The sequence below is a fragment of the Hypomesus nipponensis genome, chromosome 17 (assembly GCF_054491055.1).
Source record: "Hypomesus nipponensis isolate SF chromosome 17, ASM5449105v1, whole genome shotgun sequence".
Classification (NCBI taxonomy): domain Eukaryota; kingdom Metazoa; phylum Chordata; class Actinopteri; order Osmeriformes; family Osmeridae; genus Hypomesus; species Hypomesus nipponensis.
Window position 1 is genome coordinate 22926910 of NC_140377.1, and position 69854 is coordinate 22996763.

Below are 69854 nucleotides of genomic sequence, written 5' to 3' on the forward strand. Positions count from 1 at the left end.
ATCGCTGAGCTGCTTGACGACAGCGTCCCCAGGAGAATGAGATGTCACTCAGCCACCCAGCAAGCGTGGGCGGGTGTGTATCAGAGTGAGACAGGGCGTTAGATACAAGGACCCTCAGATGCCCTGTGTTCTGATGCATACGCTCAGTGTGATGCCAGCGCAGAATGCAACCCGACGCTGGCGTCCAACAACCACGTCTCTCCTGGACTGTGTTGGTGTATTCACCTCCTGGTCTCTGTCTGTCCCGTATCCAGAGCAGTTGCTGCTGTGGCCAGGCAGCGATGACCTGCCCGATAGGAACACTGCTGTTTGAACACCCAGCTGAGACTCATCATGAGCAAATAATACTGTTATGTTCCTATCATAGGTAGCTGGAGAACGATGTGTAATTGTGCACTTTGCCATAAACAGATAACTCCTAGTGTGCACACATACTGACACAAACACAAACAGATATTGCTACTCTATCCTTCAGATCCTCCTCTCCCCTCTCTTTCTCTCCTTTTATCTGAACATCTCCAGTCTTCATCGGAGGACCGTGTACATGTGCGTCTACAGTTACAGTAAGGACACAACTCCTCATGCTCATCTACCCAGGAGACAAACGCCATCTGAAGACTCACATCAACGCCGTGACTTGAACACACCCCCACACATACCCTACCAACCCCCCCACCACAACTCCAACACCCCACCCTCCAGCCCCCCCCGCACACACAGAACCCCCCCCATTTCTCCTCCAACACCACACCCTCCACACACCCCCAGCACCCTCCACACACCCCCAGCACCCTCCACACACCCCCAACACCCTCCACACACCCCCAGCACCCTCCACACACCCCCAGCACCCTCCACACACTCCCAGCACCCTCCACACACTCCCAGCACCCTCGCCAAAAGAGAACTCCGCTCCTCTCTGCTTGCCGAGCGAAAACCCCCCATTGTCTCCCGAGAGAAAATGAAATCACTTGACTTACTGTCTTCTTCTTGGTGTCTTGTTAAACAGATTCTCCAGTGGACAGAGGGGGGGGGGGGAGCAGGAGAGGGGGGGGGGACCCAGCAGATTCCAGATGCAGATGGATTTAAGGAGAGGGAGGTAGAGGGAGGTAGAGGGAGGAAGAGGGAGGAAGATCACGGCTGCAGTAGTCAGACCCCCAAAAATCACATTTTACGGCAGGTCTGCAGTCTGTGTTTGCTGGGAGCCGATATCCTCAATGTCCCGGTCTATCTCCCTGCAGCAGCACGGCGTAACGCTTCTGTTTCCTTGGTTCTGACGATCTCCCTCTCCCCTGCTCTCTCTCCTGCTCTCTCTCCCCCTGAAGCATGTTCAAACAGCCCAGATCTCTCTCCCTTTCAGCTGGTTGGTTGGTTTCTCTCCCTCGCCCCCTCCCATACCCATCTCTCTCTTTCTCTCTCTCCCTGATGCCGTGGCCCCTCCCCCCTCATTCTCTCTTCCTGGTCTCACTCCATCAGCACCCACAAACAAGGCTCACTCCTCCATCCCTCCCTCCCCCTTCCCATCCCTCCCTCCCTTCCCCTTCCCATCCCTCCCTCCCTCCCCCTTCCTATCCCTCCCTCCCCCTTCCCATCCCTCCCTCCCCCCTTCCCCTCTCCTCTCTCCCTTTCCTTTCAGTGTATCTCTTTGATGTTCTGAGGAGGTCGACTCTTAGCTGTGAAGGGAATCTGCATGTTCTCATTGAGCTGAAGACAGCGCTGCAGATACAAGTAGGATCCCACCCAACATAACACACCCAAAACACTGTCAAATCAAATTTACATTGCACAATATTGACGGCGCACAGACATTCACAAATGAAACGCTCCTGTTGTTCACATTGCTGGTTGTCAGAATTCAGTCTTAACACCCTAATGCAGCCCAGTCTGGGCTATGTGCAGGACGGATTGAGCACACGCACGCATGTGCACAAAGACATGCATATTGAAATGAAGTGAATCAGGAATAAAAGATGTGTGTAAGGTAATAGGTGAAGCTGGTGCTGCAAAGCTTGTTCCCATCCAGACGCAGAGAGGAAGCAGAGGGGGAGAGACAGTGAGTGGAGAAGGAACACTGACTAACTAGACAAAACAGCAACCGGTTATCGACCATCACTGGTGAGGGAGGACCATGGAAGCTGCAGTGGAGACACTGACAGCAGACACTCCTGGTTTCTCTGGTCCTCCTGGAGGGATCCGGCAAGGCTGTTAGTGCGTCGGTATCCATGATGATACTTGGGAGTGTGTGGGTCCTGCAGTCATATCTCTTCTGGCTCCATGACATCAAACAATTTCAGCCCATAATTGGTTTAGTCTGAGCTGTGATGGGAGGCCCTGTCAGGCCCAGGTCCCAGAGCTGTGCTGGTGGAAGTTCTCACCAGAACCATCTGTCACAGCGTTCCAACGGCAGACGCTGGCTGGACTACAGATGCTGATGAATTTAGCTGAAAATGTCACAACAAATGATGAAAATGTGGTATGGAGACTAGCGATGCCCTCTGAGATGATGGGGAGACGTGTATCTCTTCAGGTAACCGTCCATATTCAAGATGAAACGGGTCCTTAACATACTAGCACATTACGTGTACATTAAAGCGATCACTCGTTTTAACTGAGTTTATTTCGACCTGTAAGTGCATTGCTTTCTGACTAAGATCATTTACAGGACCTCTGCTATGATGCAGCAGTGCGTGTCTGAGTATGGGTTCATGTTACACTTCATCGTATTTCAGAGGAACTGACATATTCAGTGACTGTGGGACTCTTGCTTTCTTGTGGTAATCCTCTGCAAAGAGCTTGTTTTCATCACGTCAGAACCTACCCCCAGTCCATTAGCACTGCTGCTGCTAAATATTTCTTTTAGGTAATTTAGTTGTTCTTTATTGTTTGTCCTTTACTATGTTTCCAGAATGCCAAAGGCATATTTTCATGCCAGTGAAATGGACAATAACGTTTTGTTATCTTATATGATCAAACAGCTCATGTCTTTAACCACACAGGTAAGCAGCCGACTGGCTGAAAAAGGAAACATGGTTTTAATAATGATAGGAGCCTAAATGCTGTTTGGGTTATTGCCATATTTATCCAGGCCTTTCTCTCTCACACAGCTTTGTCATCGCTATGATTTACAGCCACACCCTGGCATCTTCAGCCAGCAGTCACCTGGGAAATAACATTGTCCACCCCAGCACTTCTGAGCTTCCATCCGCCCTGCCCTTCCTCTCCTCGCTCTCTACCCTTCCTCTCCTCACTCCCTACCCTTCCTCTCCTCACTCCCTACCCTTCCTCTCCTCACTCCCTACCACTTCAGTCTTCCGTTCTCTCCCCCCTCCTCCCCTCTCTCCCTCCCTCTCTCCCCCTCCCCCCCCCCCACCCCTCTCTCCCTCCCTGTCTCCCCCTGGCTCTCTTGATGTGATGTGTTGAGGTGGTGCTGACAGCTTTGTGGTATACCCCACAAATATGTACCTCATCTTCAAGTCCAGATTTAGGAGGTTGGAAGTATTTCCGATTAGTAGTTATAAAAATATACCATATTAAATAATCAAGTCATACATACTTTCTACATTTACGGGAATTATAGTATGTGGTTTGGTCCATTCTACTGTAATAGAGCCCAAATGTGTTTATCATAACTCCGACAGGTGGTTTATATAAACCCCAACAGTCCATCACCATTTCCCCAACTGCCCGCAGATACTTAAATACAAGTAGTGAATTTCCTCAACCTTCTCCTGCTGAAAGGTATCAGTGTGATGCCAGTGCCAATACCAAGGACACTAAAGGCTCTGAGACCATTCCGTGGTTTCAGCAGCAAACCCAGTCTTCCTCTGCAAGCAGATCGGCTCTCCTTCTCTGCCTCCCTCTCTGCCTGCCTGCCTCTCTCACTCTGCCTCCCCCTCCCTCTGCCTCTCTCCCTCTGCCTGCCTCTCCTTGCCTGCCTTTTCCTGTCCTCATTATGAGAAGGCTGTTCCACTTGGCATGTTAACCCATCACTTTCCCCACAGAACCCAAACTGGGTCATGGCTTGGGAGAGGGAGACCAAGATGGACAGAGAGCAGAGAGGGACAAACACAACAATGTGTTTCTTAACTCGAGTAAGAATCAACATGACAATCAATCCTGAGTCACATGCCAAGTACGCCAGTCAAAGGAAACTAATACAAGGAGAATTCATTAAATAAAATGATTTAATTTAACAATTTACAGATTTATATTTTTTACAGCAGATCTTTACAAAGTTTGTAAGGAGTTTGCCTCTTCAAAAAGGCTTATATTTCTTTGCCGTGACTCCAAGTGACTCAAATTGATCTGAGGACAATGTCATAACAGAAGATAAAATTAATTTCCAATCACTATATAAAACATTTCATTTTGAACAGTGTGTAAAATATTAAAATACATGAAAGCACCATTCAAGAATGAGGATTTTCAAATAAATAAAACATTGGCCTGCAAATTATGCAAACACAAACAGTACCAATTCACTGTGTTCACATGAAACATAGCATTCACTCTCCAACATAGCTCCAGAAGAACGGCATCATGCAGCTGGAATGCTGAAAGTAACATCCAACATGCCTAGCAACTGTAGAATACCATGTGATGAATTGAAAAGGTGAAATAAGCCATATCAATGACAATATTCAAAATGACCCATCACATAAAACTTGACACTGACTGATTTACATCCAGCCTATTGGACCCAGACACAGACATGTTGCTGGATGCCATGTTGCATGTTGTACAGGATGCTTTGGTGTTGAGTGAACAGTACCAGAGGGGACTCAGAGATAATGACAGATCTTTATAGATGAAAGATTACACACACACACACATCCTGGAGCTGCTCTGGACCTGACAAAGGTTTTAGAACTGCGTATACAGTGACATTGGAAAACATTTTACAGCGCACACTTCATGCACTGCCTTATTCGTTTACGCACCGCTGACTGCCCTCCCTCATCAAGGCAGTGCTTAGACACAAAGTGGGTGGCGGACAATCTGATGCACACATTCCCTGTATTTAAGAAAACATACATACTAAAACCAGATTCATATTAGTTCATTCAGAACCTAGTAAACTCATACTGAAAGGGTGAGAGCTTTGGCAAACAATGAGCCAAAATTAACTTGAAGTATTAATTGATAAACAGTGCAACACTCCGCTTTTAAACTTATCAATAAAGATGAAGGAATCATAGTTATGCTTCGGTTTAAGTTCCATCAATTATTTACAGGGAAGTTCATGCAATTATGTTACATGACAAAACATGCTCTGAATTACTGGGCAACTGAGTTGAATGAGACCACCTTGAGGTTAACCTCAGTTATTACAGATTGTCAAATGCTTAAGGAGCTGGTTGCGCTCACAACAGCTATTTTTTTTAAACCAATTTTAATTTTGACATTCACAGGACATATGATTAAAAACAACCAACTCCTACTTCATAAAAATAAATACCATCAAATATGTTTAAATTTGACTTTTGCGAGTAAACAACCCAAAAATCCAATTGCATCCTTGAAACGATGTACACAATCAAAAAACAAATCAAAAGGACAGACAGACACATTTGAAATGTAACACACTTTTCAAAAACAACAAACAGTCCCAAACATTTCACTTCTTGAACGCACACATCATCCTCAGTCTGTGTACTGCAGATCCAGATCCACAGTTCCATCTGTCACCACCAGCCTCAGTCGCCTGGGCTTCCTGTCTGAGAGGGGCGTGGCCATGGGCGGGGCTGGCGGGGGGCCGTAGTGGGAAGTCGGGGGCTGTGCCCTGGGCTGGCTCGCTGCTTGCGTGTCCCTTCTGCACTGGTCCTCCTGACCTTTGACCCCTGAAAAGCCCCCCACAGAGAAAGAGGGTGAGTTCGACCTCTGGGGTATGCAGGGCTCAAGGACCAGCCTTCCCTGGGTGCCTGAAGGCTCCATCAGGCAGTGATACGTGTAGTTAGCGTGCCCCGACCCCGGGTAGCCCTCCGCCCCGTCCCTGAGGCCCACGGTCACCGAGTGGTCCCCACTGAAGTTCAGCACGTAGGGCTGGCCCTGGTGCCCGAAGGGGATGGAGGACGACGACAGGTTTTTGTTGCCCGGTGCCTGGGGAGCAGAGGGGGGGAGGCTGGTCGCCAGGGGGCTGTGGAGCTGAGTTACAGCGGGAGAAAGTGACGACCCGAAAGTCAGATCAAAGGAATCCTGTTGGGCGTAGCTCAGCTGGTGCTTGTCAGGGGGTGAGCCATGGCTCTGATCGGGCGTCTCGTAGCTATTTACCTGGCTAGGGAAGAAGAAGGGCCGCTGAAGGGAGGAGAAGTTCATGCTTCTAAAGCTAGTTTCCAGGGGCTGGGATTTGTCCAATGTCTTACTATGGCAAGGCGAGTTGTTAAAAACAGAACTTTCTTTGTTACTGAGAGCATTTGACTTTGTGGGGTAGGTGGACGCGTTGAGACGGACGCCGTCTTTTCCTGAAGCAAGGCCTTGACCTTTCGGACAGCCAGGGTTGGAACCGGAGCGTTTCTGGCCCAGCTGGGTCCCCTGACCAGTCTTGTGACTTAATTTTGTCCCAGGAAGCTTAGATGTAACAGCGGGAGGGCAGCCAGCCATAGTGTTGTCTTTACAAGGAGTGCTGTTCAGATTCTGGCACTGTTTCCCTCCTTGATACTTGAGCACACTCTGGATCACGCTGGAGCTCTTATCACAGGTGTTGAAGAGAGCGTCCCCGCTAGTGGGATTTCTCCCGGGGAAGAGCGGGGGAGTGAACATGTTCGAAAAAAAGGACGAGGGGACGGACTTGTTTGTGCTACTCTGAGAAGCGAGTCTGAATGAGTTGGACTGAGAAGTGCTGGACGGCTGGTGTTTATTGAACAGGCTCATACGATGAAAGGGCCCCTGTGTTTTGAGTTGGGACTGGACTTTTGCCTGGCTGGAGCTCGCTACTGTGTGCAAGGCCTGCACACCAGGACAACCTTGAGTGCTCTGAGAATGAGTGGCATAAGACGCACCAAACACCTGTGAGTCCTTGGGTAGACTCTGGGGTTTATTAGCTGAATAAAGGGGTTGTGCTTTAGGCTGCGTTTTGGGATCTTCTTTAAAGAGTTTTATAGATGAAGTTTTGCTCAAAAAACGATCCATGAAAGTTCCTTCAACATTGCTGCCCTGAACGGAACTGAAGTTTGCACTGGCCGTGTTTTCATCTTTGGAGGAATCCTTCACTTCACATCCCAAGGACGGAACGTCATTTTTAGAGGACAGGAGGCTGGGGCAAAACTGAAGATCTTCTGTACTAAAGCTGTCCCCTGGACTAGGAGGTCCGAGGTATGGTGTTTCTGTGGCCCAGGTGTCGGGGGGGCTGTGAGAGAGAGGACTGCTAAAGGGGTCAGGCGCAGGTTCCAGGGAACAGAGACCTGATGGAGAGCTTGGGAGAATGTTCTGGGGATGATAGTAACCTTCAAAATTGAGACACTGAAAGTCAAGCAGGTCTTCACAGCAGGTGAAGCTAGGCTCTGTGGAGAGAATCCTGTCTGGGAAGTTGAAGACAGGAGATTCAGACTGTGGCTGGGTCACAGGAACGGAGGTGGTGGAATAAAGGGGGTTTTTCTCTAAGGACTGGGATGTACATAATCCTTCAGAGAGTCTAGAGAGGCTGTGATTTATCTGTTGTAGGCTATTATTAAGACAGGTAGACGCTGTCTCTGCATTTGAGCAAACGAGAGGCATCTCTGTATTGTGCTTTTGTTTCTTTCCCCTACAACTAGACTCCGAAACGACCCGACCCTTCATCCGATCAGAAACAGAACCAAATTCGTGAATGCCATCATACTGGGGTGAGTGGAGGGACAGCGGTGAGAGGGACAGAGAGAGACGGTGAGCGTCAGATGAAGTATCCATGACACTTCTGCAGCTTCCAAATTGTTGACAAGAAGACAAGCCCTCTTTTTTGGGGTTGAGGGGAGTCAGAAGCCCTCGGCTGGGGAACTCTCGTCTCTCCGACTCGGCTCCTGCTTCTATGTGCTCTCCTTCCGTCTTGGGGACATCCACCTCCCACACACCCTCCACCTTCCTCCGCAGCTTTATTCTAGGTAAAGGTACATCTTTCTTATCTTCCATTTTGACTTCCAACTGTTCACCCAGTGCCTCACATTCACCGCAGCTTCGTTTAACTCCAGCATGTACACCCTCCACTTTGGCTGTTGCCTCCTCTGCAGATGTCGCTTTATTACACTGTGATTCTCCTCTCTTCCCCAGGGGCTGCACACACCTGTCTGGCCTGTCAACACACCTGTCTGGCCTGTCAACACACCTGTCTGGCCTGTCAACACACCTGTCTGGCCTGTCAACACACCTGTCTGGCCTGTCAACACACCTGTCTGGCCTGTCAACACACCTGTCTGGCCTGTCAACACACCTGTCTGGCCTGTCAACACACCCGTGAAGCACGTCCCTGGTCTCCAGCACATCCCCGGTCTCCAGCACATCCCCGGTCTCCAGCACATCCCTGGTCTCCAGCACGTCCCTGGTCTCCAGCACGTCCCTGGTCTCCAGCACATCCCTGGTCTCCAGCACATCCCTGGTCTCCAGCACATCCCTGGTATCCAATACATCGTTGTAAGAACCACCTAGCTGCCCTGGTTTCTCAAAATATTTTTGGTCAGATTTTACTACTACTGCAAATCCCCTCCGTCTTTTACTGAATTCGGAACACATATTACTCAGACCACCTGACTGAGTGCCCCTGTCCATCTCTAGGTTTAATCTTGACACAGAATTCAAAATGGCACTAAAAGGATCACATGAATCTGAACTTGCTTCGTTTTCTGCTTTTAACTTTAAATCCTCGCTCAACGCAGCTTTCTCTAACTCCCAAACCCTGCCTTGCTTTCTCTTGAAACGTATTCGGAAGTTTAAATCCTGCTCCTTATCCTCAGCGCAAGCTTGAGTACTTAGACAGCTAGGAACCTCCGCATGAAGCTCAGGAACTTTCACTCTATCCTTCATGTCCTCTGGATCTTCACCTGGGTGACGCTCTGCAGGATTTGGACGGTTCCCCCCCTGCCCAGGCCCGTTGTTGTCACCTAGAACAACGACCGCATTCTTAACACCTTGTCTTTTTCTCTTTCTTGGCCGGCCTCGAGGACGTTTTTTATCTCTGGGACACAGTTTTGCGTTTATTCTGAGCTCCCGTCTCTGGGTTCGGGCCTCCAGTATCTTGGCCCGCGATTTTAAGGAAGATTTAAAACACTGTCTAACTTTATCACTGGCCTCCGTCAATGCTGTGGTGGTTTCAGGTTTTTTTTCAGGAGAAGGAGCAAGTTCCTGGTTCTGGTCTGTAGGACTCACGACTGAGAGCTCTTTAGGGGACGGCTCCTCCACTGGAGAGCTTAAACCTTGCTCGGAGTCAAAGTCCACAGAATTCCGAAACGTGCGTTTCTTCAGGGGAATGTTGGACTGTAGGGGGTTCTGCTGTGGACTGTCCACAAGTGGAGCTCCCACAGGGGGTACCGTGGGCAGAGTGTCCGAACACGCCACCAAAGGTTGGGGAAGGGGAGTTGGAGAGCGACCCTCTATATCGCTCTTGTTGGAGTCGATGGTGCTCTTGGTTGCAGACGCGTCTTTGTTTGGTTTCCTGCCTCGGTTACGTTTCTTTCGCGGTCTGCCTCTCCTTCTCACCATCACTTCTGGGGCCGCATCAGGCAGTGCGACCGCCTCGTCGGGCAGTGCGACCGCCTCGTCGGGCAGTGCGACCGCCTCGTCGGGCAGTGCGACCGCCTCGTCGGGCAGTGCGACCGCCTCGTCGGGCAGTGCGACCGCCTCGTCGGGCAGTGCGACCGCCTCGTCGGGCAGTGTGACCGCCTCGTCGGGCACTTCGACCGCCTCGTCGGGCACTTCGACCGCCTCGTCGGGGACTTCGACCGACTCGTAGGGCACTTCAACCGCCTCGACGGGCAGTTCGACCGCCTGGTCGGGCAGTTCGACCGACTCGACGGGCAGTTCGACCGACTCGACGGGCAGTTCGACCAACTCGTCGGGCACTTCGACCGCCTCGTCGGGCAGTTCGACCGCCTCGTAGGGCACTTCGACCGCCGCATCAGGCAGTGCAACCGCGTCGGGCAGTGCGACCGTCGCTGTTTCCAGTGAATCGTCTACTTTCCCCCCAGCTTGCTCCTCACTTCCCACGTCCCTACAACCGTTTTCCTTTCTCAAAATATCGGCAAGTAGAATCCTCACTTGTTTAATGACGATACCCTCTTTACTTTTACATGTGGGTGGGTATCTCCCACTCACTAACTTATCTTCCTTCTCAACTCTTACTGGAGTTTCAGAATCATCATCACTTTTATTGTTGAAACGCATTTGTCTCATCTGATCCATTGCTATACTTCCTGTCACATGCTTCCCTGTCATTAGCGCCCTTTTCTTACCCCTTCTAACTGGAGATTTCACACGGTTGGTATCTGCTAAATCCTCTCCACCTTCGTTCATCACAACCTGCGTATGACTCTTCTTTGCTCTGCCCTGCACCTCCCCACTAACAGACTGTATTTCGATGACCTCATCACCATGCAATACATTATCAGATACCTTAGACGTCTGCTTTATCATTTCATCACATTTGTCAACTGACTTAAAAAACATTTCCCTCACCCCTGTCTTACCTGCAGTCCTAGAGACATCGTCACTGCTTCCTGCTGGCTGCTGCTCACACCTGGACTCTCTACCTGCCTTTGGGGACAGCGGCCTAGTCCCCTGTTCCCTCAGCACTGCCCTCCTGCCACCTGGCCTCCTCAGCCCCTCCCCCTGCTCTGCTTGGGGAGCCCCCTTTGTCTCTACACTGCCTGGTATCGACACCCTTATCAAATTCACTGTGAGGTACTTCTTCAGTCCTGGCATGTGAGGGCCGAGGGGTTGAGCCAGGCTGGAGGCACGCTGACAGACCTCGCCGCCGGGCTCCTTCTCAAGCTCCCCCCCTTCCGTCTGGCCTGCTGGCGCAGTCTGACCAGGGAGCTGTGCGGTTGTGCCGCCTTCAGGGTTTGATCCACCGCCGCTCGTCATGTTGTTGATGACCGGCGCCCCAGTGCTGCTACCGGGGCCGTCTCCCGCCGCCGCGTTACCAGGGCTGTGACCATCTGGGAACACGCCATCCTGCTCATCCTCAAACTGGCTGCGACCGGTAACTGCTTGGCTGTTGGTCTTGGTCACCGAAGCAGAGAGACACGAGGCAGGGTTTCCAATCATCTTCCTGGTCCTTAAGGAGGACCTGAAGACCCTCTCCACCACACCGACAGACCCTCCACCTGGACTCCGTCCTGGGGGGCTTTGCTTGTCCTTCTCCTCCTTAGGCGTCGGGTTCACCTTCGGTGAGGGATCATCGTTGACCGTTTCATCGTGTGATTTCTGGCTCGTCGTCGTGCTGGGTCGGGTTCCCTGCTTGTCGTCTGGCTTCATGTTTTCCAGCAGGTGCAACAAGACCCTCTCTTTGCTAAGGGGGTCTTTACAACTCAACAGGAAATCCATTGTGTGGCGCCGAACTCGGACCCTGAGGTCTCTTAGCACGACCTGAGATAAAGGAATCTGCTTGGCCAGGGAAGCCTTGAGTTGTCTGTTCCCGAATCGGCTCCTTTTCTTCTCCTGTGTTGAATTGTATGTCTTCCTGGTCAAGGTTCTGCTGGTGGAGGCACTTCTCTTCATCAGCTGGGTGGAGGAAGTCCTTGAAGGGATGCCTATCGAAGGACAGAAAAAAGACACGGGTTAGGTTTTTTTCATGGATATAATTTTTTCTTTTTTCATATTATAATAATATCAAGTCATTATTGAACTATAAAGAAAGGAATATGTGTATGTATGTATGTATGTATGTATGTATGTATGTATGTATGTATGTATGTATGTATGTATGTATGTATGTATGTGTGTGTGTGCCTGTGGCACAGTTCTCATTGACAATTCTAAACGTGTTTGCTGCCATGTTGAGCTGCACTAAGCGATAGAGCCATGGATCCCTCCAGTATCATATCAGGAACCAACCTCGTTTACCAGATCAATACAGTGTTTCATTCCAACAGGCACTGCACTAGTTATATGACTGCAATACAGACCTGCACAAACTGTGGAAAACCACTGTGAGGAATGGGACTTCATACATGCCTATGTATTTCAGTTTTTGCCATATAACCTGTTCATATATTCAGCCATTCTTATTATCCATACATGTGTTCCTGCTGTAACTTACTGTGTTCTGATAACAGTCACAGTTCTATGATAAAGGATCCGCCTGCCTATAATAACAAACACCTATTGGCTGTGTAATATTCTGGTTGTTCTCTAGTTACAATCAACATGTCCTCTTTATGCCTCAGAGAGAATTTGCTAGAACCTCGTCTCTGAACCAGTCATATTTATGTTGACGTGCTAGTTAAACTCTCTCCAACCTGCAGACTGCTTAATCCTTATAAAGCCAGAACCTAAACTAAACAGTCACACCGTTCCTGCAGAGACAAACTGAATCTTTTCTTAATTGACTCCAGCCTACCTGTGTGTGTGGCTGGACACGTGGACCGCGCAGGACACTGGCTCCTCTCCCTGTTCAGACGCAGATCGGTCTCCCTCAGACAATACTTCTGGCCCACCTGTGTTTCTGTCTCTCTGGAGTCCGGATGGCCCCCTCTAAGTCTGAAGTGACCTTCTCCTTTCCTTAAAACAAAACAAACAAACGAGCTGACAAACAGAACAGCAACCAGACGTCTGTTTGCTTGTGGTAGCATCAATATCTCCAGCGTCTCTGGAAATGCCAGTTCTCAGTTGGAAGTCGCTCGTCGGCGCTCGTCTGGAGACCTCAGAGGGGCAGGGTGAACCTGCGCCGAGAGAGCGCTCACCTTTCACAGGTGCAGCATTCACACATCTCATTGTCTTCGCCAAAAAAACTGTCGCCATAGTAACATGTGATCTCCTCCCCAGGCGCGATGGATCGGACCACCTCCACACAGGCTCCGTTCTTCTCCCCTGGGACGAACTGGAGGCAGAAGGGGGGGGACCAGGTGACTACCAGGGGAACGCACCAAGTAGGACAACATTTTACATACTTGTCAAACATAAAATTCAGTTGGAACAAAACAAAAAGCTTCTCTCCAATAAAGAACAGAAACAGTCCTGAAAAGGAACAAAAATATGCAATAGAGAAATAAATGTTGATGACTACCTTACAATTTGGCCTGCAGTCTTCACCCCAGAGAGATAGATGGAAATGAATAATATTAGGATTAGATGATCACAATCGATTATTGTAAAACATGATAATATTTACTAATACGACACTAGTTCAAACTGGTTACATCATCTCATTTCAGCCATTTAACAAAACTCAAGACCCATTTAACTTCTTCCTTGAGTGTCAAAACTAAATCCCAGAGGAAGATGTGTGTTTGTGTGTGGTACTGTGGTGTGATAAACAACAATCAGGGGTTTCTACACTCTCAGCATGGTTAATGGTTCATGAAAGCAGCAGGTGTGTGTGTGTGTGTGTACTCTCACCATGGTTAATGAAAGCAGCAGGGCCCAGCCAGAGCTGGGCGCAGCGCTTGCGTGTGGAGTACATCACGCTGAAGTCGTTCACTCCGGCCCTCAGAACGGCGCTGTCGGCCGGGCTCAGCTCAGAGATGCACCCCTGAAGCACCTCCACACGCTCACCCGCACACCTGCAACGGCCCACAGCAACATGCACTCACTACACACGGCGGGGGGGTGCTGGGAACTGCACACATGACTTCTACCCACCGTTGCCCTTGTATATATGGTTGACTGACAATATAAGGATCTGTTTTGATTGGATAGCAGGCTTACCAGTGTTTGGTGGAGGTAATCTTTGCACCATTGGTTTCCGAAGAATATCTGTCACAAGGCTCAATCTTAACACCACTCTCCAGCAGGAAGGCACTGAGGTAGCGATACACCTGAGGAAGCAGGGAAGACCACAAACACGCTGGCGTAAGACAGGACTTAAACAAACACGCTGGCATAAGACAGGACTTTCACAGATCCCCTGGTGGAAACATTTGGGTGTTATCAGTACGACAGGAGAAAATAAGCGATAAGAAAATATTGACCAAAAATACAAAATACAATGGATGAATACTTAACATATGATAAACTACATAAACAACCAAATAAAAACATTTACTTGCCGCCGCCCCCCCCCCCCCCCCTCACTGAAATAAACGGTGCTGCAAACTGATCTGTGAGATATCACTCACGTGCTGGCTCAGCAGTTCCAGGCGATGGGTGCCCAGGCTGGTGACGTCACCGCCCCAGTCTCCCACGGTGAGAGCCTCAAAAGTGGACTGGAAATCATGCGTGCGCTGATAGCGCAACAGAGTTTCTTTGAGGTAACCCCAACGGCGGATCTCTGGAGGTGGACTACGGGAGATGTGGAGGAGTAGGAAGACAGTTAATGGCATGCATCTATCAATCTATCTACTCGGTTAACTAACAAAAAATGCCAGCTATAACTTTGAACTGCCAAATAACTATAATATAACGCATTAACAGTATACACCTGTATTTACAGTCAGAACGCAAACATTTATACTGACAAGCTGCACAAGTTTCGTGCGTTCTTCCGCGTCGTCACTCGTTCCTGCTAGCTAGCAAACGTTACCTGACGTTCATTTTGTGAGTACTGAAACCCAACAATGGGTCCAGCACCAGGCTGGTAGCCAGGTCATCCGTGTCGCACAGCTCCTTCACACTCATTCTAGTACACCCGTCCATCCTCTCCCACCATCAGCATGCTGAAAACACCGTAACAACAAGGCACGGGTGAATGACCCCATGGACAGTCATCTAGACAACAACACCGCCCGTTAGCAGCCGGTCAAGCTAGGCCTGACTAGAATAAAAGCGATAAACGACTTTTAAGACCAACGAGCTAAGTGTGTAACGACACATCAGATATTATACATTATCACCTACCTGGGAGTCTTTAGCTAACGAAATTCTCGTCAGATTCTGTCTGTGGGAACTGTCGCTTGTCTCCTGTCTAGCTATACTCCTGGATGTCCAGTTGGCTAATCTGGTCAGCCAAAATGCTAACAAGCTAATGTCCTGTGCTGCTGTCTCGAAATCGTTGTTGCCCTGTTCGGAGTTCGCGCCGATTTTGTAAAACAGTTTTGTAGTTGGTAAAAAATTCTTAATCCTCAGATAATGACTTCCCAGATGTTAGCATTAATTTCACAGGAAGCTGGCAAGATATGTTTTCGTATAAAGCTAAACATAGCTAAACGAACTAGCTAGTTAGCTTGGCTAGCCTGTATAGCTAGCTACGAACAGTCATGGCGTACCAATGTTAATCAAACTACTGGCTTTACGCCCAACGTTGCGAAAACAGTTACGCCGCCACACTATTGGTCCAGAGGAGCTTCGGCTGTGCTTAAAACTAAGCACACACTCGCAAATCGTGGACACAACGATGCGAATGATAACTGATAAAACGCTGACCTCGATGGCTGTTACTGTAGCGACAAAGCTCTCTTAGCTTAAACATTTGTTCTTCTTCTTCCGCGTTAGATGGCAACTAGCGTTAAGGACCTGAATAAGATGCATTACCGCCTCCTGTTGGATTGAGGACCGAGTTTTCTATCCACGGACTTTCTAATCGTGTCTTTTAGGTTTCAGAGTTTCCCACTCGTGAATTTTGAACCTTTCACATCTTAAAAAAGTACGTATGCAAATAAGTGGCATAATGAAACTCGAGGACATTAAACAAAATCACACCAAACAAACATTGCATTTACATTTACAAAGAATACCCCCTACACCCTGTAGGGGATACAAATCCTGGCGGGGATAAGTGCCTTGGCACGACACCGGCTCTACCTGTCACCATCTCAGTAACTTTGTTGTTTCATGACTTGGTTTTACAATCTTGTTTTTTACGATTCTTCAGTTTTCGTTTGTTTTTAGAAGCAACAGTTAGCTATAATTAGCTTTTAGCTCATTCCGAGTTTCGTTGCCACAGGTGACGAGTTGCCTCATGTTAGTCATTTTGAATGCAGAAATCAATAAAGCAATAACTAGCCTATGAATAGGCTACTGTGTGACTAGGAAACCTTATATGTCCAGGAAAAGAAAAGACTTGATGAAAAAATGATAAAACAGCCAACAAGACAAGTTCTGCCAATAGACTGTATGTCATTGTCTTGAAATAGGCCTATGCAACAGAATACTTTTTATTGATTCCTAACATTCATAATACACACACCCACCATTAGCCTACACTTAAAATGTAATTGTATATAGTTAAGTATTCCATAACTGAGCCAGAGCAAAGTGGGCTAGTGTTTATGCAGCCTACTTCTTTTGAGTTGATGTCTCTTCCGCCTCAAGTCAAGAGTCTATGGTCAATCAAAACGTTGAGCCTCGCCCAAATTGAGGCATCTCAAGAGTCTTCTCATTTATAAAACGGTACGTAGATTTCACGTGAAAATGTTTTGTACGAACGAAACACACAAACTGTGTGCGTGTATTCTGATTTATAAAACAAAGCAAACAAAGCACATGATCCCACTCCGGTTATCCTTTGTAAATGTGATCATGCCCCCACTGTGTCCACCGCTGTCAATGTACACGTTTCTGACAATTGTGGTGGACAATGTAGCAAACTGTTTCATGATATTTAAAATTGGAAATCTTGCACATACAATGAAGTCTAAATGATGTGCTATTATTCACTGCTATAACATGATCATCTCTCTAATAATTCAAGTGTTCAAGTGTGTTCAAGTGTGTGTGTGTGTTTACATATTAGAATTGGTTTAGTTTCCAACAAGTATCTCGAGAACCAGGCACTCGGCAAAGTTCATATTTTGCAGGTGTATTTTTATAATTCGATTTTCACCAAATCATTTAATGCCGGTTTTGCTCGCTTTGCTCTCAGAATTCCATGACGAAATGCTTATCCCAACAACGTTTGCTGAGTGCCCAGTTCTTTCTCTGATTATGGGAAACTAAAACCATCTAATTTGTACACACACAGATTCCTGGAATTAATAGAGAGATGAATGATCCAGCAAGACATAGAGAATAGGTCAGATAACTTTGTTTATCACCTTTTAAATCACCTTTCAAATCAGTCTAAGGCCTTTACATTGATCAAATACAATAAAGCTAACAGACTGGAACCAAGTGATAAGGAATTATGCGAATCAATGAAAACACTAACAACATCATGAAACTATCAGTACTACAATATAGTAAACAACAATTTGTCCTGTCATGTTGGACTGTAGATCTGGGGCCTTTTCCATAAAGGCCGCTCAAAAAAGCTAGACTTAAAGTCCTAAACTAGACTTGAATAAGTTTAATTAGTCAAGCAGGGCTAAAGCGGTTCCATAAAGGCCAATTTCAGCTCACACAGTCCTACTAATTCAAGTCAGATTTAAGTAGTCAAGCTAATTGCGCGTGCACCCTATTCTTAAGCAGCCCAAGAGGTAAAACATGGATCATACAATCCACCACGGCAAAAGCAATGCACACGGCCACATGACTTCTTCCAGAAAGAACGTCCCCTTTAAATCGTGTACAATGACAGCTCCCTCATCCACCGCTTCAATCAATGTAAAATGACACGCCATGATTGACGTCGTGAACGTAGACCTTTGTTGATAAAAAAAATTCCCTCTAAACTAATCTAAATGGATTAGGATTAATCTTTTTTGACATTGTTTAAAATAAATATCCTACTATTAATTAAAACATTATCCAGTAGCCTAGTGCTAACTTTTTAACACGGGTTTTGTGTCGGGGAAATGGGGGGCAAATTTAGGTTTGTTTTGCAATTGTAGGCTACTGTTAACAATTATATTGCTTTGATAATTATACACGGATAATTTACATTGAGATGTAGGCCTATGCCTGATGCCTAAACATTTAAAATCACAAACTAACATCCATACATTTAACGGCTATGGTGCGTAGCCTATCAAAGCATTTTTCATCATTGTTTAATGCATTAGGCTAAATGTTGTAGCCTATGTAGGCTATTTACGTTGATTTTCTGTCAATGTTGAACTGATGAGAATAAGAAAATGAGAATATACGTGGTAAATCATCGTCTTCCCGTTGGGTCAGTGTTACAGGGACGTCTGGTTAAGCACCAAGTCACGCTAAGCCTGACAGTTAGTCTGACCCTGACCAGACTAGTTTCGCAGCCTAAATTGCCATAGTAACAGAGTTCGAACTACGTTGAACTAGCTTTATGGAACCGAATGAACAAGAAATGAGTCCGACTAACTGACATAAGTCTGGCTTATTCGGTAAACTGGCTTTATGGAACAGGCCTCTGGTGTTACTGCATGTGCTGTCATGTTGGACTGTAGATATGGTGTTACTGCATGTGCTGTCATGTTGGACTGTAGATATGGTGTTACTGCATGTGCTGTCATGTTGGACTGTAGATTTGGTGTTACTGCATGTGCTGTCATGTTGGACTGTAGGTCTGGTGTTACTGCATGTGCTGTCCCAGTAGGTGTAGGCCAGTAGTTCTTCCAGCTGTGGGTCATACAGAAGTTCTCTCAGGTGGTGACTGCTGGGACAGCTTGGCCCCAGACATCACTGCTTTGTTTTGTTTTTTATTATGGATACGCAGGTGACTCTTCAGATTGGCATTTGTTTTACATGAATAGTCACAGTGTGGGCAGCTGTAGGGCTTCTCTCCTGTGTGGGTCCTGCAGTGAGTTCTAAGATTGCCAGCCCGGTTAAAGGTTTTACCACAGATGTCACAACTGTAGGGCTTTTCTCCGGTGTGGATCCTGCGGTGAACTCTGAAATCCCCTTTCAGACTAAAGGTTTTATCACAGAGATCACAGCTGTAGGGCTTCTCTCCCGTGTGGATCCTGCTGTGAGCTCTGAAATTGCCAATCTGGTTAAAGGTTTTCCCACAGAGGTCACAGCTGTAGGGCTTCTCTCCAGTGTGGATCATCATGTGGTTCTTCAACTCAGTAGAGGTAGAGAATAACTTACTGCAGCATTCACAGAAGTAGGGCTTCTCTCCAGTGTGTTTCCTTATGCGATGAACTTTGAAACTGCTAGGTTGGCTGAAGGATTTACCACAGAGGTCACAGCTGTATGGCTTCTCTCCAGTGTGCATCCTGTTGTGAACTCTGAAACTAGAAGACTGGCTAAAGGTTTTACTACAGAGGTCACAGCTGTAGGGCTTCTCTCCCGTATGGATTCTGGTGTGAACTCTTAAACTGTTAGCCTGGCTAAAGTTGTGACCACAGAGGCCACAGATGTAGGGCTTCTCTCCAGTGTGGATCCTGCTGTGAACTCTTAAACTAGAAGTACGGCTAAAGGTTTGACCACAGAGGTCACAGCTGTAAGGCTTTTCTCCAGTATGGATTCTGGTGTGAACTGTTAAACTACCAGCATGGACAAAACGTTTACCACAGAGGTCACAGCTGTAAGGCTTTCCTCCAGTATGGATTCTGGTGTGAACTGTTAAACTGCCAGCATGGATAAAGGTTTTACCACAGAGGTCACAGCTGTAGGGCTTCTCTCCAGTGTGGATCTTGCTGTGCTGCTTGAGGCTACTGGATGAGGAAAGGTTCTTCCCACAGGTATCACACTGATGTGTCTCCATAACTCAGGTCTCTCTTTGTTCTCTGTCTGGTCTCTGTAGGTCCTGTCTGGTCTCAAGTCTCTGGAAGCTCTTTTGTTTAGATATCTTCTTTGTTTAGTCTCCACCCACAATGAGGTATGATTGGCCAATAGGGGATCTGGAGGAAACAGTTCCAAGTTAATGAAAATTCTGCCAAAAAAATGAAATATCTTGTCCGTCATAATGTCCTCTCTGCATTTAATATTGATAATTTGGTGAGGAGTGCGTTTCTCAGGTTTATTTTGTCAGGAGAAACACAAAACACTGATGACACCTGCATCTCCAGCAAACAACTCTTTTACAAACAACAGTTTTACACAATATGCAGTATTGAACACCCCTGGTTCAGGGTTCAGGAGGGGAACATTGGGATTGGGCCACAGTTAACAAAGGAACATTCTTATTTTGCTTTCAATAGCATATCACTATTCATTGCAAATGAATAACCTTTGTTAATCGCATTAGTTCAATGGCGGTAGCCTACTGCACTCTATTGGACTGTAAAAAGAACACCTGCAAAATATTAACTTGGCGCCTGGTTCTCGAGTCGAGATATTAATGGAAAACTACTCACTGCAGACCAAAGGTCCAATCAGAGTGAAGAAGCTGCAGACCAGAATTGTGCTTGTCTCCTGTCTAGCTATACTCCTGGATGTCCAGTTGGACGCAAATCGTGGACACAACGATGCGAATGATAACAGATAAAACGCTGACCTCGATGGCTGTTACTGTAGCGACAAAGCTCTCTTAGCTTAAACATTTGTTCTTCTTCTTCCGGGTTAGATGGCAACTAGCGTAAAGGACTTGAATAAGATGCATTACCGCCTCCTGTTGGAGTGAGGAGCAAGTTATCTATCCACGGAGTTTGTAATCGTGTTTTAAGTTTCAGAGTTTCCCAATTTTGAACCCTTTACGCGTCTTGAAAAAGTGCGTATGCTAATAAGTGGCATAATGAGACTCGAGGACATTAAACATAATTACACATAACAAACATTGTATTTACATTTAAAAGAATACCCCCTTCACCCGTAGATACCATTGAAGTGGTGGGTTTCATGTTAGGTTAATTTTAATAAACTTATTTTACAGGATTTTTTTATTTTATGTGACAAGATATGAAGTTGCACATTTCAGGTAGCTCCTGAATGGTTTCGCATTTGAACTTGCACGAACCAGTCCACTGAAATTTGTCATGTAATGTATTGGGCTGTGTTTAACTCTTTCTCCAGTCTGCATATTGATAGTACAACCAAAACTCAATTAAACTTCGGTTAGTGCATTAGAAACCGCGGAGTTGCTCTTGAGAAAATGCGCTCGGCTACACAGCCGGCGGCAGTACTCGAATCGATCTCACCGTACTTGAATGGCTACGTCACAGTGACCTGGCCTCCTTGCCGTCTCAAGTCGGACAAAAAATCTAACTGGAATTTCACTGCTTCAAGTCCGCCAGCTGCAGCCGGCTGCAAATGTCGTGAAATAAGTGCCAGGAGAGGAACCTCTGTAGAAAAAGATTTGTAACTTGCAAAAATGATTTGTAGCTTGCAAAAGTCGCTTTGGATAAAAGCGTCTGCTAAATGAATACATGTAAATGCAAAAACGATTTGTAATTGCAAAAAAGTTTTGTCTCTGTAGAAGGAGGAGGGAACACCACTCTCAAAACCATCTAAGCCAATCAAATATGGCAATTTCTGTTAGCAATAATTAGTTAATTCCGAGTTTCATTGCTACAGGTGATGAGTTGCCTCATGTTATAGTCATTTTGAATGCAGTAATCAATAAAGCAATAATTAGCCTATGAATAGACTACTGTGTGGTTAGGAAACTTTTTCGAGTCGCAATTAATATTAATTAGGTGCGTTTCAGTGACCTACAGGCAATTTTGGTTGTTATTTGGGTGGGACATAGACTAAAAAGAATGTAGCAAAATGTTTTCTATGATAATTGATGTTAATAGGTGAAGTCTTTCACATCTAAAGGCCTAAATAGTGAGTTATCTTGAATTAAAACAACCTTTTTTGTCCTTCCAATGTCAGGATCAAATAATCTATGTTAACGTGAATGTAAAAAACAATGAAGCGCAATGAACATTAAACCTAAGAAACAAGTTTGTTTAAAAATGATATGAATTATTATCAAAATCACGAATGTTACACATTCAAGGGCACGAGGGACATTCTATGCTGAGAATAACATACTTCTGTAAACATGTCAAAAAATCAGTGTAATGCAGTTTAGTGATGGATTTTGGTCACAAACTTTTGCCTCGTGCTTGGTGCTCGTGAGTAGTTTGGAAACAAACTTCCCCCAATTTAGGTAACCTGTCACAAAACAACCAAGATAGAGAAAGTATCTCAGACAACTTTATTTGTATATCACTTTTCAAATCATTTTAACAAAAGGCTTTAGGTTTACCAACAAAGCTAACAGTACTTCAATATAGAGTGAAGATTTACATATTCAACATAGTCAGTCAGTATTGTCTGAAATATATTCAGTCTAGTCTGAAAAACAATAGCAAGTGATCACTTGGTGAGAGACATAGTAACCATCTACATCAGAACCTCCAAGATGATTTTAAGCAACAAAAACTGAAAATTCTAATTGTTGAATCAAATTGCTTTAAACAGAAAGATGTCAGCCAGAGTTTACCAGGTTTCTACCCAGTCTGACACAGCTTCCCCTCCATCATAACAGCGGTAGATTATCTTTCCTGTGTGCTGTCATGTTGGACTGTAGGTCTGGTGTTACTGCATGTGCTGTCTTGTTGGACTGTAGGTCTGGTGTTACTGCATGTGCTGTCGTGTTGGACTGTAGGTCTGGTGTTACTGCATGTGCTGTCATGTTGGACTGTAGATCTGGTGTTACTGCATGTGCTGTCTTGTTGGACTGTAGGTCTGGTGTTACTGCATGTGCTGTCATGTTGGACTGTAGATCTAGTGCTACTGCATGTGCTGTCTTGTTGGACTGTAGATCTGGTGTTACTGCATGTGCTGTCATGTTGGACTGTAGATCTGGTGTTACTGCATGTGCTGTCATGTTGGACTGTAGGTCTGGTGTTACTGCATGTGCTGTCATGTTGGACTGTAGATCTGGTGTTACTGCATGTGCTGTCATGTTGGACTGTAGATCTGGTGTTACTGCATGTGCTGTCATGTTGGACTGTAGATCTGGTGTTACTGCATGTGCTGTCATGTTGGACTGTAGATCTGGTGTTACTGCATGTGCTGTCCCAGTAGGTGTAGGCCAGTAGTTCTTCCAGCTGTGGGTCATACAGAAGTTCTCTCAGGTGGTGACTGCTGGGACAGCTTGGCCCCAGACATCACTGCTTTGGTTTGTTTTTATTGTGGATACGCAGGTGACTCTTCAATTGGCCATTTGTTTTATATGAATAGTCACAGTATGGGCAGCTGTAGGGCTTCTCTTCTGTGTGGATCCTACTGTGAACTTTGAAATGGCTATGCTGACTGAAGGTTTTACCACAGAGATTACAGTTGTAGGGCTTCTCTCCATGGTTGATCCTGCAGTGAACTCTGAAATGGCCAGCCTGGCTAAAGGTTTTACCACAGAGGTCACAGCTGAAGGGCTTCTCTCCTGTGTGGATTCTGCGGTGAACTGTGAATTCCCCTCTCTGTTTAAAGGTTTTATTACAGAGGTCACAGCTGTAGGGCTTCTCTCCAGTGTGGATCCTGCTGTGAGCTCTGAAATTGCCAATCTGGCTAAAGGTTTTACCACAGAGGTCACAGCTGTAGGGTTTCTCTCCAGTGTGGATCATCATGTGCCTCTTCAACTCGGTAGAGGTAGAGAATAACTTATTGCAGTATTCACAGAAGTAGGGCTTCTCTCCAGTGTGTTTCCTTATGCGATGAACTTTGAAACTGCTAGGTTTGCTGAAGGATTGACCACAGAGGTCACAGCTGTAGGGCTTCTCTCCGGTGTGGGTCTTGCGATGAACTCTGAAATGGCCAACCTGGCTAAAGGATTTACCACAGAGGTCACAGCTGTATGGCTTCTCTCCAGTGTGCGTCCTGTTGTGAACTCTGAAACTAGAAGACCGGCTAAAGGTTTTACTACAGAGGTCACAGCTGTAGGGCTTCTCTCCCGTATGGATTCTGGTGTGAACTCTTAAACTGTCAGCCTGGCTAAAGTTTTTACCACAGAGGTCACAGATGTAGGGCTTCTCTCCGGTATGGATCCTGGTGTGAGCTCTTAAACTAGAAGTACGGCTAAAGGTTTGACCACAGAGGTCACAGCTGTAAGGCTTTTCTCCAGTATGGATTCTGGTGTGAACTCTTAAACTGCCAGCATGGATAAAGCTTTTACCACAGAGGTCACATCTGTGGGGCTTCTCTCCAGTGTGGATCATCATGTGCTGCTTGAGGCTCCTGGATGAGGAAAGGATCTTCCCACAGGTGTCACACTGATGTGTCTCCATAACTCAGGTCTCTCTTTGTTCTCTGTCTGGTCTCTCAGGGTCCTGTCTGGTCTATAGTCTCTGGAAGCTCTTTTCTCTGGTTGAGTCTCTCTGGAGCCTTAAGATGTCTTCTCTCTGTTTAGTCTCCACCCACAATCAAGTATGATTGGCCAATAGGGGATCTGGAGGAAACAGTTCCAAGTTAATGAAAATTCAGCCAAAAAATTAAATATTTTGTCCGTCAATGTCCACTCTGCATATGTAATATTGATAATTTGATGAGGAGTGTGTTTCTCAGGTTTATTTTGTCAGGAAAAACACAAACAGACACTGATGACAACTGCATCTCCGGCAAACAACTCTTTTACAAACTATTGTAAACAACAGTTTTACACAATATACACAATATGCAACTTAATTAAATGTGATTGCATAGTTTTAAATCCAATAATTATAACAATGCAAGTTTCTCCTCTGGAAAAGATTTACCACAGAGGTCAGGTCTGTGGAAGCCTGATAATGGTCATTCATTTCAGTCAGGTGCAGGTGTGGAGCAGGGAAACATCTAGGACATACAGGACAGCAGGCCACAAGGACCAGGATTGAACACCCCTGGTTCAGGGTTCAGGAGGGGGACATTGGGATTGGGCCACAGTGTCGCACTGAACACAGGAACATTCTTCTTTCGCGTTCAATGGCATATTACTTTTAATTGCAAATTAATAACCTTTGTTAATCGCATTAGTTCAATCGCGGTAGCCTACTGCACTCCGTTGGACTATAAAAAGGACCCTTTAACTTGGCGCCCGGTTCTCGAGTCGAGATATTCACAGGAAACACTGCAGACCAGAGGACAAATCAGAGTGAAGAAGTTGCAGACCAGAGGACCAATCAGAGTGAAGCTGTGTCAAGAGAGCAAACAAAACGGTGGCAAAAAAAAATCTTCAGAATTTCAGAATTTTATGACGAAATGCTTATCCCAACAACGTTTGCAGAGTGCCCGGTTCTTTCTCTGATCTGAGAGATGAATGATCCAGCAAGACAGAGAGAGTAGGTCAGATAACATTGTTTATCACCTTTTAAATCACCTTTCAAATCAGTCTAAGGCCTTTACATTGATCAAATACAACAAAGCTAACAGACTGGAACCAAATGATGATAAGGAATTATGCGAATCAATGAAAACACTAACAACATCATGAAACTATCAGCACTACAATATAGTAAACAACAATTTGTCCTGTCATGTTGGACTGTAGATCTGGTGTTACTGCATGTGCTGTCATGTTGGACTGTAGGTCTGGTGTTACTGCATGTGCTGTCATGTTGGACTGTAGATCTGGTGTTACTGCATGTTCTGTCATGTTGGACTGTAGATATGGTGTTACTGCATGTGCTGTCATGTTGGACTGTAGGTCTGGTGTTACTGCATGTTCTGTCATGTTGGACTGTAGATATGGTGTTACTGCATGTGCTGTCATGTTGGACTGTAGATCTGGTGTTACTGCATGTGCTGTCATGTTGGACTGTAGATCTGGTGTTACTGCATGTGCTGTCATGTTAGACTGTAGATCTGGTGTTACTGCATGTACTGTCATGTTGGACTGTAGATCTGGTGTTACTGCATGTGCTGTCATGTTGGACTGTAGGTCTGGTGTTACTGTATGTGCTGTCCCAGTAGGTGTAGGCCAGTAGTTCTTCCAGCTGTGGGTCATACAGAAGTTCTCTCAGGTGGTGACTGCTGGGACAGCTTGGCCCCAGACATCACTGCTTTGGTTTGTTTTCTATCATGGATACGCAGGTGACTCTTCAATTGGCCATTTGTTTTGCCTGAATAGTCACAGTGTGGGCAGCTGTAGGGCTTCTCCCCAGTGTGGGTTCTGCGGTGAAGGCTTAGATTACAAGCATGACTAAAGGTTTTACCACAGAGTTCACATCTGTAGGGCTTCTCTCCTGTGTGGATCCTGCTGTGCTTCTTCAAATCACCAGCGGAAAAGAAGGTTTTATCACAGAGATCACATCTGTAGGGCTTCTCTCCGGTGTGGATCCTGCTGTGAACTCTGAAATGCTCGGCGCGGCTAAAGGTTTTACCACAGAGGCCACAGCTGTAGGGCTTCTCCCCAGTGTGGATCCTGCTGTGAGCTCTTAAATTGCCAGCATGGTTAAAGGTTTTACCACAGAGGTCACAGATGTAGGGCTTCTCTCCAGTGTGGATCATCATGTGCTGCTTGAGGCTCCTGGATGAGCAAAGGATTTTCCCACAGGTGTCACACTTTTGTGTCTCCATAACTCAGGTCTCTCTTTGTTCTCTGTCTGGTCTCTCAGGGTCCTGTCTGGTGTCTAGTCTCTGGAAGCTTGTTTCTTTGGTTACTGCTCTCTCTGGTTGAGTAGCTCTGTCTACGCCCAAGATCAAGCATGACTGTCCAGTGGAGGATGTGGAGGAAACAGTTCCAAGTTAATGAGAACCGAGCTTTCACATGTAAAGGACATATGTTGTCTGTCATAATGTCTACTCTGTTGATCATCTAGTGAGGAGTGTGTTTCTCAAGTTTATTTTGTCAGGAGAAATACAACACTGATGACAACTGCATCTCCAGCAAACAACTCTTTTACAAACTATTATTAACAACAGTTTTGCACAATATGCAACTTAATTAAATGTGATTGCATAGTTTGCATAATAATAACAATGCAAGTTTCTCCACTGGAAAGGATTTACCACAGAGGTCAGGTCTGTGGAAGCCTGATAATGGTCATTCATTTCAGTCAGGTGCAGGTGTGGAGCAGGGAAACATCTAGGACATACAGGACAGCAGATGTGTGTTTACATATTAGAATTGGTTTAGTTTCCAACAAGTATCTTGAAAACCAGGCACTCTGCAAAGTTCATATTTCGCAGTTGTCTTTTTATAATTAAATTTTTCCCCAAAACAGTTCCTGCCGGTTTTGCTCGCTTCGTTCAACTCTCAGCTCTCGTGAGCAGGAAACAGGCATCTGACAGAAACAATATTATTGATGTTAGTGCGATATAAAAAATCAAAGACTATTTTACTGATTAAATATTGTCTTTTTCTTAGTTAGCTAGCCAGTATTTAAAGTGGATGGGTTACTTCAGTAGGTATAGCTGGAAGGTTATTAGCTACAATTAGTTTGCAATGCTGATTACAAAGGGTATCCTTTATGGATGAAATGCTGGCTAGCTAACAGAACAACAATATAAAGTGGATACTTTCTGTACAGAGACAGAGAGAGTGAGTCAGATAATTGTATTTGTTTATAACCTTTTAAATCAGTCTAAGGCCTTTACATTGATCAAATACAACAAAGTTAACAGAGACTGGAACCAAGTGATGATAGGGAATTATGCGAATCAATGAAAACACTAACAACATCATGAAACTATCAGCACTACAATATAGTAAACAACAAGTGTGTGTGTGCTGTCATGTTGGACTGTAGATCTGGTGTTACTGCATGTGCTGTCATGTTGGACTGTAGGTCTGGTGTTACTGCATGTGCTGTCATGTTGGACTGTAGATCTGGTGTTACTGCATGTGCTGTCATGTTGGACTGTAGATCTGGTGTTACTGCATGTGCTGTCATGTTGGACTGTAGGTCTGGTGTTACTGCATGTGCTGTCATGTTGGACTGTAGGTCTGGTGTTACTGCATGTGCTGTCATGTTGGACTGTAGGTCTGGTGTTACTGCATGTGCTGTCCCAGTAGGTGTAGGCCAGTAGTTCTTCCAGCTGTGGGTCATACAGAAGTTCTCTCAGGTGGTGACTGCTGGGACAGCTTGGCCCCAGACATCACTGCTTTGGTTTGTTTTTTTATCATGGATACGCAGGTGACTCTTCAGATTGCCATTTGTTTTACATGAATAGTCACAGTCTAGGCAGCTGTAGGGCTTCTCTCCAGTGTGGATCCTGCGGTGAGTTCTAAGATTGCCGGCCCGGTTAAAAGTTTTCCCACAGATGTCACAACTGTGGGGCTTCTCTCCGGTGTGGATCCTGCGGTGGACTCCGACATCCCCCTTCATACTTATACTTTATACTTAAGTTTTTATCACAGAGGTCACAGCTGTAGGGTTTCTCTCCAGTGTGAAAATACATGTGGTTTTTCAGATTACCTTGTGTGGTACAGCAATAGTCACACAGGTCACAGCTGTAGGGCTTCTCTCCAGTGTGTTTCCTGCGGTGAACTCTAAACTGGTCAGCCCGCCCAAAGGTTTTACCACAGATGTCACAGCTGAAGGGCTTTTCTCCAGTGTGAATCCTGCTGTGAACTCTGAAATCCCCCTTCATGGTAAAGGTTTTCCCACAGAGGTCACAGCTGTAGGGCTTCTCTCCTGTGTGGATCCTACTATGAGATCTTAAATTGGCAGCCTGGCAAAAGGATTGACCACAGATGTCACAGCTGTAGGGCTTCTCCCCAGTGTGGGTCCTGCAGTGAAGTCTGTAAGAACCAGCATGTCTAAAGGTTAGACCACAGTGGTCACAGCTGTAGGGCTTCTCTCCAGTGTGGATCGTCATGTGCTGCTTGAGGCTACTGGATGAGGAAAGGCTCTTCCCACAGGTGTCACAGAGATGTGTCTTCATAACTTTCTGGGTCCTGTCTGGTGTCTAGTCTCTGGATGCTTCTTTCTCCCTGGTTGATCCTCTCTCTGTGGTCTCTCTGGTTGAGTCCGCCCACAATCAAGTAAGACTGGCCAATAGTAGATCTGGAAGAAAAAGTGAATAGGAACTCAAACTTCCACATAAAAAGGAAATATTTTCTTTGTCGTAATGTCTACTCTGCATAATAATGTTGATCATCTGCTGAGAAGAGTTTTTCTCAGGTTTTATATGTATGCAGCCTTAAGTTAGTTCTATTTGAATTTCTGAATCTTTAATTTTTTTTCCAATATAATTTTTGGAATCAGAATTTTACTTTTCAAATATGAGCAACCTCAATTTTCAAAACTTTAATAAAAAAAAAAAAAGTTTTACAAAACCAACAAATTCAGGTATGGTTTTTAAAGTACAATATTTTGGTGCTTTGAATTTGGTGGTGTTTAAATTTCAATATGAAGTATTCAATTCAAAACATGATGTCACTGATTTGCTTCCATACACCACTCCAAGTTTCCTAAAAGGAAACTGCAGAGGTAGTCGGATATGAAAGTCCTTGTCAAGCTGAAACTACTCACTGTCCATCTTTACAGCCTCTAGTTGAGTTTATACTTTTGTCTTGCAACATTAAGTTCTTTGTTCGTTAGCTTGCTACATGGCATTCACATTTTTGTGTGGAGAATTAACTCCACCTCTTTTACTGACTTGTGTCTAGAGAACGGATAGTAAGGTGGATAGACACAAAAGGAAATGCTGCATTTTTTTTTTCAATATTTATGTAGCTAATGTGACTTAATATTTATGTAAGCTAATGTGACTCAAACATATCTTTAGTTTGTTTTTAGTTTTCTGTCATTATTTTGTCACAAACGCCTGTGCGGCTGTTAGGGGACTTTTTCCTCAAATGGCCCCAAAATGTTTTTTGGCATTCTATGCAACTAATACTAATACTGATACTGTTCTACATACTGTTCTACATACTGTTCTACATACTGTTCTACGCAGAGGCACCGATGAGGTATCTCTAGGCCACCTGGATAATTTACATTCTGGGCCCCAAATTCCTACAGGAAAGTACCCAGAGGACAAATTGCTACTGGGTCCCATCTGCCCCAACGTAGTTTTATTTTTAACATGTACGGTTGTGGCCATAAGTTTTGGCAATGACAAATGTTGTGTTTTACAAAGTTTGCTGGTTCAGCATTTGAGGATTTTTTTTTTCACATGTTATATATAGAATACTATATAGAATTCTGGAATACAATAAGGCACATTTAATATTTTTAAGCTTTTTTGGGGGAGAAAATGTTCAATATATGCAAATAGTCCCCTCTTTTACAACAGTCAATCAGCTCTTAAAATCCAGTCAGAATGATAGAGTGATTTCACCTGGCTAGAACTAGTTCACACTTTCCCTGTGCTGATGATATGACTTACTGAAATTATGTTAGCAGTCATTGTATGCCAAGGCCCAGCAAGCTTTGCAAACACAAAATGTATGTTGCTCCCAATACTTTTGGCCACGGCTGTAGATCAAATTCACAGGAAATTTGTTTTGACTAACTGCCAACTGAAATGCTGTCCAGTGAGTAGGCCCTAGACTAAGTAAGACAAGTTGGTTCATGGCTAAGTACAGTAGGCTACCTAGCGAGAAGGTAACTTTTAAGTCCTGCTGGAAAGACTTCCTTCACTGACCTGATCAGATCTCATCTTCCTTCTGACACGTTCCTCCACTTCATCATCGCAATTTGTTTTGGACCCGGTTGGTTTGGAAAAATGACTTATTCGTTGCATGTTTTCACTTGTAGATAAGTTGACGTTTTTTTTGCCTGTCTCATTTGATTAGCCAGCTACGTACCAAACAGTAGCTAACAGTAGCTACATACAGAACAGTAGCTAACAGTAGCTGCGTACAGAACAGTAGCTGCGTACAGAACAGTAGCTGCGTACAGAACAGTAGCTACGTACAGAACAGTAGCTGCGTACAGAACAGTAGCTACGTACAGAACAGTAGCTGCGTACAGAACAGTAGCTGCGTACAGAACAGTAGCTGCGTACAGAACAGTAGCTGCGTACAGAACAGTAGCTACGTACAGAACAGTAGCTGCGTACAGAACAGTAGCTACGTACAGAACAGTAGCTATACTGGAGCAGGCGGAGCCATTTCTGTTGATCTTTGATGTATTTAGTTGAGAACGGGGTCTCTCACAGTTAAGTCCAGTGTCTGCATCTTTATATGACAGGTCAATTAAATTAGGATTACCAGTATTTCAAAGAAAGATCATACTGTGAAAAGCTTCTCACACCAAGACACATTGTGTCTGTATTACATTTCATATACATTTAGCAGACGCTCTTATCCAGAGTGACTTACAGTAAGTACAGGGACATTCCCCCGAGGCAAGTAGAGTGAAGTATTTCCCAAGGACACAACGGACATTTTACACGGCCAGGAATTGATCCGGCAACCTTCTGATTACTAGCCCGATTCCCTAACCGCTCAGCCACCTTGTCGACCACATGGTCTGAGGAGATACCTTCAACAGTCATATGCCCAGTAACAAGCTGACCTTACTTATATTCTTACTGACAACACTAGGTAGTTCACTTTAGAAAATATATCTAATTCACCGCTAAGAGCAATCAGCCCATGTCGCTTATTCACTCATAACATGTGGTCTCATGCCACCTAAAAGCAAAGCTCAAAACACGTGTCAGGGAAAACCTCAATGTATGTCTTCTGATTTGTTTTATTTGCAGAAAATGAGGGATCCCTTTGTAACTTTTTCAACATATGAGAGAGAGAGAGAGAGAGAGAGAGAGAGAGAGAGAGAGAGAGAGAGAGAGAGAGAGAGAGAGAGAGAGAGAGAGAGAGAGAGAGAGAGAGAGAGAGAGAGAGAGAGAGAGAGAGAGAGAGAGAGAGAGAGAGAGAGAGAGAGAGAGAGAATTCGGTGTTGTTTGAATTTCAATAGTAAGTACTCAATGCCCTTTAAAATTCAATACATAATGTGACTGATTTGTTTCCATACTAGGCGGCTCTTTTCTAAATTCAGGCTAACTTAGGCTTTCTAAACATTAGATTCAATACGAAGTCTATTTATCTTGCTGTACAGTAGTGGGTTAGACTTTACCAAACATGCTGTATACTGTTAGCATGCAATAACGCTTCATGCTGCACATGTGTATGGTAAAATAATAGTTCACAAAACAGGAATAATGGCCTACGTACCTTGTGAGACACAACTTTCCGACGAACTCGCTGTATCTGAATAACATGAAATAACATTATATTTACCTAGTACATCACAACGTACTAAGATAGAGCCTCCAAATTCTTAAAAACACCACTCTGTCTATGGAAGAAATGCTGCCATATTTAATAACACTATGCACAAACATTTGGATGCCAATAGCAACGCATATTAGTAGACTACGGTAGAGCTAGCCTTGGGCTAACCTTGATAGGCTAGCTGTAGTAGTAGGATAACATTTGAAACAGTGCTTCAAACTTAAAATATATCAACGTAAATGAACATCAAGGCTTATTTCGATAAATCTCACATATTCCGGTGACAGTTCAGCTCCATTATTACCGTAGTTTATTGGTTTCCCAGCTCAGTTACTAAGGTAACCTTCTATCGCCTAGCATGCTCCGTTGCAAGCAAACTGCTGTATTTAGCTGTGTTACAAAAAAGTTGGCACATGCGGAAAACAGAATCCCAACACACAATTCCATCCGTCTTCTCGCTCTAGCAACACCTTTGCCCGGTCCGTCTTGTGAAAACAGAAAAATGTTTCTCGCAATATATGACCCAGCATGAATGTACTTGTGTTATCTTAAAATAAGGTATTGATTTAAATAAACATGTTAAGAATCATGAATACCACTTCATCTGTTTTCAAAAGCGATTCACACCACTTTGCCAGCCCTATGGACGGAGGTGCTCAGATTGTAGGCCTACTAAGAGCGTTTATCCCACCCAGGGGCGCCGTATAGGGGACAACAGTTAGGACGATTCTAAGGACCCCTGACAGATATCTTTGTTTTTACTTGTGTTTGGCAATAAAAGTTAAATATCCCCATTGACCAAAAAGTAAACATCCATATTGACCAACCACCCCCCTGTATCGGCATTAAATGTTTTTGTTCCTGTTTTAGTGCACTTATAACTGACGGCGTTTAGTTGCAGTCAATATCAGGGGTGCCCACACTTTTCTGGCTTGTGATCTACTTTTAAAATGACCAATTAAAAATGATCTACCACAAAACACGTTCATAAAGAGACTATGCATGGCTAAGAAGGTAATGTATAGTTAACAGTTTAATTTTAAGAAGAAAAAACTGCATTCATTGTGTAATTAATGCTGTGATTTTATATGATGTACCTGTTTTATGTTTTTTTTAACCTACAGTGACTTTGAGTACCTTGAAAAGCGCTATATCAATAAAATGTGTTATTATTAAGACAGGAAATAAGCTTGTAAGTGACCGCTAGATATAAGCCTCATGTGTTTGCTTAATGTTTTTTGTTTGTATGACTTACTTTTAAAGTTTGTACATGTAAAAACTCTTGTATATCTCTAGGGGGCAGGTGTGTTTATTTGTTGGGTAATTGTTTGGATATGCGAGCACGTGCCTTTTGTCTGGTTTTCAGGTAATAAAAGGTTAACAGAAGTATCCTGCATTGCGTTGGAATGGTTTAACGCCCTTGGTCAGCGGAGTGAGGTATGCAGTTTGTAACGTGTATTATTTGTATACTGTCAATGTGAAACTGTGGACAAGTATTGATTTCGTTTTTATATGCTACTGTTTTCACGGTGCGCAAACGGCGAGAGAGAGAAAATAAACCGTGGAGCATCAGTCGAGACTCTGCGTCTTATTCATTCCAAGGACAGTTACAGTGAAAACTCAACGCTACATCGAACTGCTAACAAGCTATCGAACTGCTAACCAACCATCGCAGGACAGACATTTCCGAACGTTCAGGCAAGGCCAGAAGATGATCCTGTTAAATGTGCCTAAAAACGCCTAAACAGCATACCTAAAGTAAATTGAAAGCTGTTCTTGAACCATTTGGAGTAAATGCATGTAAATGGTCTATTTTGAAAGCTGACACTGAAGTCATGTTTCTTGTTGTCAGGACCCATGTTAGTCCTACTGGTGTTGAGTAATAGAAGCTTGAACACAAGGAAATTGAAAGTATCCATTTCCGCCTAGATTTTGTTTGAAAACCGTAGCCTGAAGAAGCCTAGAAGTGGTAGGTATTAGCTGGAAGACTAAATTGGACACCAGCCTGAAGCCTGACCCAATACAACTCAAAAGAAAATGTTATACACATGTTTTTCTAAGGGTACTTCCAGGTGTTTTCTGGAAGTGCCCTTTGGAGAAAGGACCCTTGGAAACCATGGCCACATACTTAGCTTAAAAAGGCTACAACTTTTGAACTCTCACATACAGTCATACGTTTGGGCTCTAATAAAAAGGTGACACTCAGAGCCATCATATCCCATATTCAGATTCACCATTAGTGGTGTTGAAACAGTAACTGAGGCATAAGAGTGCTTCTTACCTTCTTCAAAGTAAACGTGCAAATAAGAGTCAACAAGAGCTATTGTGGTAAAACTATTTTATAAGAAAAACAAACTATTTACAATTTCATAAAATGTTTTGGGCAACATGCCAGTCATTGTAGCAGTCACGTTTGGGAACAAAGCACAAAGCCACATCGCAGGTTGAACACTTCACTGGTGTCAATAAACCACAGTGTTTGCACCTCAACCGACCAGCAGTGCTGTCTCCACTGCTATACATCGGTCTGTGACTGGCTGTGGGTTGAGGCACGATGGAAGATGAGGGACCAGGTTGAGACCCCAACTCTGCCAGCTCAACAGCTAGGGTCTCTCTGAAAGCCTTCTGGGACAAAGGTACCTGCCCTTTTTCTTTTGCAATGTCTTTGTGAAGGAGGTAGGCGTTCACAATCCCAATGTCCAAGAAATGATAAAAGAAGGTCTTGTACCATCTGTGGGTCTTGTGGAGGACTTTATAGTATCCGATCAGTGCATCGGAGTGGTCCACTCCACCCATGCACTGGTTGTAGTCCTTGACCACTGGCGGAACTGGGATGTCTTTCAGTACCCAGCGCTGATCTGCACCTTTGACCCTCCTCTGCACTGTGTCCTGTGCATGTGCCGTGTGGAGTGTTGAACACAGGAAGACGTCCCTTGTGTCTCGCCACTGGACAAAGAGGAGGGGGTCGTTCCTTATCCAGCGAATGCTGCCGCGGTGGGATTTTGAGTTCAAACTGTTTTCTTTTGTTTTGGGGAATCCAATTCTGTTTGTCCGGATGGTTCCGCATGCCCAGATCCTCTTCTGAAGGAGGTCTCGGAAAAGGGTGGGACTTGTGTAGAAATTTTTAACATAGAGTTTGTACCCAGTGCCCATCAACTGTGTGTCTATTAGCTCCATCACTGATTCATAGCTGAGACCCTCGCCAGTGTTTCCTTGGAGCTTTCCTTCATACACAAAAAAGTCCCATGTGTAACCACTTTTTGAGTCAGCCAGAACAAACAGTTTGAATCCGCGAGCTTTGGAGGCAACCATCCTCTCGTCAATGGCAATATCCTGGCCTGGGTGATAGTTCCTTTTGCAGGCATCTCTCATCTCCTGATAAACTGGGTTGATCTTGCAAAGACGGTTGAAGGCTGCTGTGCCTTTCCTCTGCTCATTAGCATCATCGTCCGCCATGCTACTCAGATGAAGGGATCTGGAGATTCGGAGGAACTTCTTCCCGGTCATTACTTGTTTTGGGAAAGGGAAGCTGTGCAGTTTGTCCTTTTGCCAGTAATCAGTAAATGCAGAGCACTTTACTAGACCCATGTAGATTACCATGGAAATGAAGGTAAACATGTCCTGCAATGTCAGATCAATCCAGGGGCAAGTGGGTGTGGAGTGATGAGTCGAGCCAAACTCATTGGTGTTTAGAAGGATAGTTTGTAAAACTGAGTTTGTCCAAAACAGTTGGAAAAGCTGCAGGGCTGTGTAGGTAACTGCTCTACTTAGCTGGGGTCCAGGTGGGTTCATTGGCCTGAAAGTAGGCTGAGGTGGAGTGATGTCAGGAACGTCAACATCATTCCATCTCTCTCCAGATAGGCTTGTTGACGCTCCAGCTTTGGTTGTGCTGCTGCCTCTCCCCCGTCCCCTGCTGGCAGACCCTCTCTGGACAATTTGAGGCTCATCACTGGAGGAGCTGCTGCTGCCCCCCTGTCCTGCTGCTGTACGGAGCCGCTTGCTCACTTGAGCAGGAATATCTGGCTGGTAGTCCTCATCAGATGTTTTCCTATAATGACAAAACAGACAGTTACAGTTACAATCCGTTCCCATATTTTCTGTATTCTACTTTTCACAAGTTTACTGCCTCAAACATCAGCAGTACACACACTGAAACATAGACACCCCCAACCCCACAGACGCATGCAGTCCAAACATTGAAACACGCACATGAACTTCTGTTGTAAATTATTACACACAAATAGTTGTTCTGGTGCTAGAAGAAATACTGGGTGCTTTAGCTATGTAAAAGCAATGTTATACCATGACAAATGGAGCTCTGATTCAGTGAAACTATATAAAACGAAACTTACTTATCCAGGGTAATATCTCCTCCTTCCAGAAATAAATCCTCAGCTTCTGAATCGAAGTCCGAAAAATCAGTGTTTGACTCGGATAAATTGTCCGATAAATCAGTATCATGTCCAGTAACTTCTTCCAAAACTTCTGCTAGACAATACTTCGTTTTCTGTGTCTTCTTCTCCATGTTGAAATCGATATCAAACTGTGTAAATTAGCTCCGTTTCCACAACGCGCACAACGAATGAACATATGCAGCTCTTTAAGCAGAAACTAAAGCTTTTCAATGTTTTCACTTACCTGGGAAGTCCCATATCATTGTTTTCAGAATGCGATTGGCTAAAAGACGTGTCAGTCATTTCCACGATTGGTTTTGATTGGGCTGAAATTCAAACAAAGAAAACCCAGGTGGGCTGTGATGGCCCATCAATTCAGATGAGTCGTTGGTTGGCTGTTGAAGGCCTTGGACAAGCAATGGAAGCTCCGATTGGGTCAATCAAAGGAGGAGGGTTCAACGGACATTTTTATGCCTTTCGATAGTAAATAGACTGTTGCTAACCGGAAAAAAGTCCACTTTTATGTAAACAAGTTGTTTCTTCAGTCGGTTATCTTACATAATGAAACAAAGAATAATGGCTATTTATGATTGTAATATATTTGTGGGGACAAATATATAGGGCTAGGGTTAAGAGTCAAATCCAGATGGAGCTCAGAGCAAACGGATTTTGGGTGATCGGTGGGAGTAAACTATTCAGCAAACTTCAATCACTACAAATCACCAGCAGTAAATATTGTGCTACTAGTATTGAACCACAAGAAGCAAGACAGTTGCAAGCCTTTAGTCAGAGTTATGTAAAGCTTTTGATGTGAAAGTTAGGTCCTAGAGATGTGGTGACAACAGCTGTGCAGAGGGGGCCCAATTAGATCATGTCATGGTGGCGCACTTGATACCACCAGCCCCAAGGGTCTTCAGAGACTGAGGTAATGAACTGTGCTTCCCTGACCAGTATCTGTGGAGGAAGTAGACTAGAGGTTCAGCAGGCCCAGCCTTGTATATGTATATCCTAGTTTTTGTATTCGAAGATTCGAGTGAGGTAGGAGAGAAATATGTAAACTCCCCTGTTATAAAGCTATCATCTGCGAAATAGGACAGTAAACCCATTGTTTCACAATCATCCAGTCTCATGAGCCTTGACTTGCAAATATAAATAGAGAGAATGTGCATTTACCCTTTAACAATGGATGAAGATTGGTGTTGTAGGGCTGTTTTGGCAGCTCCTTTGTCACTGGTCACCCAGACACTCGTCTGGGACAGTTGTTGATTTGCATGAATGCTAAAATGACAATCACACCTTAATGACACACCTCTGGAGAGGTGGTGTCAACAGTTGAAGAGGAAGGTGGACAGAGGAAGACTGAAATTATCATTAAAAGTTGTGTTCTTGTAAATATTATTCTAAACAGCTTTTAATGTCATATTTGATATGCTTTTGTTTCTTATTTTATGTCTTACAGAGTTTGTGCCTGCAGCAGACCAACATGCGTTTAACATATTCCCTTGTCTTGCAAGGGCGCCTCTTGGTCTACTGCAGCCTTGATTAATGATCCAATTTGAATTTGTATGCATTAGACAACTTTTCAGTCACATGACCGGTGTCCCCATTTTAGTCAGGTTGGGTGTATATAGGAAAAAGTTTTTACCAATCACTGAGTTCTGTTTATGATACAGCTCCGGTGCGTTAGGCGCCTAGTCTTCATTGTGAATACCTTTGTTAACCATTGCTCTGAAGGTATGTTTTGTATTTGATATTTCAGTATCATTGTATTGATTATCTTACTTTTTAGATAATAAACTATTATTGTGCATTTTGAAGTTACTTGTTCTCCTTGAAACATATCTATCAAGCTACGGCGGTGAAAACTTTGATCTAGTCTGGTTGATGCGGCTAACTGATTATAAAAGACTTTTGGAGTCAGTTTTAACTTAAGGCCTCAGTCACTACAGTGGATCTCCACGCTCTGAAGGAATTTACCGGAGCCTCTGAGTGATCGATTACATACCGTTATAGGTCTACTATGGTTAAATCCATATTATAGTAGAGATAAACGACTGATTAGTGAACACGCATACTTTAGGTTCGGTACTCTGATCAAGCAAACTATTTTTACCTACGTCAGAGTTTCATGTAATTAACTGTTTAGCGCTCAAGGTTACAGGTATAGTACATGTGCACATGTCTAAAATTAGAGTCAATTATCTCCCTGAGAATCTAACCAAAAGTGAATTGTGGTTCCCAAGCCAGGGACAAACACCAAGCGTCTCTGGCCTTTCAATTCACCACCTACAGTGTGTATTGGACCTGTCATCAGCAACATCATTGATGACGAATATTACACATTCATGGGCACAAGGGACATTTTATGCTTAGAATACATACTTCTGTAAACATGTCAAACATTGTAGTAAAATAGAGTTTGCAGTGATGCATTTTGTCACTAACTTTTGTCTCATGCTCACAAGTAGTTTGGAAACAAACTTCCCCCAATTTAGGTAACCTGTCAAACAAACAACCAAGATAGAGAAAGTATCTCAGAAAACTTTTTGTATTTCACTTTTCAAATCAGTTTACAAAAGGCTTTAGGTTTACCAACAAAGCTAACATCAACATCAACATAGAGTAAAACATTACAGATTCAACATATTCAGTCTAGTCTGGAAAACAATGGCAAGTGATCACTTGGTGAGAGACACAGTAACCGTCTACATCAAAACCTCCAAGATTATTTTAAGCAACAAAAACTGAACTCAGAAGTAGAACTCACCAGGTTCTGATGAGAGTTTCAACCCACATGTAGAGCTTTTATCATCACAGCATCACCAGACTATTTTAACCAACACAAACAGAACAACAAAAGATGGAAAATTCCAATTGTTTGAATCAAATTGCTTCAGAACAGAAGTGTCAGCCAGTGTTTACCGAGATACTACCCAGTCTGACACAGCTTTTCCTCCATGTCCTGTCAACACCCCTGATTCAAATGAATGGTCATTAGCAGGCTTCTGCGTAACTAGATAACGACTCATTTATTGGAATCAGGTGTGTTGGAGCAGGGAAACATCTAAAACATGGAGGACAGGGGGTATTATATATATTTGAGGACCAGGGTTGAGAACCACTGCTCAAGGCCACACACACACGCAATCTCAACTGGCTAGTTCCCACCCGGACAGCGGCAGTCTCTCTCTCTCTCTCTCTCTCTCTCTCTCTCTCTCTCTCTCTCTCTCTCTCTCTCTCTCTTTCTTTCTTTCTTTCTTTCTTTCTTTCTTTCTTTCTTTCTTTCTTTCTTTCTTTCTTTCTTTCTTTCTTTCTTTCTTTCTTTCTTTCTTTCTTTCTTTCTTTCTTTCTTTCTTTCTTTCTTTCTTTCTTTCTTTCTTTCTTTCTTTCTTTCTTTCTTTCTTTCTTTCTTTCTCTCCCTTTTCTGCCGAGTGGCGCACGTGCCCGCTCACAGTGTGAAGCGCGTGTCAGTGCTACTCTCTGACATGCACTCAGTCACTGCAGATAGATGGCCTATTGTACAGCCCTATTTCTGAGACCGTGGCAGCAGAATTTCTGCCGAGGCGAGCCATCAACATAGAGGAAACACTGTGTAGGGCTTCTCTCCGGTATGGACTCTGCGGTGAACTCTGAAACTGGAAGCATGGACAAAGGTTTTACCACAGAGGTCACAGCTGTAGGGCTTCTCCCGAGTGTGGGTCATCATGTGCTGCTTGAGGCTCATGGATGAGGAAAGGCTCTTCCCACAGGTGTCACACTGATATGTCTTCATAACTCAGGTCTCTTTCTTCTCTGTCTGGTCTCTCAGGTTCCTGTCTGGTGTTTCTGGAAGCTTATTTCTCTCTGGTTGAGTCTCTCTGCTGTTCTTTGGAAGAAGTCTCCCACTGTCTAGTCTAGAGTCTATGGATATTGGTAGTAAAGTCTGTCTATCTAGGTTTTTAAGATTAACTTAACCCTAAAAGATATTCATCTGAATTATTGACCTGTTTCACAGATACCAGTACATCGAGATGTTTCTTTATGGAGAAAATGTAGTGCACTTGATAGTAAGATTTGACAACTGGGAGTCCTCTGGGGCCACATGAGCTGTTTTTATGTACCAACATTTAGTAAGACACATGCCCAAATGTGTTTAGGGCACTGTAAAATTAAATCTATGTCACATGTATGTTAGCTTGCAGTGGGATGCATAAAAATAGCAAATTTACAAATGTGTTAATGCATTTGATTTTCCTAACTCCTCCATCTTAGTTTACCACGTAATCACAATATTAAGACACTGTAGGAGGTCAGGTGTACAAACATGACCGCCTAGTTAGTGAATTGAAACCTGTATCTCCTGGTAAAAAAATGATAATCCCTTTAACATGTTGAAAATCAGTCTAACCCAGAAAAAGACAATTTTACTTAATATTTTATTCATTTAGCTGATGGTGTTATCCAAAATGATATGCAACTCATGTATATAGACAGTACAGCAGAAAGAAGGTTCATACAGTACTTCAACATAGTCAGAATACAGACAAACTCGACATATTCAGTCATTATTGTCTGAAAAACAATAGCAAGTGAACAGTTAGTGAGAGACACAGTAACCCTCTATATCAGAACCACCAAGTCTAGTGTACCGGGACATGCTAATACCTTTTCAGAATGTTTAGAACAGCCCATATATCCCTCTAGAGTGTGCGTCTTGGTCCCGATTGAGTTGCTTGTATCAGCGCAAATGTTCGGTTTGACGGTTTAGGTTTGAATTAAGCAGCTAAATCATTTCAGTTCTTCCAGCTGTGGGTCATACAGAAGTTCTCTCAGGTGGTGACTGTTGGGACAGCTTGGCCCCAGACATCACTGCTTTGGTTTGTTTTCTATCGTGGATACGCAGGTGACCCTTCAGATGGTCATTTGTTTTGCCTGAATAGTCACAGTGTGGGCAGCTGAACTGTACAGCTTCACTCCACTAGAGGAAGAAAAGGTTTGACCACAGAGGTCACAGCTGTACGGCTTCTTTCATGTGGCTCCTGCGGTGAACTCGGAAATTGCTAGCATTGCTAAAGGTTTTACCACAGAGGTCACAGCTGTAGGGCTTCTCTCCAGTATGGATCTTGCTGTGATCTTTTAAACTGCCAACCTGGGTAAAAGTTTTACCACAGAGGTCACACCTGTAGGGCTTCTCTCCAGTGTGGACCCTGCTGTGAACTCTAAAATTGCTAGCACATCTAAAGGTTTGACCACAGAGGTCACAGCTGTAGGGTTTCTCTCCCGTGTGAGTTCGCATGTGGGTCTTGAGATTGCCTTGTGTTGTACAGCAATAGCCACACAGGTCACAGCTGTAGGGCTTCTCTCCAGTGTGTTTCCTGCGGTGAACTCTGAAAGTGGTATCAAGGCAAAAAGTTTGACCACAGAGGTCACAGATGTAGGACTTTTCCTTAGTATGAGTCACCATGTGCCGCTTGAGGTTGCTGGATGTGGCAAGGATCTTCCCACAGGTGTCACACTGATGTGTCTCCATAACTCAGGTCTCTCTTTGTTCTCTGGTCTCTCAGGGTCCTGTCTGGTGTCGAGTCTCTGGAGCTTGTTTCTCTCTGGTTGAGTCTCTCTGGAGCCTTAAGATGTCCACTCTGTCTAGGAGATCTGGAAGAAACAGTTCCACATTAACACAAACTCAGATTTACAAATCATAAGGATATATTGTGTCTGTCATAATGTCAATTTTGCATATGTAACAGTGTTCACTCAAAAGGTCAACACCATATTATGACCTTATTTCTCAGTTAACAGGTATCAGCAAGGAGGATATGAAACACATTATTATAAATGAATCAAAAATACTACCAAAAAAACCTGTTATATTTACATGTGGGGTTGACTTCCTAAACTGACAAATATATTACGGCCCTATTTTGCATTTGTCAACACGGGTTTCACAATTCAAAAATCATTAACCTCCCAAAACTTTAATACTAACCTGCTAATACTATTAAACCATATTTCGAAAAACACTCTCAAACGGGTTTGTCCTCCGTACTAAAGCTAGTTATAGAAATGAAACGACGGGCAAGCTTGCTGGCTAGCATACGTCATCAACGTAGTGATCGTATTTAGTCACAAATTCTGGACAAAACGTCAACGGTGCCAATAGCAACGTGTACAAGGCTAACCTTGGTAGCTGTCAGATTTGCAACTTTGAACTTCGAATACATTAGGTTAAAAAAAAAATCTGAGGCCCAACACTGTTAACTTTACGTACCTGCTCTGGCATGATAAACAAACAACTGACTGAGCGACACTAGTACGGGTCACATCCACCGGCTGACTGGCATGGAGCATGGATTGAGACCGTGCTCCCCGCAGTTGGTTGTTGGCCAGCGGGGTATTCCATCAACGTAGATTAAAGAATATCAAATTGTATTTCGATAAATGTCGTACATTACTGTGTTATTTACATGTCTATAACAGTCTAGTCTGCTTCGTGGTAAGCTAACTGTGCTGTATATAGTTGTGTTACAAATTATGTTCAACAGGCAGAAACATAACCCCAAAAGACAGTTCCGTCAAGTGTCTTCTCACCCTCGCTGGGCTGTTGTCCTGCCCGTGTTCATAAGTGCTGCTGCAGACTTGTTTCTCACAATGTGACCCAGCATAGCTTTACGTATTTACTTTATCTCCAAAGAACGAATTAATTTAAATAAACACTAAACCTTTTTCAAAAGCATTTGGTTAATTGACATAGACCTAAATTACAGCAGTGCGTCAAGTCATGTCACAGGTTACAGGGACAGACAAACACAGAATCCATAAACAACGAAGGCAAAATCAAGGTCAGAAATAGATAGGTGTCTGTACGGAACGTAACTCTAGCAAACACTGGAAAAGCACAGGAAGAATACTGACACAATCTGTCAGGGGCCCAAGAACAGACAACGATAGTATAGTCAAAGTCCAAGTGAACTTTAGTCAATCAGACGAGCAACAAGTAGTTACACAGACGATCGAAATTGCGTTTCCCATACTCAAAATGTGCAAGAAATACAACATTTGATCATTTGACATACTCGTGCAAAACAGACATCCACAGGTTAAAAAACAAAATATACGATAAAAACAACATATAAGAGTAAAGAGCTGAATGGCAGCATGAATACATTATGTTATTGTGCACATGAAGTGCTTAGTGCAAGCATTGAACTAGCAGTCAGTAGGTCCTTCGTGGGTGTATGTGGCACAGGAGCACCTGATCATGTGATTTCCTTGTAGTGTGTTGAGTAGTCAGATGGCCCATGGGAAAAAGCTGTTCCTGAGTCTGGTAGTCTGGCACCACATGCTGCGGTAGAGCTTGCCAGATGGTAGGGTGAACAGTTTGTGTGCTGGGTGGATGGGGTCTATGGTGATGGCTCTCTTGTGGCAGGGGGACAGGTACATGTCCTGAATGGATGGTTGGGCTGTGCTGTCATGTTGGACTGTAGATCTGGTGTTACTGCATGTGCTGTCATGTTGGACTGTAGATCTGGTGTTACTGCATGTGCTGTCATGTTGGACTGTAGATCTGGTGTTACTGCATGTGCTGTCATGTTGGACTGTAGATCTGGTGTTACTGCATGTGCTGTCATGTTGGACTGTAGATCTGGTGTTACTGCATGTCCAGTCATGTTGGACTGTAGATTTCGTGTTACTGCATTTGCTGTCCCAGTAGGTGTAGGCCAGTAGTTCTTCCAGCTGTGGGTCATACAGAAGTTCTCTCAGGTGGTGACTGCTGGGACAGCTTGGCCCCAGACATCAATACTTCGGTAGTTTTTTTATTGTGGATACGCAGGTGACTCTTCAGATTGCTATTTGTTTTACATGAATAGTCACATTGTGGGCAGCTGTAGGGCTTCTCTCCAGTGTGGATCCTGCGGTGACTGCTAAGATTAGTGGTACGGCTAAAGGTTTTTCCACAGACGTCACATCTATAGGGCTTCTCTCCTGTGTGGGTCCTGCTGTGCTTCTTCAAATCACCAGTGGAGAAAAAGGTTGCATCACAGATGTCACAGTTGTAGGGCTTCTTTCCTGTGTGGATCCTGCTGTGAATTCTGAAAGAGTAGAGCCGGCCAAAGGTTTTACCACAGAGGTCACAGCTGTAGGGCTTCTCTCCAGTGTGGATCCTGCTGTGAACTCTTAAACTGCCAGACTGGCTAAAGGTTTGACCACAGAGGTCACAGCTGTAGGGTTTCTTTCCAGCGTGGATCCTGCGATGAACTTTTAAACAGTCAAGCCGGCCAAAGGTTTGACCACAGAGGTTACAGCTGTAAGGCTTCTCTCCAGTGTGGATCTTGCTGTGAACTTTAAAATAGTAAGCCCGGCTAAATGTTTTCCCACAGAGGTCACAGCTGTAGGGCTTCTCTCCAGTGTGGATCCTGCTGTGAGCTCTTAAACTGCCAGTCTGGCTAAAGGTTTTACCACAGAGGTCACAGCTATAGGGCTTCTTTCCAGCGTGGACTCTGCGGTGAACTTTTAAGCAGTCAAGCCGGCCAAAGGTTTGACCACAGAGGTTACAGCTGTAAGGCTTTTCTCCAGTGTGGATCCTGCTGTGAGTTCTTAAACTGCCAGCCTGGCTAAACGTTTTCCCACATAGGTCACAGCTGTAGGGTTTCTCTCCTGTGTGGATCTTGCTGTGAACTTTGAAATGGCAAGCCCGGCTAAAGGTTTTCCCACAGATGTCACAGCTGTAGGGTTTTTCCCCAGTGTGGACCCTGTTGTGAGCTCTTAAGTTGGCAACATGGCTAAAGGCTTTACCACAGAGGTCACAGATGTAGGGCTTCTCTCCAGTGTGGATCATCATGTGCTGCTTGAGGTTCCTGGATGAGGAAAGGTTCTTCCCACAGGTTTCACACTGATGTGTCTCCATAACTCAGGTCTCTCTTTGTTCTCTGTCTGGTGTCTGGAAGCTTGTGTATCTCTGGTTACTGCTCTCTCTGGTTGAGTCTCTGGAGCCTTAAATTCATTTCCTCTGTCTAGTCTCCACCCATGATCAAGTCTGATTGGCCAATAGGAGATCTGAAAGACAGTTCAGAGTTAATAGAGCATTTCAGAATGTTTGTAAACGATAGGCACCAAGATCCTTTTAGGTGGCAGAACGCGAGCGGCTTCCATTGAAGAGATCCAGACGGCTACTGTATACATAGTTACATAGTTAAAACATTGTGAAATGTTAAGAAGGAAGAACATCTTACAGAAATACAAATACCTACTGCCACATTGTTTTCTCATGAGTACAAATGAAGCCAGAGTGATGGAATTGACAAGGTCAAATTAATACACAAATTACTTTAGTAGTATATGGGTAGATAGGGTAGATATAAACATTATTTTGTTTGTGTCAGGCTACGGCCGACAGTGGGTCTCCCTTCCAAGCAATTTACTAGTGGTGCCATCCACAGTCTAGACATGGTGCCATCCACAGTCTAGACATGGTGCCATCCACAGTCTAGACATGGTGCCATCCACAGTCTAGACATGGTGCCATCCACAGTCTAGACATGGTGCCATCCATAGTCTAGACATGGTGCCATCCACAGTCTAGACATGGTGCCATCCACAGTGTCGACATGGTGCCATCCACAGTGTCGACATGGTGCCATCCACAGTCTAGACATGGTGCCATCCACAGTCTAGACATGGTGCCATCCACAGTCTAGACATGGTGCCATCCACAGTCTAGACCTGGTGCCATCCACAGTCTAGACATGGTGCCATCCATAGTCTAGACATGGTGCCATTGGCTTTTGCCACCCAGAAAAACGTTTTGTTATTGTTGTGACGTCATGGTGAATACGTCTATAAGAATAGATTTATTTTGTCTTGATAAACATTCACTGTGATAACTGGATCTCTAGGAAACTATTTCTCTTTATACCAACATGTTTTTCTGTTACAAAATAATGATATAAATGATAGGATTACACAATTAGCGTTACATGCAAATTACCAATACATTTACTGTGGATTGCAAGTTTTAAACCCCCATAAGAATAATACAGTATATTGCGGTTGTCTCCATTTTCTATTTAAGAGCTGAGACTTAGAACATAAAATAAATATTACATTTTTATTTAGGTAGAAGGCTGCACTTCAGCAATAGAGAACACCTCTCTCTAAATGCTGCCCACAAGAGCCGTAAAATAAAAGTTCACAAAACAGGTATACGTACTTTGAGACACACAACATTATCTGGTGACTGCTGCATCTAAAATAACATTACATCAATTGTGATTGTACCAATCACATAATGCAAACATCTCCATAACAGTTTTTCTCCATTGCTTTGGCTCAATTATTGAAACAGAAATTACATTTTCAAATGCAACACGTGCATATAGCAAAATAACCTAGATGGTTCAGCAAAACACCATGGCACACCTGCAAAGGGTCATCTCTCTCCAGAAAAAAGACAACTCATAAGTCAAAACTAAATCCTTTTCTCATACAAATAATCAGTGCCCCCAAAAGGAAAAGTCCCTTTGGCATTGTGTAAACACTGCAGGTCAAAATGTTTAGATGTTTTGTCAGTATGGCAGTGGACCTTAGACATATCCCTCATGTGCTCTGTGTACTACAGGTACTGTAGTAGATGTTTACTTTCCAGAATACAATGTGTCTCAATCTACATTTACATGTATTCATTTAGCAGATGCTTTTATCCAAAGCGACTTCCAAGAAAGTTTTACAAGAGTGCATAGGTCACTGATTATAACAACACGATAGCCCCAAACATTGTGGGCAGCCAAAACATGAAGCATACATTGTGAAAAATCTAAATAAGTGCCATAGGGAAGATCCATAAGAGCATGTAGCTAAACAAGTATAACTAAACAACATGAACCTCAAAAGTGCAAGAGTGTACCTGTAGAAAAGCAAGCAACAATACTGTGACTGTACTTTTGGCTAATCACAATGTTTTTGGGGCTATCTCGTTGTTTAGGATCATTGACCTATGCACTTTTGTAAAGCTCTCTCTTGGAAGTCGCTTTGGATAAAAGCGTCTGCTAAATGAATGTGTAAAATGTAAATGTGTATCAAACTGAAAAAAGTAACAGTTTTTCAAGAGTAGCCTACAAGGTTTCACATCACATATTGCACTTACACTGCCATGGAAATTGTTACTGTAATTGCCATACATCATGGTTACTGTAACAGGAAATGTGTACAGCACAATATACTGTCATACAATAAGCACATCAAAACTAACATTATGTATAACCTACACTAGTAGTATAAGTAACCATAGTAAGTATCAGGCAAGTGACACTTTCCTAGTCAGAGTTAGCAGGGGGGGCATTACAGTAAGCCTGGCATGAAATGCACCCCCTCTATTATCTGTTCTGTATATCCCAGCATCAAATGACTCTTACTGTACACTGAGGGGACTAGTGTGAGTAACCATGGTACTTTTCAGGCATGTGACCCCTTCCTAGTCTGAGTTGCAGAGGGTGCATGTCATTGCAAGAAGGAAACACACAGTAAGAAAGTAAAGCAAAGCTGGAGTTTCACTAGTTGTCGTCCTCACTCTCCTGCTCATCCTCGCGCTCCTGTCTGTCTGGCCACAGATTTCATCCACATCACATCTGATGTTCTCCCTTGCGATGCAACAGGGGATGAATCATTGTGCACGCCGCAACAATCCCCTACACTGATCTGCTGTGACATCATCACAAGCAGCATCCATTGTCTGGAGCAGGGAGCTCTGGTTTTGAGCCCAATGCTCATAAACCCTCCACCTCCATGCAGAAAAAAACTCCTCGATACGATTGAGGAATGGGGAGTCAGGTGATGAGAGTACCATCAGCAGTCTTGGATGGGCAGTGAACCCTGATGAGTGGGCCACGGTGGAAGCTTACATTGTCCCACTCAATGACAAATGTAAGGAAGTGAGGCCCTACCAAACCCCTCTCATGTAGAGGGATAAGATCAGAGTGCAGGCGGTCCGAGAACAGCAGGAGTGTCTGGGTATTGTATGGACCAAGACTGGGAATGTGAGTGACTAGCCTACACCATTCTCTGAAATGGCAGCACACATGGTGATGTTGCCCCCGAGCTGGCCTGGGACAAACTCTATATATTTGATGGAAGCATTTATACTGCTGCATTGCTCCTGTCAGCTAACTAAACTTACTGTGTGATTGGTGATAGGATGTGTCCCCTTGTTTAGTAAAGTTGTAGTTGCACCTGACAATGACTGTAAGCAGATGATCCAAGAGATCCATATTACAGTATATACCATGATGTTTTTCATGGTATTATGTGCCTGAAAGATTTTGACAGTGGAGTGAACTATTGTGCAGGTGATGATGTACACAAGACAATTATGCCAATATGTTTCGCAGAGAACAACCACCTGACTGAGAAGCAACAGTCAGTTTAGACCAGCAAGATATTTTCAATTGGTAATTGGCCTAATTAAAGGCAATTATACCCAACCATTTCAAAGATGTGCCAAATCATTTGAAATGTGTGCAAACTGTAGGCAATTGCACTTGTCATTTACAAAGATGTGCTATACAATTGCAATTTGAATAAAGGAATGAAAAATTCCAATCTGTTGTGAACAAGTGCCCAGCAGTTTGGAGGTTTGCACGTGTTGTTTTGAGAATGTCATTTCTGTTTCGGGAAATGAGCCAAAGCAATGGAGAAAAACTGTAGCTAATGAAGACAACCACTGAATCTAGCTACAGTACAAATGGAAGTAAAGACGGACAGGCTAGCTAGCACCGTAGTGATCTTAAAACTAAGCACAAAGTCGCAAAACCTGGACACAACGTCAAAATCAATGCCTATAATGCTAACCTTAATAGCTGTTAGATTTGCAACATAACTTTGAACTTCAAAAACAATGAAACGTAAGGCATCACATAGTTCACTTTACATACCTCCAGACTGGGAAACAACTTCAGCTTTCTTCTTTTGATTTCAATGGCAGAGTGTGAACAACTTTATGGAGTGCAGCAGCGCCACTTACTGTTCGGGAGTGTGAATTCGGCGCTCCTAAGGCCAACAGAATCAGAATGGGTTTTATTCGCCATGAAAGTTTGCACAGACAAGGAATTTCCTTTGGTAGGAAGGTGCATACATTAAACATATAGGAATCTTAAATATAAATATGTGGACTAAATATTTCTAAGGGTACATAACTAGCAGTAAATAAGTGGAATTTGAATTAAAGTAAAATGTACAATACCATTTAAAATAAAATACGTTTTTACAATATAAAAATACAAATGGTACAAGATAATATTTCTGATGTCTAAAGGGAAGGGAAGAAACTGTTCTTGTGGCGTGAGGTTTTGGTCCTGATGGACTGCAGCCTTCTGCCAGAGGGGAGTGACTGAAACCAGTGTGGGAGTGTCCTGGGTGGGAGGAGTCGGTCACAATCTTCCTTGCTCGCCTCAGGGACTTCGAGGTGTGCAGGTCCTCCAGGGTAGCGGATGTTCAGTTCCCACTTGAGGTCCTGGGAGAGGATAGTGCCCAGGAAGCGGAATGACTCCACAGTGTTGACTGGGGAGTCACACAGGGTGATGGGGGTGAGTGGGGCTGTGTTCTTCCAGAAGTCCACAACCATCTCCACTGTCTTGAAAGCATTGAGTTCTAGGTTGTTCTGGCTGCACCAGGTCACCAGGTTGGCCGCTTCCCACCTGTAGTCAGACTCGTCTCCACCAGAGATGAGCCCATAAGGGTGGTGTCGTCTTCAGGAGTTTGACGGATGGATGACTGGAGGTGTAGCTGTTGGTCTACAGGGAGAAGAGCAGAGGAGAAAGGACGCAGCCCTGAGGTGATCCGGTGCTGAGGTGTTCCCAGCTTAACACACTACTTCCTGTCAGACAGGAAGTCTGTGATCCATCTGCAGGTGGAGTCAGGCACGTTCAACTGGGAGAGCTTTTCCTGAAGCAGGGCGGGGATGATGGTATTGAAGAGTTAAGATTTAAGGTGTGCCAGCACCAGGCGCTCGAAAGACTTCATTACCACAGAGGTCAGGGCGACAGGTCTGTAGTCATTATGTCCTGTTGGCTACAGGGGCATTTCTACACGGGGGCCTACAGGGGCCAGTGCCCCTGTAAGAATGTCCTGGCCCCCCCGTGGCCCCCCTTGTGGCCCCCCCCTGTGGCCCCCCCCTGTGGCCCCCCCCTGTGCTGACTGAATACAAAAACTTATTTTTTTTACACGTTTTTCTTTTTCTAGTAGTCATCATGAAACGAGGAAGGGACATTGCAGCCTTTTTTGCCAAGTAAATAAAAAAGTTTGAGAAACATATCAAGGTATTGAGAGAGTTGAGGAGCTGGAAGAGGGAGAGCCAGAGCCATTTGTATGATTTTAATGTAAAGCAAAATTAAAGCATTTAATATTTAAATATCATTTGTTTCCATTTTTTATGTGCCGCTCTGATTAAACACTGCCCCCCCCTTTTTTTCACAAGGGGGCACGCATTTACAAATCCAAAATAAGAGTCTGAATAAGAGCAGACCTGCATATTCTGCAGGATAGTGTATCCATCTTGATATTTAATTTTTAGCCAATGGCCGCGTTTCCCAGATTCGTTAGAAGTTCTTAACGCTAAGAGCTTCTTAGGAGCGTTCTAAGAGCGTTTTAGAGCTAAGAGCTTCTTAGGAGCATTCTAGAGCGTTCTTAGAACGCTCCTAAGAAGCTCTTAGTGGTAAGAACTTCTTAACGAATCTGGGAAACGCGGCCCATGCCAGTATTTCTTATTTATACTTAAACAAAATAATGTTTTGAGGGGGCACTACATTCCATGAGACGATGCTTGTGGGACATGATGGTGTTGGTGAAGGTGTTGCCACGGCAACTGTATGGCAGGAAATAAAAAGGCTATACCTTGCACTAAAGCAGTCCCTAAATATTTTCTTCAGTTTTCCAAGTCATCTCGAAACATAAACAATCAAGGAGATTTTTTTTCTTAAATTACATGTGACAGTAGTTTTTAAGTAGCCTCCATGTTGATAAGCCTCTGTATTATTCAATCCTCTCCTTCAGGCTTCACCAATGCTATAGGTCCAATGTCCCCATGTGTGTATCCACCTGGACCTGTGGAGGCAGACTTTGTTAACATCCATCCACTGCCCGGATGGACAGAGAGGCTATATAGCGGCAGATGTCCAGTGTCAGTGTGTATTGGACTGGTCAGCAGCAACATTATTCATAATGCATGTTAATAACAAAGTCTTATTAGGATTCCTCCGTAAGGAGGAAACCTATTGTTATTGGTGGTTTTATTATTAGGATTCCTCCGTAAGGAGGAAACCTATTGTTATTGGTGGTTTTATTATTTGTAATTCTTGTACCATGGGAGTCAATGGCAGCCCCTAGACCCCATCGACAACTTTTTGTGAAATTTGGCACACTCATTAAGGACAGTTTCTTCTATACCTACACCAAGTTTCATGTCTCCCATTAGACCACTCTAGCGCCACCAATGGGTCAAAGTTGGACTTGTGTTTACACACGCAACTTTTGAACCGTATGACTCATTTTCAAAAATGAGGTACCATTGGATTCCCTGGATCAAGCCGAGTTCAACGCACACCATGGCGTTAATTTCCGGTTATATAGATTTCCCGCCATTTCCGGTTTTATCAAAAACCTTTGAAAGCCTACTCCTCCTACAATTTTTGTCATATCTTCTTCAAAATCACCAGAGATGATCTTCAGACCAAGCCTCACAAAAGTTATCAAAGGAATTTTGATCCTCATAACCGTCTGTCCGGTACAGCCAATCAAATTCATCAGAAAAGCCGCAAAACAGGATGTGAAGTCATGTCTCAGCAAATCTTTGAGATATCAACACTAAACTTGGTAGATCGGAGGAAGACACTACAACATGTTACCATGTGCAAAGGCAAATTCATATCTCAAAAAATGATTGATATAAAGCAAATTGAACTTATCGCTAACGCTAAAATTATGCTTTACACATCAGCCATTCAAAAACTGATACTCTGATTCAATCACAAGTTCATATGAAAACTCTTGAGAATGTTCATAACACAAATCTGTGAAAAAGTTGACTGTAAGATGAAAGGTCGATTTTTGGTGAATATTTGAAACATGCTTGCTTGGCTAATTTCTAGGCAAATTTCCAATGAATGTCTCCCTTGCTCCTCCCCGCGCGTGCTCCAAAATCTCACACACACTCAGCCTTCCCTTGACACACGCGCGGCCAAGACGCACACGCAACATTTCAGGAGAGTGTGGGCTGACCAAGCCCCCACTCATTCCTTGGTCTTTAGCAAAGGCCCATGTGGCTCTTGATGGTATTGCATTTCCGATTTTGTATGCAATGGTAAAAAGGTCTCAAATCCTGAAACATTGATAGTGTAGGCCGAGAAACACTTTAACAAAAGCCCATGTGGATCTTGTTGGTATTGCATTTCCGATTTTGTATGCAATGGTAAAAAGTTATAAAAATCCTGAAACATTGATAGTATAGACCAAGAGTAACTACCACACCACAAATGGCCCACCATTACCCATAGGTGGCGCTACAGGCCACGCCAAAAAGCACAAATATACAAGGCTTTCTGGAATGGATAGGCTCACCAAGCCCCCTCCCTTCACTTATTGGCTTGAAAAAAAGGCCCATGTGGCTCTTGATGGTATTGCATTTCCGATTTTGTATGCAATGGTAAAAAGGTCTCAAAATCCTGAAACATAGATAGTATAGGCAAAGAAACACTTTAACAAAAAGCCCATGTGGATCTTGTTGGTATTGCTTTTCCGATTTTGTATACAATGGTAAAAAGTTATAAAAATCCTGAAACATTGATAGTATAGACCAAGAGTAACTACCACACCACAAATGGCCCACTATTACCCATAGGTCTTCCCTTGACACACGCGCGGGCTTGGCAAGACGCACACGCAACATTTCAGGAGAGTGTTCCTTGGTCTTTTGCAAAGGCCATGTGGATCTTGATGGTATTGCATTTCAGATTTTGTTTGCCATGGTAAAAAGTTATCCAAATCCTGAAACATTGATAGTAAAGGCCAAGAGTAACAACAACACTTTAACAAAAGCCCATGTGGATCTTGTTGGTATTGCATTTCCGATTTTGTATGCAATGGTAAAAAGTTAATAACATCCTGAAACATTGATAGTATAGGCCAAGAGTAACTACCACACCACAAATGGCCCACCATTACCAATAGGTGTCGCTACAGGCCACGCCCTAAAGCACAAAGCACTTCACTTCTTGTGAAGATTAAAGCGCTTCACTTCTTGGCTTGAAATAAAGGCCCTTGTGGATGTTGATGTTATTGCATTTCAGATTTGGTATCCCATTGGAAATTCTGCAGCATTGATTTTTCTATACAGTTACAATTTGTCAAGAATATACATTTTTCAATGGTTCGCAATGCTTTACACGTAAGCCAGTCAAACAAGTTCATATGAAGACTCTTGAGAATGTTTAGTACACAAATCTGAGAAAAAGTTGACTCTAAGATGAAAGGTCGATTTTTGGTGAATCTTTGAAACATGCATGCTTGGCTAATTTCTAGGGAAATTTACAATGAAATGTGTCCCCTGCTCCTCCCCGCGCATGCTCCAAATTCTCAGACACTCATTCTTCCCTTGACACGCGCGGGCTTGGCAAGACACACACGCAACATATCAGGACTGTGTGGGCTGACCAAGCCCCCACTCATTCCTTGAATATCAGCATAGGCCCTTGAGGACCTTGGTGTCATTGCATTTCCTACTTTGTATGCAATAGTAAAAAGGTCTCCAAATCCTGACACATTGACAGTACAGGCCAAGAGTAACTACCACACTTTACCCAAAGCCCATGTGGATCCTGTTGGTATTGCATTTCCGATTTTATATGCAATGGTAAAAAGTTTTTAAAATCCTGAAACATTAATAGTATAGGCCAAGAGTAACTACCACACCACAAATGGTCCACCATTACCCATAGGTGGCGCTACAGGCCACGCCTTAATGCATAAAGATACAAGGCTTTCTGGAATGGATAAGCTCACCAAGCCCCCTTCCTTCACTTACTGGCTTGAAATAAAGGCCCTTGTGGATCTTGATGGTATTGCATTTCAGATTTGGTATGCCATTGGTAATTCTGCAGCATACATTTTTCTATACAGTTACAATTTGTCAAAAATAAACATTTTTCAATGGTTCGCAGTGTTTGGAGGAATCCGCCATTACTGCTTGCAGTTATATTTTGTAATTCTTGTACCATGGGAGTCAATGGCAGCCCCTAGACCCCATCGACAACTTTTTGTGAAATTTGGCACACTCATTAAGGACAGTTTCTTCTATACCTACACCAAGTTTCATGTCTCCCATTAGACCACTCTAGCGCCACCAATGGGTCAAAGTTGGACTTGTGTTTACACACGCAACTTTTGAACCGTATGACTCATTTTCAAAAATGAGGTACCATTGGATTCCCTGGATCAAGCCGAGTTCAACGCACACCATGGCGTTAATTTCCGGTTATATAGATTTCCCGCCATTTCCGGTTTTATCAAAAACCTTTGAAAGCCTACTCCTCCTACAATTTTTGTCATATCTTCTTCAAAATCACCAGAGATGATCTTCAGACCAAGCCTCACAAAAGTTATCAAAGGAATTTTGATCCTCATAACCGTCTGTCCGGTACAGCCAATCAAATTCATCAGAAAAGCCGCCAAACAGGATGTGAAGTCATGTCTCAGCAAATCTTTGAGATATCAACACTAAACTTGGTAGATCGGAGGAAGACACTACAACATGTTACCATGTGCAAAGGCAAATTCATATCTCAAAAAATGATTGATATAAAGCAAATTGAACTTATCGCTAACGCTAAAATTATGCTTTACACATCAGCCATTCAAAAACTGATACTCTGATTCAATCACAAGTTCATATGAAAACTCTTGAGAATGTTCATAACACAAATCTGTGAAAAAGTTGACTGTAAGATGAAAGGTCGATTTTTGGTGAATATTTGAAACATGCTTGCTTGGCTAATTTCTAGGCAAATTTCCAATGAATGTCTCCCTTGCTCCTCCCCGCGCGTGCTCCAAAATCTCACACACACTCAGCCTTCCCTTGACACACGCGCGGCCAAGACGCACACGCAACATTTCAGGAGAGTGTGGGCTGACCAAGCCCCCACTCATTCCTTGGTCTTTAGCAAAGGCCCATGTGGCTCTTGATGGTATTGCATTTCCGATTTTGTATGCAATGGTAAAAAGGTCTCAAATCCTGAAACATTGATAGTGTAGGCCGAGAAACACTTTAACAAAAGCCCATGTGGATCTTGTTGGTATTGCATTTCCGATTTTGTATGCAATGGTAAAAAGTTATAAAAATCCTGAAACATTGATAGTATAGACCAAGAGTAACTACCACACCACAAATGGCCCACCATTACCCATAGGTGGCGCTACAGGCCACGCCAAAAAGCACAAATATACAAGGCTTTCTGGAATGGATAGGCTCACCAAGCCCCCTCCCTTCACTTATTGGCTTGAAAAAAAGGCCCATGTGGCTCTTGATGGTATTGCATTTCCGATTTTGTATGCAATGGTAAAAAGGTCTCAAAATCCTGAAACATAGATAGTATAGGCAAAGAAACACTTTAACAAAAAGCCCATGTGGATCTTGTTGGTATTGCTTTTCCGATTTTGTATACAATGGTAAAAAGTTATAAAAATCCTGAAACATTGATAGTATAGACCAAGAGTAACTACCACACCACAAATGGCCCACTATTACCCATAGGTCTTCCCTTGACACACGCGCGGGCTTGGCAAGACGCACACGCAACATTTCAGGAGAGTGTTCCTTGGTCTTTTGCAAAGGCCATGTGGATCTTGATGGTATTGCATTTCAGATTTTGTTTGCCATGGTAAAAAGTTCTCCAAATCCTGAAACATTGATAGTAAAGGCCAAGAGTAACAACAACACTTTAACAAAAGCCCATGTGGATCTTGTTGGTATTGCATTTCCGATTTTGTATGCAATGGTAAAAAGTTAAAAACATCCTGAAACATTGATAGTATAGGCCAAGAGTAACTACCACACCACAAATGGCCCACCATTACCAATAGGTGTCGCTACAGGCCACGCCCTAAAGCACAAAGCACTTCACTTCTTGTGAAGATTAAAGCGCTTCACTTCTTGGCTTGAAATAAAGGCCCTTGTGGATCTTGATGTTATTGCATTTCAGATTTGGTATCCCATTGGAAATTCTGCAGCATTGATTTTTCTATACAGTTACAATTTGTCAAGAATATACATTTTTCAATGGTTCGCAATGCTTTACACGTAAGCCAGTCTAACAAGTTCATATGAAGACTCTTGAGAATGTTTAGTACACAAATCTGAGAAAAAGTTGACTCTAAGATGAAAGGTCGATTTTTGGTGAATCTTTGAAACATGCATGCTTGGCTAATTTCTAGGGAAATTTACAATGAAATGTGTCCCCTGCTCCTCCCCGCGCATGCTCCAAATTCTCAGACACTCATTCTTCCCTTGACACGCGCGGGCTTGGCAAGACACACACGCAACATATCAGGACTGTGTGGGCTGACCAAGCCCCCACTCATTCCTTGAATATCAGCATAGGCCCTTGAGGACCTTGGTGTCATTGCATTTCCTACTTTGTATGCAATAGTAAAAAGGTCAGGTCGCTGACACATTGACAGTACAGGCCAAGAGTAACTACCACACTTTACCCAAAGCCCATGTGGATCCTGTTGGTATTGCATTTCCGATTTTATATGCAATGGTAAAAAGTTTTTAAAATCCTGAAACATTAATAGTATAGGCCAAGAGTAACTACCACACCACAAATGGCCCACCATTACCCATAGGTGGCGCTACAGGCCACGCCTTAATGCATAAAGATACAAGGCTTTCTGGAATGGATAAGCTCACCAAGCCCCCTTCCTTCACTTACTGGCTTGAAATAAAGGCCCTTGTGGATCTTGATGGTATTGCATTTCAGATTTGGTATGCCATTGGTAATTCTGCAGCATACATTTTTCTATACAGTTACAATTTGTCAAAAATAAACATTTTTCAATGGTTCGCAGTGTTTGGAGGAATCCGCCATTACTGCTTGCAGTTATATTTTAAATTGTTCTGTCTGTTGTGGTATGCAATGTAGCTAACAGTTTACAATAATTCAAAATGAAGACAGTTCTTCACATATATGCATGTAAGTAAGCAGAAATGGTGTATTATTTTTACAAAAATACATTTTTATTTTTAGTTATTCCAATGTCAGGATCATACCCACAACTATACCGTAACTTAAATGTACAAACATATTATCCATTCTGATACATAACTTGGAAATAAACTCTTCCCCTAGTAGGCGAATTTACACAAATATAAACATTTTTACCAAGAAAGAGTAGGCAACATTATCTGTAGAATATTTTTCAAATCATTCTTACAAAAGGTTAGTTAGGTTAGTAAACAAAAGTATTGTTTCATTAAAATACAGATTCAGTTTCAAGGTGTGTTAAGAACGATTGGCATGTCCCTCAGAGGTCTGCTAATTAAAACAATAAACATTTTTTTTTACCAACACATGGATACAAAAAAAAACAAGGAAACCCTTAAGGGCTGCTGTGTTTAACAAAATGTGATATTGATTGTACTAATGTGTTCTTCAGAAAGATGTCAGCCAGAGTTTACCAGGTTTCTACCCAGTATGACACAGCTTCCCCTCCATCATTACAGGGGTAGATTATCTTTCCTGTGTGCTGTCATGTTGGACTATAGATCTGGGGCCTGTTCCATAAAGGCCGCTCAAAAAAAGCTAAACTTAAAGTCCTAAACCAGACTTGAATAATTTGTCAAGCGGGGCTAAAGCGGTTCCATAAAGGCCAATTTCAGCTCACACAGTCCTACTAATTCAAGTCAGATTTAAGTAGTCAAGCTAATTGCGCGTGCACCCTATTCTTAAGCAGCCCGAGAGGTAAAACATGGATCATACAATCCACCACGGCAAAAGCAATGCACACGGCCACGTGACTTCTTCCAGAAAGAACGTTCCCTTTAAAACGTGTACAATGACAGCTCCCTCATCCACCGCTTCAATCAATGTAAAACAACACGTCATGATTGACGTTGTGAACGGCAGGCTACGTAGGTCGAGGACCTTTTTAGACCTTTACTTCGTTAATTAAAAAACAGCCTCTAAACTCATCTAAATTGGCTCGTTTGACATTGTTTAAAATAAATATCCTACTATTAATCAATACATTCAGTAGCCTAACTTTTTAACATGGGTTTTGTGTCGGGGAAATGGGGGGCAGATTTAGGTTTGTTTTGCAATTGTAGGCTACTGTTAACAATTATATTGCTTTGATAATTATACTTGGATAATTTAGATTGAGAAATAGGCCTATGCCTGATGCCTAAACATTTGAAATCACAAACTAACATCCATACATTAACGGCTATGGTGTGTAGCCTATCAAAGCATTGTTCATCATTGTTTAATGCATTAGGCTAAATGTTGTAGGCTAATTAAGTTGATTTCTATCAATGTTGAACAGATTGAATTGATGAGAATAAGAAAATGAGAATATACGTGGTAAATCATCGTCTTCCCGTTGGGTCAGTGTTACAGGGACGTCTGGTTAAGCACCAAGTCACGCTAAGCCTGACAGTTAGCCTGACCCTGACCAGACTAGTTTCACAGCCTAAGTTGCCATAGTAACCGAGTTTGAACTATGTTGAGCTAGCTTTATGGAACCGAATGAACTAGAAATGAGTCAGACTAACTGACATTAGTCTGGCTTATTCGGTAAACTCGCTTTATGGAACAGGTCTCGGGTGTTACTGCATGTGCTGTCATGTTGGAATGTAGATCTGGTGTTACTGCATGTGCTGTCATGTTGGAATGTAGATCTGGTGTTACTGCATGTGCTGTCATGTTGGACTGTAGATCTGGTGTTACTGCATGTCCTGTCATGTTGGACTGTAGGTCTGGTGTTACTGCATGTGCTGTCATGTTGGACTGTAGATCTGGTGTTACTGCATGTCCAGTCATGTTGGACTGTAGATCTGGTGTTACTGCATGTGCTGTCCCAGTAGGTGTAGGCCAGTAGTTCTTCCAGCTGTGGGTCATACAGGAGTTCTCTCAGGTGGTGATTGTTGACAGCTTGGCTCCAGACATCACTGCTTTGGTTTGTTTTTTATCGTGGATACGCAGGTGACTCTTCAAATGGTCATTTCTTTTACATGAATAGTCACAGTGTGGGCAGCTGTAGGGCTTTTCTCCAGTGTGGATCCTGCGGTGACTGCCAAGATTAGCGGTACGGCTAAAGGTTTTACCACAGACGTCACATCTGTGGGGCTTCTCTCCTGTGTGGGTCCTGCTGTGCTTCTTCAAATCACCAGTGGAGAAAAAGGTTGCATCACAGATGTCACAGTTGTAGGGCTTCTTTCCTGTGTGGATCTTGCTGTGAATTCTGAAACAATATAGCCGGCCAAAGGTTTGACCACAGAGGTCACAGCTGTAGGGCTTCTCTCCAGTGTGGATCCTGCTGTGAGCTCTTAAACTGCCAGACTGGCTAAAGGTTTTACCACAGAGTTCACAGATGTAGGGCTTCTTTCCAGCGTGGATCTTGCGGTGAACTTGTAAACAGTCAAGCCTTCCAAAGGTTTGACCACAGAGGTTACAGCTGTAGGGCTTTTCTCCAGTGTGGATCCTGCTGTGAAGTTTGACACCACCAGCCTGGCTAAAAGTTTTTCCACAGAGGTCACAACTGTAGGGCTTCTCTCCTTTGTGGATCTTGCTGTGAACTTTGAAATGGCAAGCCCGGCTAAAAGTTTTCCCACAGAGGTCACAGCTGTAAGGCCTCTCCCCAGTGTGGACCCTGTTGTGAGCTCTTAAGTTGGCAACATGGCTAAAGGCTTTACCACAGAGGTCACATATGTAGGGCTTCTCTCCGGTGTGGATCATCATGTGCTGCTTGAGGTTCCTGGATGAGGAAAGGTTCTTCCCACAGGTATCACACTGATGTGTCTCCATAACTCAGGTCTCTCTTTGTTCTCTGTCTGGTGTCTGGAAGCCTCTGTATCTCTGGTTACTGCTCTCTCTGGTTGAGTCTCTCTGGAGCCTTAAAATCATCTCCTCTGTCTAGTCTCCGCCCATGATCAAGTCTGATTGGCCAATAGGAGATCTGAAAGACAGTTCAGAGTTAATAGAGCATTTCAGAATGTTTGTAAACGATAGGCACCAAGATCCTTTTAGGTGGCAGAACGCGAGCGGCTTCCATTGAAGAGATCCAGACGGCTACTGTGTACATAGTTACATAGTTAAAACATTGTGAAATGTTAAGAACGAAGAACATCTTACAGAAATACAAAATACCTTCTGCCAAATTGTTTTCTCATGAGTACAAATGAAGCCAGAGTGATGGAATTGACAAGGTCAAATTAATACACAAATTACTTTAGTAGTATAAGGGTAGATAAGGTAGATATAAACATTATTTTGTTTGTGTCAGGCTACGGCCGACGGTGGGTCTCCCTTCCAAGCAATTTACTAGGGGTGCCATCCATAGTCTAGACATGGTGCCATCCAGTCTAGACATGGTGCCATCCATAGTCTAGACATGGTGCCATCCACAGTCTAGACATGGTGCCATCCACAGTCTAGACATGGTGCCATCCACAGTCTAGACATGGTGCCATCCACAGTCTAGACATGGTGCCATCCACAGTCTAGACATGGTGCCATCCACAGTCTAGACATGGTGCCATCCACAGTCTAGACATGGTGCCATCCACAGTCTAGACATGGTGCCATCCATAGTCTAGACATGGTGCCATCGTCTTTTGCCACCCGGAAGAACGTCTATTATTGTTGTGACGTCATGGTGAATAGGTCTATAAGAATAGATTGACTTTGTCTTTAGAAACATTCACTCTGTGATAACTGCATCTCTAGAGAACTACTTATTTGTATACTAATGTTTTGTTTTACAAAATAATGATATCAACTATATGATTACAAAATTAGCGTGACATGCAAATTAACAATAGAGGGTTTTCACGGCGCGTCATCAGACAGGAAGTCGCCATATTGGAGGCACTCACAACAAAGCACAGGGACTGAAGTATATACCGAACGTCATCAAGGAAAATGGTTAATTATTGCCGTGTTTCAAGTTGTACCAATAGGATAGATCGAGAAAAACATTTGCAAATCAATATTGTCGACTTCCAAAAGTTATTAAAAACCAGGGAGAGGAATGTCAGAGATTATCAAAGTAAAGGAGGCCCTTCGGGTTGACAATGCTCAACCAAGATCTACCAGGGAAAAACAGATTGAGGGTCACTTGGCTACACCTTGAGTATCGCAATGATATCATACAGTTAAGGTTAGGTTGGTTAAAGACGTTATTGCATTACTTACTTTGGCCTTCACAACACAATGGTCGTTGATAACTTGGTACTGCGTCTCCCTCACCCATCCACACACCATCTGGTTATAGGCCTCCAAACCTTTGTAGGATTTAAGGTCTTCCGCTGTGTATGGGCTCGGCGAGAAAACCAGGTAGTTGACTATATCGGGATATGCAACTGAAGGAAGAATCACCGGGTCGTCGCGGATCCAAGAGAGAGCTAACGCTAACTCGTAGGGATCTGCACTGCCAATAAAATGTAATTTCTCGAAATATCGCGCATTTTCTTGTGGTCCAAGTCATTCCCTATATGATTTTCCATCAAGGACACGTTTTGATGAGCTTTTCGGTTGTTTGGACATGGCTTCATTCACTTAAAGTATCCAAAGCGCATAATACTCCATTGTACTCTGTTCAGTTTTTCACACCGAGTGCCTCCACAATGGCCGCACATCCGGGTTACCAGAACGTGACGTCGGTGAAAACCCTCTATACATTTACTGTGGATTGCAATGGCAACGTTTTAAAACCCCAAAAGAATAATACAGTATACTATATTGCGTGTGTCTCCATTTTCTATTTAAGAGCTGAGACTTAGAACGTATAATAAATATTACGTTTTTATTTAGGTAGAAGGCTGCACTTCAGCAATAGAGAACACCTCTCTTTTAATGCTGCCCACAAGAGCCGTAAAATAAAAGTTCACAAAACAAGAGTACGTACTTTGAGACACACAACACTGTCTTGTGACCGCTGCATCTAAAATAATATTAAATTAATTGTGATTGTATCAATCACATAATACAAACACATCTCCATTAATAAAGACAACCACTGAATCTACAGCAACAATGGAAGTAAAGACGAACGGGATAGCCAGCACCGTGGTGATCTCAAAACTAAGCACAAAGCTGCAAATCCTGGACACAACGACGTCAAAATCAATGCCTATAATCCTAACCTTCATAGGTGTTCGATTTGCAACATACCTTTGAACTTAACAATAAAACGTAAGGCATCACATAGTTTACTTTACATACCTCCAGCCTGGGAAACAACTTGAGCTTTGCATTGAGCATAGGAATGTTCTTCTTTTGTTTCAATGGCAGACAGCGACCAAGTTTATGAAGTGCAGTAGCGCCACCTACTGTTTGGGAGTGTGAGATGTGCGCTCTCCCTATGCCGTTGTTAGACCGAGGACAACAGGACACGAGAGAAACATTTTTGGTGGTTCATCCTTTCCATTAGCCTGGCTGCCTGCCAACTTATCCCCGCCACAAAAAAAAAATGGTCGGGAAATTGGGTCTGGGGGTTCTCGTTTGGGGAAAAACTAAAACAGGACCGAACAAAAACAAAACCGAACAGGAGCTGTTCGGACCAATGAAATGGTCAGGGCGGGCTTTATACGACGATGAGAGTTAACGCACTCATATTCTGATTATAATTATGAGGATGACAACATCAGCCTACCTTTGTATAGTTAAAATGAAGAAAAGGAAAACAAGATGCAAGAATGTCCATTATACCTATCTCGTGAGGTGGATTTTCTTTGACTTTAGACAGAACTGAAAATAAGGATATTTTAAGAAATTAGAAAAAAGTATCCACTGGATGAGTTACGTACATAAAAAACACAACAAAGTAACTGAATACTTGGATTCAATAACACGTTATTTGATTTCGTACAACAATAAAAGTTATCAGTTATCTTAAGGGTCCAGGCACATAGGGGTGGACGGCTGGGACCAAAGACCAAGCCCAGCCAACTTCCCATCCAATCACCACGTTTTGTTCACAACACAGGGAAATTTCACAAGCGTTTGTAATTCAATTTTAGGATTAATGTCGGAAAGTGACATGGTCACTAAAAGTGTTTAATATTAACAACAAAAAAGTATCTGATTAAAGGCAAAAGACACCGTGTCAGTGAGTGTTACCCAATGACTGTAAAAAGGTGTTACCTTTTTGCACCAGTAGAGGGCAGTAGTAATGTTCTCATCAGCTCCTCAGACAGCACTGTTCACTGCTGGGCCCTCTAAACGCTGGTCTCATATTACATGGGGTTCCTTTTGACACTTTGCCAAGCCTAGCTTATTAAACAGTAGTATTAATATTAGCCAAGTCTAGCTTAATAAACTGAATGTGAACCCGTGGCTGGGTGGGGTCTGGTGAACCTGTGGCTGGGTGAGGTCAGCATGCACCAGAGAGCCACAGAGAGACTGTATACCAGACTGGGGTTACTGTACAGAGAGACTGCATACCAGACTGGGGTTACTGTACAGAGAGACTGCATACCAGACTGGGGTTACTGTACAGAGAGACTGCATACCAGACTGGGGTTACTGTACAGAGAGACTGCATACCAGACTGGACTTCCTGTGTGGGAAAGCCTGTGATTGGCTGGGTAGAGGAGACCGGGGCCAGCACTGGCCTCACCCAGACCCTGGGAGTTTCCCTCAAGACTTCCTCCAAAGCCGTCACCCTGAGTCATGACCTCGGGCACAGTGTCACCTGATGATGTCAGAGCTGTTGTGACTCTGTAATGTTCTCTGATTCTGCTTCTGCTTCAGCTAAGATGCTGCCTTGAGAGACAGAGGATCCAGAAAGGCATCCTGGCTCGCAAACAGCAAAATGCTACCGGATGCAAGAAGACATCCTGGCATTTTTGGCATACTGTACTTGACATACTATGTATTGGGACATACAAAATCTTTCTGTTATTTTAAATAGTATCTAGTGTAGTACGTAGGTGTTGAGAAGCTGGGTGGCTGTGTCAGAGCAGACGTGAGGGGGTTAACTGGCGGCAGCCATGTTGTATTTCCTGCTCTTATTGTCTCTGTCCTGGAGGGAAGAGGGTGAACCAGCTCACATCCTGTCTGTTAAACCCTTTATCCCCATGACAACCCTGCTCTGCTATAACTACTGGTTCGTGTTGCCGGGGCGACATTAATAGGCTGCAGTGTCTGTGTATGAGAGGCCGTTTAGGAAATAATTCAGACTGTCGTCACACAAACACATGAAACATGAATGTTCACACACGCGTTCATCTGAAAACTCGCATCCACATTAGGTGAAATGCTGCCTTTGACATATCGAAATATCTGTACTTTATACTTCTTACATTTTAAAGCCAGATTCGTTACTTTAGTTGTTATCAGTATTTGGTGGTATGATCAATATTATTTCATCAAGACATCTTTTTTAATTTCCTGGTTATCACGCCCAACAAACATAAGCTACCATGGAGCAAGAAAAGACAGAAGGCAAAAAGAAAAAACAGTTTTGAAAATACTAGAAACCTTTTTTGTGTCGTGTTGTGTGTGAAAAAAATGTTAGCAAAAAAAGTTTTAAAAGGTTAAAGACTGTTTTAAAAGAAAGTTTTGAAAAAAGGTTTTGAAAGGTTGAAATAATATACTTTTTAAAAGGGTTTAAAAAAAGGTTTCGAAACGTAGAAAAAAGGTTTCATTAGAAGTTTTGAAAAGAAGGTTTGCATCATTGATGAGTACTTGATGCAGACTCTTATACACTTTGGCTTCCCATCATGGCCCGTATCAGATTCAAAACTCTGGTACTGACCTTCCAAACGGTGAACGAGACTGCACCCAACTACATCAAGTCTCTCCTTCAGCCTTATACCCCCACCCGCCACCTACGGTCTTCTTCTGACAACCGTCTGGTGGTCCCACCACTCGAGAGCACCCGGTCCCAACACAAGCTCTTCTCCTGTCTGGCCCCCCAATGGTGGAATCAACTCCTCACCTCCATCAGAGACACTGACTGTCTCCCCACCTTCAAGAAACGGCTCAAGACGCACTTGTTCCGGGAGTACAACGGTACTTAGGAATGATTTGCTGGACCTGATGCTAGTTTCCTCCAGGAAAACAATGACTCTTATTGAGGGCCTTGTTGCTCTTGTTGGTTTGTTGTAACTGTCTTAAAATGATTGTACTCGCCGTGAAATATATTTTTGTTGCTTGCTATTCCACAGGTACATTCTTGCACTTTTTGAGGTTCTTGCTGTTTAATTGTAACTTGTCTAACTACATGCTCTTATTGTTCTTCCCTTTGGAACTTATTTGGTTTTCACAATGTATGTTAGGCTACCCGCAATGTTTGGGGCAATCTCGTTGTTATGATCAGTGACCTATGCACTTTTGTAAAACTCTCTCTTGGAAGTCGCTTTGGATAAAGCGTTTCAATGCAATGTCATTGTCACAGACAGCAGCCATTACAGTGTGTGTGCTTGTGGGCAGGCAGGCAGGCGGGCAGGGTGTGTGTGTGGGCTGGCAGGGTGTGTGTGTGTGTGGCCGTGTTGATGCAGCATTTTCTTTATGTTTCCTCTACAACCTCCTCCTCCCTTCCTCTCCTCCACTCCACCCCTCCTTCTCCCTTCCTCTCTCTCCCTCGTCTCTACCCTCCTCCTCTCCTCTCCAACCCCCTTTCTTCTCCACTCTACCCCACCTTTCCACCCACCATACATCTTTAATTCCCAGCCGGAAACAGAAGCTGAGCTCCTCCTGCCTTGGTTTCTTGTCTGGGTCTCCCCTGAACATCCACCCGACCCCCTGAACATCCACCCGACCCCCTGAACATCCACCCGACCCCCTGAACATCCACCCGACCCCCTGAACTCCACCTCCCAGGTTCTTAGAACCATGTGCACAATCTGGTTCCTCGTGGAGCCAGTTCACGTGCAGCCTAACCATTCCTTCACCCACTGAGCTAAGCTTCTGTCACATTTCGGATAAAGAAAGTCACAGAGGCAGGAGATTACAAAACGTTTAGATGTGGCTCCCAAATCACAGCAGTCTGAAAAGCCCCTGTGGGGGCTAAGAGAAGGAGACGTTCTCAAAGCCCTGGCTGGGAGTCAGACTGTTCAGAATCCTGGGTCTTTGTTCACTTCCTGACTAGCCTGTGACTGGTTCCCTGACCCCATGTCGGTGCCCATGAGCAATTTACTTACTCAAAACATGCAAAGGCTCATGGGTAAAGGGACGTGCCTCTGTCCTTCACTGATCCTCAACAGCAGTAGGGTTAACAGTAGGGTTAGGGTTAACAGTAGGGTTAGGGTTAACAGTAGGGTTAGGGTTAACAGTGGGCCTCCCCGACTGGCCGAGGGGGGGCCGAAGGTCTTGTTAGCAGATGAAGACATCCCAACCTGCAAACACTCACTGCAGGGAGGTTACTGTAGCTATGTGTGCATCAATGTGTTTTAGTGTGTATTTGCATGTGCATGTCTACGTGTAGTACTGTTTGTGTGTGTGCGGCTGGGTGCTTTATGTAGTGGAAAGTGCAGCCCAGTGTAAACCACAGAGCTGCTCTAAACTTGGTGTGTTGTGATGTGGTGGTCCAGTCAAGCGTGCCCAGAGGAACACACCCTAGTGTTCCCCTCCTTCTCCTCCCCCCTGCCTCCTCCCTCGCCCTCCTTGAAGACTTGCCCTCCTGTAGGGCAGGCGCGTAGGCAGAAATTGTATTTTGGGCGGGCCAGTGCAAAAGTGAATAGGCCTACAATTTTTCCTTGAAAAAAAAAAAAAACGTAATAATTAGCGCTACATTTTGGCAGACATTTTTGTTGGACGCCCTGTTTCAATTTGTTGTTGTTGCTCGCGTTTAAAGCTTTGCAGTCTAGCACATGTGGTTAGTTTACGTAACAGAAGTGAATTTGACGGATACAGTGTGGACAGAGAGCGTCCGTTGCTACGCGACAGTCGTACACTTGCACCCAGTTACGACACCGTGTTAGAGAGTAGAAAAAAATAATAGACCAACTGCAAAAACAGTGACACCTTTACTTCCACCCGACCCCCTGAACTCCACCTCCCAGCTACACACGCACCAGTCAACTATAAATCAGGTTTATGTTAATATATCTTCTTAAATACATTTGAATAATACAAATAAACTAACAATGCATTTTTATCAAACTTGCCTGGGCGGGCCAGTGAGTAATGTGGGCGGGCCAGTGAGTAATGTGGGCGGGCCAGTGAGTAATGTGGGCGGGCCAGTGAGTAACGTGGGCGGGCCAGTGAGTAATGTGGTCGGGTCAGTGAGTAATGTGGGCGGGCCAGTGAGTAATGTGGGCGGGCCAGTGAGTAATGTGGGCGGGCCAGTGAGTAACGTGGGCGGGCCAGTGAGTAATGTGGTCGGGTCAGTGAGTAATGTGGGCGGGCCAGTGAGTAATGTGGGCGGGCCAGTGAGTAACGTGGGCGGGCCAGTGAGTAATGTGGTCGGGTCAGTGAGTAATGTGGGCGGGCCAGTGAGTAATGTGGGCGGGCCAGTGAGTAATGTGGGCGGGCCAGTGAGTAATGTGGGCGGGCCAGTGAGTAATGTGGGCGGGCCAGTGAGTAACGTGGGCGGGCCAGTGAGTAATGTGGTCGGGTCAGTGAGTAATGTGGGCGGGCCAGTGAGTAATGTGGGCGGGCCAGTGAGTAACGTGGGCGGGCCAGTGAGTAATGTGGTCGGGTCAGTGAGTAATGTGGGCGGGCCAGTGAGTAATGTGGGCGGGCCAGTGAGTAATGTGGGCGGGTCAGTGAGTAATGTGGGCGGGCCAGTGAGTAATGTGGGCGGGCCAGTGTCGCCCTGGCCCAATAGTGGCTACGCCCCTGCTGTAGGGTTACCCTCCCCCTCCTTGAAGACACCCTGCTGTAGGGTTACCCTCCCCCTCCTTGAAGACACCCTGCTGTAGGGTTACCCTCCCCCTCCTTGAAGACACCCTGCTGTAGGGTTACCCTCCCCCTCCTTGAAGACTCCCTGCTGTAGGGTTACCCTCCCCCTCCTTGAAGACACCCTGCTGTAGGGTTACCCTCCCCCTCCTTGAAGACACCCTGCTGTAGGGTTACCCTCCCCCTCCTTGAAGACACCCTGCTGTAGGGTTACCCTCCCCCTCCTTGAAGACACCCTGCTGTAGGGTTACCCTCCCCCTCCTTGAAGACACCCTGCTGTAGGGTTACCCTCCCCCTCCTTGAAGACACCCTGCTGTAGGGTTACCCTCCCCCTCCTTGAAGACACCCTGCTGTAGGGTTACCCTCCCCCTCCTTGAAGACACCCTGCTGTAGGGTTACCCTCCCCCTCCTTGAAGACACCCTGCTGTGGGGTTACCCTCCCCCTCCTTGAAGACACCCTGCTGTAGGGTTACCCTCCCCCTCCTTGAAGACACCCTGCTGTAGGGTTACCCTCCCCCTCCTTGAAGACACCCTGCTGTAGGGTTACCCTCCCCCTCCTTGAAGACACCCTGCTGTAGGGTTACCCTCCCCCTCCTTGAAGACTCCCTGCTGTGGGGTTACCCTCCCCCTCCTTGAAGACACCCTGCTGTAGGGTTACCCTCCCCCCAGCTTCTGCAGATCTATCCTCCAGTTGTAATAAAGGACCCATGCTCAATCTTTTTTTCCCTTTAAATCAAAGATATTTAATATTCAATATTTATATATAAAATACAGGACAATATAAATATAGAAAATGTTATACACTTATTCTTTTGGTTGACAATAATACTGAAGATGTAACACTGCCGGCCTGACAAAAAATAATATTTGTCGAACCGGAGGGCTGTCCCTGTACAGAGGAGTGGAGCCAGACAGCAGGCGGGCTGCAGCGGCCCTACCTCATTATGCCCCATGGTTCCCACTTGTCTACAAAACGAGAATTAGTCTGAATATACAATTGAACACAAGGCATGGAAATGGTTCACATTTGGACTCGTTTGAACAAAAACTACATCCACAGTGTTGATAAAAGTGTTTACAACATAAAACAAATCCAGTTATTATAGAATGAGTTGCTAATATTTGTATATTATTTGTTACAAAAATTGTATGAGCTCTGTGTAGCAGTTTTCAGCTAGAGAGGTGGATGTAAGGGGGAAGGCATGACCAGGGGTTAGAACACATGACTACAAGCTGTAGGTTTAAATTCCCCCTGTACTCTACATATCTTTACTGTACAACATAAAGAGTAAGACGTCACGTCCTTGAGCTACCTTGGTGTACCCAGGCTCATGAACAGCAGAATGAGATCTGTTCAGGTCAGAAAGGTTCAGAAAAACGCTGGTAGATGAGGAGGAATAACAGTTTGAGTCAGTATCTGGGTGGCTT

At 44.1% G+C, this 69854-nt stretch overlaps 8 protein-coding genes and 1 pseudogene across 13 annotated transcripts in view; all 9 read right to left on the bottom strand.

Moving 5' to 3' along the window:
• Positions 1–4166: 4166 nt before the first annotated feature.
• Positions 4167–15716, bottom strand: kmt5c (lysine methyltransferase 5C). 4 transcript variants are annotated; one of them, XM_084677407.1, is made up of 11 exons: positions 14959–15712; positions 14645–14777; positions 14241–14403; positions 13831–13940; positions 13522–13685; positions 13190–13209; positions 12867–13003; positions 12524–12684; positions 10650–11714; positions 8423–8581; positions 4167–5840 (listed from the first exon to the last, which is right to left on the bottom strand). In XM_084677407.1, the coding sequence occupies exons 2-11, from the start codon at positions 14755–14757 to the stop codon at positions 5644–5646; spliced, it is 2289 nt and encodes a 762-aa protein (XP_084533533.1). In that variant the 5' UTR covers positions 14758–14777; positions 14959–15712; the 3' UTR covers positions 4167–5643. The 4 variants fall into 4 exon arrangements, with proteins under 4 accessions (XP_084533533.1, XP_084533532.1, XP_084533535.1 ...); XM_084677406.1 differs by having other exon boundaries at positions 8402–8581; XM_084677409.1 differs by having other exon boundaries at positions 4167–9867; positions 10081–11714; positions 14959–15716.
• A 786-nt stretch (positions 15717–16502) lies between these two features.
• On the bottom strand, positions 16503–20379 carry LOC146254142 (uncharacterized). The gene is made up of 2 exons (XM_084677488.1): positions 20217–20379; positions 16503–19760 (listed from the first exon to the last, which is right to left on the bottom strand). Exon 2 carries the CDS (start codon positions 19622–19624, stop codon positions 18542–18544), a length of 1083 nt encoding a protein of 360 aa, XP_084533614.1. The 5' UTR covers positions 19625–19760; positions 20217–20379; the 3' UTR covers positions 16503–18541.
• Positions 20380–21989: 1610 nt separating this feature from the next.
• On the bottom strand, positions 21990–32346 carry LOC146254143 (uncharacterized). Its single transcript, XM_084677481.1, has 3 exons — positions 32256–32346; positions 31892–31927; positions 21990–24235 (listed from the first exon to the last, which is right to left on the bottom strand). Exon 3 carries the CDS (start codon positions 24072–24074, stop codon positions 22962–22964), a length of 1113 nt encoding a protein of 370 aa, XP_084533607.1. The 5' UTR covers positions 24075–24235; positions 31892–31927; positions 32256–32346; the 3' UTR covers positions 21990–22961.
• Positions 24271–32332, bottom strand: LOC146254144 (uncharacterized). 2 transcript variants are annotated; one of them, XM_084677512.1, is made up of 3 exons: positions 32224–32332; positions 31892–31927; positions 24271–26848 (listed from the first exon to the last, which is right to left on the bottom strand). In XM_084677512.1, exon 3 carries the CDS (start codon positions 26338–26340, stop codon positions 25765–25767), a length of 576 nt encoding a protein of 191 aa, XP_084533638.1. In that variant the 5' UTR covers positions 26341–26848; positions 31892–31927; positions 32224–32332; the 3' UTR covers positions 24271–25764. The 2 variants fall into 2 exon arrangements, with proteins under 2 accessions (XP_084533638.1, XP_084533640.1); XM_084677514.1 differs by having other exon boundaries at positions 32256–32304.
• On the bottom strand, positions 27306–39570 carry LOC146254145 (uncharacterized; annotated as a pseudogene). The gene is made up of 3 exons (XR_014731744.1): positions 39113–39570; positions 38791–38845; positions 27306–28772 (listed from the first exon to the last, which is right to left on the bottom strand). The product of XR_014731744.1 is annotated as an uncharacterized LOC146254145 (transcript).
• Positions 39571–41195: 1625 nt separating this feature from the next.
• On the bottom strand, positions 41196–42847 carry LOC146254146 (uncharacterized). Its single transcript, XM_084677516.1, has 2 exons — positions 42593–42847; positions 41196–41976 (listed from the first exon to the last, which is right to left on the bottom strand). Exon 2 carries the CDS (start codon positions 41852–41854, stop codon positions 41333–41335), a length of 522 nt encoding a protein of 173 aa, XP_084533642.1. The 5' UTR covers positions 41855–41976; positions 42593–42847; the 3' UTR covers positions 41196–41332.
• Positions 42848–43277: 430 nt separating this feature from the next.
• Positions 43278–49284, bottom strand: LOC146254147 (uncharacterized). Its single transcript, XM_084677477.1, has 2 exons — positions 49248–49284; positions 43278–45378 (listed from the first exon to the last, which is right to left on the bottom strand). Exon 2 carries the CDS (start codon positions 45227–45229, stop codon positions 44066–44068), a length of 1164 nt encoding a protein of 387 aa, XP_084533603.1. The 5' UTR covers positions 45230–45378; positions 49248–49284; the 3' UTR covers positions 43278–44065.
• Positions 49285–59368: 10084 nt separating this feature from the next.
• On the bottom strand, positions 59369–62850 carry LOC146254148 (uncharacterized). Its single transcript, XM_084677496.1, has 2 exons — positions 62805–62850; positions 59369–60537 (listed from the first exon to the last, which is right to left on the bottom strand). Exon 2 carries the CDS (start codon positions 60384–60386, stop codon positions 59493–59495), a length of 894 nt encoding a protein of 297 aa, XP_084533622.1. The 5' UTR covers positions 60387–60537; positions 62805–62850; the 3' UTR covers positions 59369–59492.
• A 6293-nt stretch (positions 62851–69143) lies between these two features.
• Positions 69144–69854, bottom strand: part of radil2a (Ras association and DIL domains 2a) — a 16763-nt gene continuing 16052 nt past the window's right edge. The window contains exon 16 of the mRNA XM_084677522.1: positions 69144–69854. This exon is cut by the window's right edge and continues 836 nt beyond it. The gene's annotated coding sequence lies outside the window, so the exon portion shown is untranslated.

Excerpts from the sequence above, each read along its gene's own strand:
- kmt5c (XM_084677409.1), bottom strand. The coding sequence starts at position 14,757 with ATGGACGGGTGTACTAGAATGAGTGTGAAGGAGCTGTGCGACACGGAT. Across the intron at positions 13,210-13,521 it reads TGCTGCTTTCATTAACCATG|ACTGCAGGCCAAATTGTAAG; the intron begins GTGAGAGTACAC and ends TCTGGGGTGAAG. Across the intron at positions 13,004-13,189 it reads ACTGCAGGCCAAATTGTAAG|TTCGTCCCAGGGGAGAAGAA; the intron begins GTAGTCATCAAC and ends TTCTGCCTCCAG.
- LOC146254142 (XM_084677488.1), bottom strand. The coding sequence starts at position 19,624 with ATGGAGACACATCAGTGTGATACCTGTGGGAAGAACCTTTCCTCATCC.
- LOC146254143 (XM_084677481.1), bottom strand. The coding sequence starts at position 24,074 with ATGGAGACACATCAGTGTGACACCTGTGGGAAGATCCTTTCCTCATCC.
- LOC146254144 (XM_084677512.1), bottom strand. The coding sequence starts at position 26,340 with ATGGAGACACAAAAGTGTGACACCTGTGGGAAAATCCTTTGCTCATCC.
- LOC146254146 (XM_084677516.1), bottom strand. The coding sequence starts at position 41,854 with ATGGAGACACATCAGTGTGACACCTGTGGGAAGATCCTTGCCACATCC.
- LOC146254147 (XM_084677477.1), bottom strand. The coding sequence starts at position 45,229 with ATGGAGACACATCAGTGTGAAACCTGTGGGAAGAACCTTTCCTCATCC.
- LOC146254148 (XM_084677496.1), bottom strand. The coding sequence starts at position 60,386 with ATGGAGACACATCAGTGTGATACCTGTGGGAAGAACCTTTCCTCATCC.